The following is a 72089-nucleotide window of genomic DNA, read 5'->3' as shown; positions in this document are numbered from 1 at the left end:
TCGCATAGAATGAGAACAATCTGGGACAACAGTAGGTGGTTACTACCACATCTGCATTTCATTCTTTAAGATAGCCTCTGTCGGCGGAGCCAAGATGGCTAAGTAGAAAGATGCACATACACATAGCTCCGAACCCACAAACCACAGAATGGCTAGAGGGGACCAACCCAGGGCGAATTCTGCACCCAGAGACCACGGAATATTGGAGCAAGGGAGATTTCTGTTCCAGAGAGACCTGCAAACCTCTCACGGGGGGTCCTTCGCGCTGCAGACTGGGCGCCGGGACTGGGAGCAGAGGGCAGCCCTGCCGCGGCCACGACACCGTGACAAAAAGATCCGAGAGGGCTATGGGGACAGGATCTCCAGCAGCCACGCGGGTCCCCCCACCCACAGAGGGACCTGCAAACCTCTTGCAAAAGGTCCGTCACGCTGCAGACGCAGAGCCCAGCCCAGACCTGCGGCGGCCATGGCTCCGAGAGGCACAGATCTGAGAAGGCTCCAGAGACGGGATCTCCAGTGGCAGCACAAGCCCCCCCACCAACAGGTGACTGACGGGGGTAGGTGAGAGAGTCTCTTTGGCGGGTTGAGAGGGGAGTGGGGTGCCCCCATGGCTCGGGCCCCCCCAGGAGATAGATGCTGAATGGCGGCTACAGACAGGGGCTCCCCAAACGGGCAGGAGCCTGGATCCATTGTGGAAGGTCTGTGCATAAACCCCCTGAGGGAACTGAGCCAGAGAGGTGGCCCTGCCCCTGACCACCTGAACTTAATTCTCACACTGAATAGCAGCCCTGCCCCCGCCAAAAACCCTAAGGTGGGAAGAAGCATTTGAATCTCAGTCTCCAAACGCTGGCTGGGAGGACCAGGAGGCGAGGTGGGTGTGAGGAGAACATTCAGAGGTCAGGCCACTGGTTGGAGAAAATGCCAAGAAAAGGGAAAAGAAATAAAACTATTGAAGGGTATTTTCTCGGAGAAAAGACACTTCCTCCCTTCCTTTCTGATGGGGAAGAACAAAGCTTGCCATCAGGCAAAGACACAGAAATCGAGGATTCTGTGTCCCAGCCCACCCAATGGGCTCGGGCCATGGAAGAGCTCAAGAGGAATTTTGAAAATCAAGTTAGAGAGGTGGAGGAAAGACTGGGAAGGGAAATGAGAGGGATGAGGGAGAAGCATGAAAAGCAGATCAGCTCCCTGCTAAAGGAGAACCAAAAAAATCTTGAAGAAATTGGCACCTTGAGAACTAGCCTAACTCAGCTGGCAAGGGAGGTGCAAGGGGCCAATGAGGAGAAGAATGCTTTCAAAAGCAGAATTAACCAAATGGAAAAGGAGATTCAAAAGCTCACTGAAGAAAATAGATCTTTCAAAACTGGAATGGTACAGATGGACGCTAAGGACTTTATGAGAAAGACAGATATCTCAGAACATACCACACAGATTCGAAAAATGTAAGATAATGTGAAATATCTTATTGGAAAAACAACTGACCTGGAAAATAGAATCAGGAGAGACAATGTAAAAATTCTGGGACTACCTGAAAACCATGATCAAAAGAAGAGCCTAGACATCATCTTCCATGAAATTATCAAGGAAAACTGCCCTGAGATTCTAGAACCAGAAGGCAAAATAAATATTCAAGGAATCCGAAGAACACCGCATGAAAGAGATCCAAAAAGAGAAACTCCTAGGAGCATTGTGGCCAAATTCCAGAATTCCCAGGTGAAAGAGAAAGTATTGCAAGCAGCTAGAAAGAAACAATTCAAGTATTGTGGAAATACAATCAGGATAACACAAGATCTGGCACCCTCTACATTGAGGGATCGAAGGGAATGGAATAGGATATTCCAGAAGTCAAAGGAACTAGGACTGAAGCCAAGAATCACCTACCCAACAAAACTGAATATAATACTTCAGGAGAAAAAATGGTCTTTCAATGAAATAGAGGACTTTCAAATTTTCCTGATGAAAAGACCAGAGCTGGAAAGAAAATTTGACTTTCTAACACAAGAATGAAGAGAACCATGAAAAGGTGAACAGCAAAGAGAAGTCATAAGGGACTTACTAAAGTTGAACTGTTTACATTCCTACATGGAAAGACAATATTTGTAACTCTTGAAACATTTCAGTATCTGGGTACTGGGTGGGAGTACACACACACACACATGCACACACGCACACATACATAGAGACAGAGTGCACAGAGTGAATTGAAGAGGATGGGATCATATCTATCTTAAAAAAAAATGAAATCAAGCAGTGAGAGAGAAATATTGGGAGGAGAAAGGGAGAAGTTATATGGGGCAAATTATCTCTCATAAAAGAGGCAAGCAAAAGACTTATTAGTGGTTGGATAAAGAGGGGAGGAAAGAGAAAAACATGAGGTCTACTCTCATCACATTCCACTAAAGGAAAGAATATAATGCACACTCATTTTGATAGGAAAACCTATCTCATAATACAGGAGAGTGGGGGACAGGGGCACAAGCAGGGTGGGGGGGAGGATAGAGGGGAGGGCATGGGGAGGAGAATGCAATACGAGGTCAACCCTCATGGGGAGGGAAAGGACCATAAGAAAAGAGAAGTAATGGGGGACAGGATAGGATGGAGGGAAATATAGTTAGTCCTATACAACACAACTAGTATGGAAATCATTTGCAAAACTAAACAGATATGGCCTATATTGAATTGCCTGTCTTCCAAGGGGAAGGGGTGGAGAGGGAGGGAGCTAAAGAAGTTGGAACTCAAAGTGTTAGGACCAAATGTAATGTTCTTACCACTGGGTAACAAGAAATACAGGTTAAGGGGTCAAGAAAGCTATCTGGCCCTACAGGACAAAAGAGAAGATGGAGACAAGGGCAGGGAGGGAGGATAGAGGAGAGAGCAGATAGGTCACAGGGGCAATTAGAAAGCTTGGGTCTGGGGCGGGGGGAGGGGATAAAAGGGGAGAAAATTTGTAACCCAAAATTGTGTGAAAATAAATGTTAAAAGTTAAATAAAAAAAAAAAAGATAGCCTCTGTCTAAATGGACAAGCTGGGAGATGCATGTGATTGAGTGTGTTTTATCATTGATGTTCACTCCCAGTATCAAGAAAAAAACTATTAGAGAAGAAAATTAGCAGACCCTACCCTGTTTGCCTTACTTCTCTTTGTGTTTTCTTAAGTTAATTGTCTTAAAGAATATATTTGCTGAATCTAATTTAATTTCTTATAAATGCCTGTGTTCAATCCTGTCTTTTTATAGCTAAATTGCCATTTTGTAATTTTTTTATTGGGTTGGTTTTTTTTGTTTGTTTGTTTGTTGCATATGGATACAATGGGAGCCAAAAAATTAGAAAGGGATCTTTTCCCAATTTAGGGCTAGGAGTTCAAACCCTAGCTCATGAGTGCTGTTCTCTAAGTAGGGGCATAAGCATGAAGTATTTTATAACTACCCTTCTATAGGTAGAATTACTTTGAATACAGTTCCTTTTTTTATATAAATCTCCCTCATAAAGAAAATCCAAGTTATACTAATCTCTTCACGACTACTGGCTCATTCCCTGCTCCCTACGGACATGCCTTTCCTCAAAAAGCCCTCCTTTGAACCTTCTGTCCTTACTATCATCCTATATCTTGTCTTACTTATTTACTTACTTACTTATCACCCTATATCTCATCTTTCCACTGAAACTGCACTATCCAAAACAACTAATGCTTTCTTAAATACATTAATCAATGGTCATTTCTCCTTCTTCACTCTGCTTGACCTTTCTGAAGTCTTGTATAGCACTGATCACTCTCTCCTTGAAACTCACTTCTCTAGGTTTTTGGGACACCACTGTATTCTGGTTCTCCTCTTTCCCCTCCAATCACTCCTCATTCTCCTCTGCTGGATCCTCATTCAGATCGAATCCTGTTACACAGCGCTGTCCTGGGTCCTCTTCTCTACCATCTTCTAGGTTACTTTATTTGGTAACCTCATCAGCTCCCATGGATTTAATCATCACCTCTATCTTAACTATTTTCAAATCTGCCCTAACCTGTAATGTGGTATGTTTAACTGCTTTTCAGACATCTCAAACCGGGTATATAGCAAACATCTAAAACTCAATATGTCCAAAACTAAATTCATTATCTTTCTCTCTAAATTTTGCTCCCCTTCCTGCTGCTTCTACTTTCTTTATTATTATAGATGGCAACACCATCCTCATAGCCCTCAGGCTCCCAATCTAGGTGACATCTTTGACTCCTCACTATCTTTCCCCCTGAGGACTACAATCAATTGCCACTGCCCATCAGTTTCACCTTTGAAATATCTCTTGAATATGTCCCCCTCTTGTCTCTGACACTGCTATCATTCTGGTATAGGTCCTCATTACTTCATTTCTGGACTATTGTAATAATTCCATGGTGGGTCTGCCTACTTCAAGTTTCTCCCCACCACAAGCTATCTATCAATCAGGCAATAAAGCCCTTTCCCAAATGCACAGATTGAGCTTATATTACTCTACCCCTCCCCCTACTCAATAAACTCGAGGGGCTCCCTAATGCTTCCAGGATCAAATAAAAAAAAAAATCCTCTGCTTGGCTTTCAAAATTCTGCATAACCCAGCTCCTTCCTACTTTTCCAAACTGGTTACACTGTATTCCCCACTTTGTCTATTGACATGGGCCTACTTACTGTTCCATGAACTAGTCATTCCATTTCTTGACTTAGGGTACTTTTTTCTCACTGTTCTCTAGGCTTAGAATCCTCTCCTTTCTTATCTCCATCTCCTAGCTTCCCTAGCTTCCTTCAAGTCTGAAATAAAAGTTTATCTTCTACATAAGCTTTAATTCTGCTGCCTTCCCTTTATCCTGTATATAACTTGTTTGTATACATGTATTTGCTTGTCATCTCCTCCATTCAGTTGTGAGCTCTTGAGGTCATGGACTGTCTTTTGCCTTTTTTTGCATCCCTAGTTTTTTCTGGGATATAGTCAGTATGTGTTTATTGACTAAGCAACATAAACCCCTCTCTACTCTTAAAAGCTAACAAATAAAAAACCTTCAGTAGATTACACTCTGCTAGCTGTTATTGTAGCAGAGCTTTCCAGTGTCAGACAAATTCTTTGTGAGGGGAGGGGAGCCTAGACTAAGATTTTCACTCCTTCTTTTCTTAATCCCCTGAATTCTGGCTTCTGACTTCATAACTAAACTAAAATTTTTCTCTTCACAGCTACCAGTTATCTCAATTACCTTATTTAATGGCATTTAGCACATGATCTCAGAAAAAATGCTCACCTCTGACAACTTTTTACTTTCTTCATTATGCATAGATATGGAAGAAAAAAATGTTTTTAGTGACAAAATTCTTGGCTATATCCATGTAAACAAATGATCTGTGTCTGATATCTTTTTGCCTATATGAATATTTTTGTTTCTATATATAACTTATATGACTTTGTTCAGTCAACAATTTATAAAATAACAAATCTTAATTAGATGGGTGCCATATGTCAAGTATTTTGCTAAGTTTTCAGGATACAAAGACAGAAGTGAAATAGTCATTGAGGACCTTACATTCAAAATCAAATATTCTTTGGCCTCACATTCTCAGAACAAGGTCCATTATAGCTCCCCTGAGGTGGTAGTGGTATCTTGAAGTGGAGAGTATACTTTCTCTAAAGGTGTCTCAACCCCAATGGTTATATTCCCCAATAGTTGTGTTAGCTGCTGGGGACAGATTATGCCCCAGTTCCATTTAGGCATATCAGACACTATCGCTGTAAGGGTTGAACTAATAGAGACAACAGCTAGAAAGTGGTTATGGCTCAAGTTGATAGTACTTTTTGAAGGCACCCCAATTTAGCTATGCAGCTAATCACAAAGGCTTCTCTAATCACTCACATTAGAATCAGTTAGATGTCTAAGCGTGCTCAAATCTCTCTAAGGCACTTCCATTATACATCATTACAATTCTCCCAGAACCAGGTTCCCCAGGCTCTGCATACAGGTAGATGCAACCAGAAGTACTCTGCACATGCGTCTGATGCCATTACGTAGACATTTACAAGATATATAACAATCAATTGCAAATTATTCCAGGTATGAAAGACAGACAGTGAAAAGCATGGAGAAAGACCATCTTGTGCGAGAAGTAGCAAAGAGACCCGGGCCTTACATGTGTATAAGGGCTGGAGAGTCCAAATTGCGAAGAATTATATTTTATATTCAGTTTTCCAAATGAGACTACCTGAACATTAATTGGGCAAAGTTGTTTAACAAATTCTATTTCTTAGTAGTTTAAATCTGACACTAATTGAGTTCCTCTTTGAAAAATACACATAGACTAATAGATGTTGGATGATGCTCAAAATAACATTTTAAATACATTTATTTTAGCTTACTCATATATGTCTTTAGGGCATAAATTTGGAAATATAAAGAACTGCAGTTGAATTAAGTTTGTTCCCTGGAAGTATCTTCTCCCTTCCTTCCTCCCCACTCACCAAACTCTGCGGAAGGCAAGGGTGGCTACAAAATAAGAAAGCAAAATCAGATTAGGCTGAAAGAGATTTCCAATGCTGTAGAAAAAATTTCTCTTCAAAATCACTCTGCTCGCCCTTCAGGACAAAAGAGAAGAGCCCTTCAGGACAAAAAGAAGATGGGGATAAGGGAGGGGAGGGATGTTAGAAGGGAGGACAGATTGGTGATAGGGGTAATTAGAATACTTGAAGTTTGGGGGTGGGGGGAGGAGAGAAAAGAGGGGAAAATATGGAACCCAAAATTTTGTGGAAATGTAGGTTGAAAACTTAAATAAATAAACACACACACACACACACACACACACACACATACACACACACACACACACCCCTACAGAATTTCATAGAATAAAACCATGCCTACAAGGAAACAAATGAAAAAATACACTATTGCCAGTAAGGCTAATGTTAGGGTAAGGAGATGTGGTTCATGCCCTGTTCAGATCTACAGAGTACAGACTAAACTTGTGATTTTGTTAACATAAGTAAATCTCAGATGAGCAAACTGTCACCTTCGTTTTAGAGAATTGCCTAGAGCAACGTGAAATTCGATAACTTGCCCAGGGCCAAATATGGGCCTGAGACAGGAGTTGACTTTGTGTCTTCCTAGTTTCCAGGAAAGCTTTTAATTCATTATATTACATTGCCTCTCAATTATAACATGTAATCAAAAAAGTTTCAAAAAAGCACTCTCAGCCCTTGAATCGCTTGTCTCCCTTAGACCAATGGTTTATTGCTTCCCTATTTGGTTCAAGTCAGAAACTGCTGAGCCAAAAACTGACAAAACACTAGAATGTCTTGTTTGTTCTGCCCTTTGATACTTAGGTTATTATGTAGCCATCTAGGCTAAAAGCCCCCAGCCAGTTATTTTACAGACTTTCTCTTCTGTTACTTTTTCCGTGACCAAAGCGCCTAACAAGAGCATTAACTCATATGTCTGCCTAAAGGAGACCAGCAGGAGTTTCCCCTCCTGCTGGTGTGAGGTTAAGCACAAGTACCACTAACAGGTTTGATACCAAGAGTAGAAGCACAGCCTTCAGGGCTCTATAGATCAAAGAGGTATTCCTTAGGAAGTGGGTTCTCAGAGCTCTCCCATTAACATATACTCTGAATGAAAGGCAAACAAGATCATTCTCAGAGTAGATGAGACTTTTCAGACCTGAGAAGGGAGAAAGGTGGACCAATGAGAATAACAACCAAAATTCCAAGGATGATGCTATCACTAGGTTGAAAAGTGGACTTAGTTTAAGAGGACCAAGTATAGAGATGAGGGAACCCCAGAAACAAAGAGCTTGCTTATCCATCACTTTATTTTATTTGCCTTGAACACTGTAGGTTTTCTCATATTCATTTCTCTTCAGTTTTCTTAAACAAAGAATTGCTATTGTCCTTGCAGTGGGGGTGGGAGACAGAAGAGGAAGAAAATACGGAGATGATGGAAATCATATAACCGGTGCTTTGTTCTGAAATTTAAAAAAAAATTCTTATTATTTTACTTTTTCTACTTGTCTTTTCTAACAGCCCTTTCACTTCCTGACCAGGCATATAATCCAGGTTCTATGACTTCGTATTTACTTGAATTTAACCTGTTGTTTGTATCATAAACAAAGACTCTAGCCTCATCCCTCAGGAATTTTTGTTTATTGGATGTCTTTCATTCTGGACCATGCCCAAGTAAGAACAGTTTTGTCTGAAGAAGTTCCCATACTTCAAAAGCAGTCTCAGCATGGACCAATTGGGAGAGCAGAATCTTGTGGGAGGGAAAAAACTACACACACACACACACACACACACACACACACACACACACGTGCATGTTTGTATACATATATATTTTGTATATATACAAATACATATATGTACTATGACACACACATACCAACTAACATGGAACATTATAGTTAGGGATGAAAGAGTTATATTATTTCCTTTAGTCTTAGTCTGATGAATTTAAGGACATGAGCTTATTTTAAATTTAGAAGTAATCTGACAAAAAATAGCTTCCATTTTTTTGAAGAGGGAAAGAAATTAAGAGGGTGAAAAATAGGATGTCATGATAATAATGCTAAAAAAAGAAAAAGAAAGAAAATAACATCATCAAATCATAAAAAATATAGAACGGAACAGAATAAAGTTCATAAGGGGATAGAAAGAAGAAGGGAAGTATTATAGGTATGATGTTAATTTTTAAAATATATCAAAAAATAAAACACATTTTTTAAAAAACCTTGTACATGGTGAAGACTTCATTCCATATGCAGTCTTTTTCTGTTCTTTGCAAAGGGAAATGAGCATTTTTGGTTGATATTGTTAAGTTCATAGTAATAAAGAAGGGAAATCATTTTAAAATTACTTTGGAAGCAAAATCTGTCACTTACAAGTCATGTGACCTTAATCAAATCATTTTACTTTCTACAATGAAATCAGCCCCCTGCTGCTCTTCATCCATAGCATTCCCTTTCCCTCTCTATGCCTTTGAATGGTCAGGCTGTCTGTCCTCCATTCTGGGAATGGTATGCCTCCCCAACCTTGCTTCTACCACCCTTCAGGGTAACCTCCACCTTCTTGAGTATACTTTTCCTGATTTCTCTAGTTGTTAGAGTACCCTGTCCTTCCTTAAGTACCACAGAATTAAGTTTCTTCTATATTGAAACTATATTTACATATATGCAAACATGTTGTCTCCCTTTCATAGAATCCCTAGGGTAGGGAGTGTCTTGATTTTGCATTTTTAACGTCAGCACTTCACACATTGTTTTAAAAGTGTTCCATGATACTTACGTTTATTTGAATCCTCAGTGCCTAGCTCTGTGTCTCTATATATGTGTGTGTGTGTGCATGTGTGTATGTATATGTGTGTGTGTGCGTGTGTGTATAATATACACACACGCACACACACACACATACATATATACATCTCCCACCTGTATATGGCCAGTACAAAGGAATGGAGGGGAGATGTGTGTTTAGAATAAGAAGAATATCAGTTAGGTTGGCTTGTAGAGATAAGACAGGAAAGTAACAAACAATGGAGCTTGAAAAAATAGATTGAGGCAGTTAAAATGACTTTTAAATGCCAATAAAAGATCCTACATGTAACAGAGAACCATCAGAGCTTACTGAATTGGGGAAAGTGAAAAGATATGACATCAGGAAAATCAATTTGGTAGCTTTGTGGTGAATGAATTGGAGTATGAAAGATTTGAGATGTGGATACCAAATAGGAAGTTACTATTCCAATACAGGTGAGAGGTGATGAGGATCTGTAGAAGTTGGTGGCCATGAGAGTACAGAAAAGAAGTCATATCCAAGATGTTGTTGGGGGGAGGGCAGAATGACAAGATTTGACAACTGATTAGATATATAGGATAGAGATTACGGAGAATGAGGAGCCTATGATAAAGCTAAAGTTATGATATTTAGAGACTGGAAGAATGGTGCTGTCTCACAGAAATAGGGAAGTTTTCAAGAGGAGAGAGAAGATGATGATTTCCATTTTGGGCATATTGAGTTTGTGATGTCTCTAGGACACCCAGATTGAAATGTCCAATAGTCAGTTGGTTATACTGAGCTGTAATTCAGGAAACAGACTTATGCTGGATATAAAGATATTGAAGTCATCTGTACAGAGGGTTAGAGAAAGGAATAAACTTTAGAAGTAGGGGCAGAACTAAGGGAGAGAGGTGGGAACAAGATCAAGGAATCTTATAGTAAGTTTTATTTTAACAAGGAGAAAGACCACCTCTTTTTTCAGAGATTGCAGAAAAGGGGGATTGAGTGAGGAATGATTCAAGAGATTTTGAGATTAAAAGGGGAGAAAAGGGACTTCATGATTGATGGACTCAGTTTTCTTAGTAAAGTCAGAGGTAAAACCATGGGCTGAGAGTTGGACAAAGAGGAGGTATGGGAGTCTTAAAGAAAGAAGAGGTTTGAAATAACTTCTGATATATGTAACCTGTTAGGGTGGAATAAAAGGATTTCCTTTTATTCACTAAGAGTCCAGTTGATTTTAAATAATGTTAATTTGTAATCTATTAAATCAGCTTGGTTGCAGCTTCCCCCAGTTTTGTTCAGCAGCATTTGTTTAAGTCTTTCCAGGTTCCCCTGAAACCATCATTCTCATTTTATCTTATGATATGACCTAGCATAAACTAGGTTTATGTAGAATAATTTGTTTAGCCATTCACCAGGGAACGGGTACTCATAGTTTCCACTTCTTTGTTATTAAAAAAAATTCTGTTAAAAAAGATTTGTTCATTTAGATCCATTTTTTTTTTCTTTCTTCGATTTACTTGGAGTTTCAGTTTAGGGCTGGTATTACTGCATATGAATAATTAAGTAATTGTTTTGCATAGTTTCAGATTGCTTTTCAGATTGTCTAGACCAACAAACAATTCTAGCCAAAGTTCACTGAGATACCTGTTTTCCCACAGCCCTTCTAACATTTGTTATTTTTCTTCTTTTAATCAGCTTTGTCAATATGATACATGTGAAGTGGAACAGAGAGTTGCTTCAGTTTTAATTTCTGTAATTATTAGTAATTTGGACTTTTTCCTCGTATCTATTAGCTGAGATTTATTCCTTACAAGAATGCCTATTATTCTACACATACTTCTATTTATCAGTTCTTTCTCTAGATGAAGATAGTATCTTCCTTTATAGGTTGTCTTTAATTAATTTAGGTATTTATGATAATCAAAATGTCTTAGTCCCTCAAAGTGGTTTTTGAAACAATGTTGTTTTTACTGTATGCAACATTTTCATTAAAGAAGGGACAGAATTATACAAGACAAAATGGACAATTTCAATTATATGAAATTTAAAAGTCTTTTAACAAAATAATCTATTGTACTTAAATTTGAAAGAGAAACAGGTGACTGGGGAAGATCTTTATTCAGTTTTCTCTAATAAAGACTTCTTATGTGTAGTATAAAGGGAACAGATTCAAAATTATAAGACTAAGATCTGTTCTTGAATAGTTAAATAGCCAAATCAGATGAGCAGATAGTTTTCAAAGGATGAAATCCAGGCTATCAGTAGTTATCTAAAATTATCCTAGATCACTAAAAATTAGAAAATGGGAAATTAAAGCAATTCTGAAAGCAGCATTAGATTGGCAAGGGTAAAAAAAAGGAGCAAAAAGATGAATGCTTCAGGGAAAACAAGTGTATTAAAGAATTGTTTCAGAAATTAAAAATTGTTCCAGACATTCTAGGAAAAAATTGAAACTATATCCAAAATAAAATTTCTGATGAGTACAGACTTTGAAAATGCTATACCCTTACTAGACTTATAACATAAAGAAATAGAAGGAAAAAAAGAAATGTATATACATACATACATATACACAAATACACATATATACATTTATATATACACATATGCATGTATATATACATACATGAATGCATGTGTATACATATACACATGCATATACACACATATGTGTGTATGTATATGTGCATAAATATATATAAAAACAGTTTCAGCTAAAAGTGGGAAGATGTCCATGAACTGATGCAGAACCAAATGAGCAGAACTAGAATAAATGATAAAATGATGACCTTATAGAAAATATATACTTGAAAGACTTTAGAACCCTAATCAATTCAATAATAAACCAAAAGTGCAAAAAAGGAAGATAGAAAATATTAGTCACATCTGGTTGATGAGGTGATGAACTTAAAATATAGAAAGAGATATATATGCCTTTTCACATAAACCATGGAATAATTTGTTTTTACCCAACTATGAATATAGGTATTAAGGGACTTATTTGTTTACTTTTAAATTTGCTTGATTAATATATGTTTAAATACAGAGAACAGAATAGAAAAAAAACATCAGAAGGAAACACTGTGAAGCAGGACAGCTTAGAAATTTATGTGTTGAAGTCTTTATATACTTAAAAGGAAATAGTTTGTATGTAACAAATTTGTATTTTCATTAACAATTTTCTCTCCTACTATGTATATGGAAATCTTTATTTTATTTGGTGTTAAGTTTAGAACAAAAATAGATTGTAAAATATTTCTTTATGTAACTTGTTCGGCTTTTCCTTTAAGTATTTAGGTGCTTTGCCATTCAGTGAATCAGGAAAACCTGAGTTCAAAAGTGACCTCAGATAATTACTAGGTCTGCAACCCCAGACAAGTACCTTACTCTCAGGTTGTTTTTTTTTTTTTTTTCATCTTCCTCATCTGTAAAATGGGAGTAATAATAGCACCACCCCCTAGGATGGTTATGAAGTTCAAATAAGGGAAAAAATGTTAAAGCACTGAGCATAGTACCTAGCACATAGTAAGTGATATCTTGATTACTATTATCTACTATTTTAAGTATTTAAAGTAAGTCATTGTTTATGGTGTCTTTCAGAAAAATATAGTTTCCCCCACTAACTTTTTTAATCTAGATTATTTTTGCTGTCACTTCATTTGAGATCATGATTACTATCCCTGAGTTTTTTAGTTCAGCTAAAGCATAATAGATTTTACTCCAATTCTATTTTTAATTCTCTTTCATTCTTTGTTTCAAGTGTATTTCTTGTAAATAACTTAGTATTACATGCTTTTTTCTGATTCATTTGTCTTTCATCTTCCATCTCGTGAGTAAATTAATCCAATTTATAACATAGATGTGATCATTAATTATGTATTTCCTACTATCATTTTCTCTTACATTCTCCCCTCTTTACTCTCTGTCTTCTCTTTGTAAAGAAGAGGAGGTGATTGGAATTGGTATGTGCTACATTCCCAGGCACTATGATAAGTGCAATCATCTTTTCTCTTGGTCCTCTCCTTTTTCTTATCCAGACACTAAACAAAGTTTCTGACCCTTTTATTCCTTCCTTTTAAAACTACTCCACAATCTCCTCTTCCATTTTAAAGTTTCTTTTGCTTACATAAGGAGTGAGAATGGAGGTCACAGGGGACTGGGCCACATATGTGTTGTGAAGTTTCATGTGCAGCTAGGATACAGTCCTTGTGTGAGACTCAAAGGAAGGAAGAAAAGAGACCTCTAGCTTCTTCTCCCTCTACACTTCTTCAAAACAGGCTTTCATCCCCACGGGGAGGGAAAGCAGGAGGCTGGGGTCAGAGATCACCAATCTGCTCTCCTTTGAGCTGGGGTACCACACTAGAAGTATATCTGTCTGCTCCCTTAAATATTGTTAGTTTAGGGGATATGACTGAGTTCCATCTAACTTTTGATCATTTCTTATTTGAGAGGCGTGGAGATCCCAAAATTTATATGTCCCCTTCCTCACTTAATACCAATTCCACAATGAACACATAAAGCAAATAGAAAAGAAATCCATTTACAAAAATCATGGCAAAATAAAAGTCAGAGAATATATGCCAGATAATACAGGGTGAAGGAGCTCTCTTGTTGGGAGGGAGGCAGCTCAGTTCAACAAAAAGAGATGGTCATAAATCGCACCTAAGGGGAAACTTTCTGAATTCAAGCCAAGGACAGGGACAAGATGTAGACTGCCCATTTCTCCCATCCCAGCTAGCTAGCTAGCTAGCTACCTAATAGGAGAAGGAGAAGGAGAAGGAGAAGGAGAAGGAGAGTAGCAGCAGCTGTTGTTTTTGTTTTGGGGGGAGGATGGGGTATGCTGACATACTAGCCAATCATCTTGGCTAGTCTCCAAGCTAATTAAATTTAGGTGGACTACTCTAGAACTGATAAAAGTTTAGTCCTTGTATTGAAGCCTTTTCTTTTGGGTAGGACCCTGAAGAGTTTAGACTTTCCTGTTAGAGTCTCCAAGAATAACAAGTCACCTCCACAGCATAGTAAGACACAAGACTTCAGTAGAATCCCTTCCCCAAAACATAGCAATTTGTTTTTCTTTTCATTGCTTCACCAAAAATTTTTTTAAGTGGAAATAAAACTTCAAGTTCTTAGGTGCTATTAAAATAGAATTCAGTTTACACACAAATTCAGGGACCACATCAGTTGCACAAAATGGGGGCCACCATCAGTCAAATATTTAATTGCCTGAAATTATTTGGTTTTATACATGCTGCTTGGGAAGGAGCTACGTGGATAAGATATCACACTTTTTATAGAAACAATATTCAACAAATTGCGTTTTTTCTTCCTCTGTTTTTGATGTTTGATCAAATGCAGATCATCTTAGAATGTAAGCTGCTTTCTCGAAGATGTTTGCAGCCGTCATTTTAAAGCTGTTAACACAATTCTATTTTGAATGAATGTTTTATGTCACAAATAAAAGTGTAACATTTAGGCAAGTCTTTGCCTGTTCCATTATTGTAGCTAATCTCCAGTGTCCTAATGTGCCAATTGCCTTTCTCTGTATTTACATATCCACTACAAATAAACTAGATTGTCTGCACCTGTGGGACTATGACAACCTCAACACAGATGTTTCCATTGTCCCTTCAGGCAGGAAATTGCTAGATAGCATGTGACAACTAACCAACTTGGCAGGGTTGGCTCTAGGCAAATTTATGTAATGGAATGGGTGAGATTTGTTTTTGGCATCTGCCTACTCTCATTTTTTAGGTTATTTCCCCACTTAGATGACATTCCCTGCTTTCAGAACAAATGTCTTCGAATGCCCCTTTCCCTTACTAAAATTTGTTCTCATGAAAGAATCTAATTGCCTCACTACTTAATATGTTAACATTCCCCGAATCATTTAGATTCATAGAATATTAGTGTATTAGAGTTGGAAGGAGTGTTTGAAATTTGTGAGTCTAATCTCCTCATTTATAAATGAGGAAACTGAAGCCCAAACAAGTGAATTAGCTTGTCCTAAGGTTTCATGGTGAATTAGTAGCAGAACCCGTATTTGAATTCAGGAATCCTCCCTCCAAGTAAAGTCACATTTTCAATATACCGTGAGTGACATTTAAATGGGCAGACAACAATGGAAAGATATCACCTATATGAAAGACTGAACCTTACTTCCCTTCAGTTTTGACAACATTATTTTGGATTAAGCTGTTAAAAAATGTGCTTTTTCTTTATTCCCCTCTTCTAAAAGTAATGATATCATTAAAGATCTACATTTTCAATGAGTGACAATGAGGTTATACTTTTTCCCAGTTGATTTCAATGCTTTTCACTGCATCAAAGAAATTTGTTTCTAGTTTATGTGAACATAGGCATGTTTTTTTTAAGCTCTCAGGGACACAACTTTCTAAGATTATACAATTACTGAAGAATGGGTATGATCTTCCATTGGCAGAGAGATTTTCTTCATCTACAATTCCCTATACCACTAAAATCACGGGTGTGGTCCAAAATAAAAACCAATTAAGGAAACATTTCCATACATTTTGCAGAAAATAAATAATGAAAAACATCAAGAAAGTTTTTCAGCTGATGAGGTTTTCACATTAGTCATCATTTTTTATAACATTTGTGATGTTATTATTGATTTACATTTGAATTTATGGTATAGTTTGATATGAACTAAAAAACTCAAATATTTCATATTCAACTACTTTGTAATGAAAAAATAAGTTTCATGGAATCTATTTGGGTAGATAAATATATATGGCTTATAGCACTTGGGTATAGTATCATTTGTTCAGGCAAAACTCTGCTGAAAATTTCTTTGCATATCTTCATTAAAAAGACCTTAAACTGCATCAAAACCAACACTTTACAACTGCAATGGAATAACAAATACAAGTATTTTGAACATCTTAGGGTACAAATCTCATTGTCATATAATCATTTTCAATCACATGAGGCTTTTGTTTTTACCCAGTCATTTTTCAGTCATGTCCAGCTCTTCATGACCCTATCTGGTATTTTCTCAGCAAAGGTACTGGAGTGGTTTGCCATTTCCTTCTCCAGCTCATTTTTCAAAGGGGGAGACTGAGGCAAAAAGAGTTAAATGACTTGCTCAGGGTCACATGGCTAGTTCCTGAGGCTAGATTTGAATTCAGGAAGATGAATGTACCTGACTTCAGGTCGAGCACTGCCTCCACTGTAAAAATCTACTTGTGTACTGAAAATTCTGTAATCACTAGATCATGTCTGATTAAGATATGTTTAATAGTAACATTCCTAGTACTTGCAGGACATATAGTTACTTTTTGTTTTTAAATAAATGAGTTATTAGACTACTTATAGAATACTGATTTTCATCTTGTGTGTCATATTTTAAGAAAGTCACTTGTAAGTTAGAGAACATCCAGAGGATAAAATAAGAATAGTAATGGGCATAAAAATTTATGCCATATGAAGAATCAAGAATATTTATCCTCAAGAAGATAGATGTCTCCAACCATTTGAAGAGCTGTCATGTAGAAGAAACTCAGAGTTGTTGTTCTCCTTGACCCCAGAAGGGAAGAATTAATAACAATGGGTAGAGGGCAAAAAAAAATGAGACGTTTAGATCTGAGTGAAGAATAAATTTCTGAATAATTAGAGGCAAATAAAAGGGGAATGTACTACTTCAGGTGGCAGTGGGCTCATCCTCAGTAGTGGTCTACAATTAAACACTGGATGACTATTGGTGGGGTTTGTTTTAAAGAGAATTCTTTGTGTTTTGACTTTCTTAGAAAATGAGCTCCCTTCTGACTAAAACTTTGTGATTAGAATAGCTGTTGCCTGCATCCTTATGTGTTCAAAATATTCTTTTCCTTCAGAATTTCCTTTTCTTTTCCATTAGGTTTAGGGCAGAAAAGAGAGTCATGCAAGTAAGATTGTTTGAAACATATCAAAGACAGTATAAAAATTAGCAATGAGCTTACTTATACTTGCCTAAATATTTCATCTCTTTTTGTCTTTTTATATCACCTATGTTTATGAGTGTAACCTTCCCCTTCTTCCCAAAGAGTTGTCTTAACACAAAACATAAAAGACAGAAAGAAAACAAAGTTCAGCAAAACTGGTCAACACATTGGAAAAGTCTAATGTTTGTAATGTTCCATACTCATAGTTCCCCTTCTCTATAAAGAAGTACAGGAAAGTGCTTTCTTATATCACTTCTTTGAAGCTAAACTTATTCCTTATAATTTAACAGCATTCAGTTTCCATTGTTTTGTTTTTTTATTTAAATTTTTTGTCATTGTATATATTGATTTTTTTCATTCTGTTTAGTTCACTTTTTAAAATTGACTTCATCCCTTGTTTTATTAAAAATTCACTCCCTAAGCATAGCTATAAAGGATACTTGCTCTGCTTTTCTCCCATTATTTATGGTATTTTCTTTAGTAGTCAGCCCACTCGTCCATTATGAGTTTATTGTAGCATGTTGTATAAGTTGTTCATCAATTCTACACTTAATATCTGCCAAATTCCTTCCAGTCTAATATATATTTTCCAATTTTGGTCTATATATGTCAGAAAATGTAAGGCATTCAAGCCATTGCTAACAGCTAGACAGATCACAGAATGAATGCCTCCATTAAATTTCAGCTATTTCAATGGGAGGTGTTACATGAAGTATACAGTGTACCAGAAGCATACTTTATAAATGTGTTTGGAATACTGCTTAGTGAATTTCTGGTAGGTAAGAAATATTCCTTTTGGGTATTGTAACCACCACTTTTTTTCCTTGCTCACTGAAATCATCTAAAAAAAATTTGATTTTTTATAAGATGCATTTAGCCTGCATGTCAATAAAAAGGCAAAATTGAAAGAATACTATGACCTGTAGAATATTATAAGGTACAATAAGAGCAGTATCACTGGTCTCTTTATGGATTCAGTTGCTAAAATGACTTCTTTAAACAAATCTGATCTTGAATATTAAAAAGTGAGTTAGCATCCGAAAGTCAGTTGGTGGTTTCACTACAGTAGAATCACTTCACTTCCCAATATTTGATATGTAATTAATTATAATAATAATAAACCTAGAAAAGTTAGAAGACCAAGCCTATGCTTCTGTCATTCAATGCTAACTTCCTCAAGCAATACCTCAAAGTAGAGGGCTGCTATACTTGTCATTGTACTAAAGCAAAAATAATTCCTATGTTGTCTGCTCCCTTACTTATGTTTTTAAAATATAATTTTTTTTGTTATTCCAGAAATGTTGCAAGTATAAACCAAGAATTCCATTAGATAATGGTTTCAATCTCAATTACATACACACACACACACACACACATATACACACATGTGTGTATATATATATGCATGTATGTAGCTTAAAGTAATCCAAAGTTAAAAACATGTGTATTAATTTTTGTGTATATATCAGATTTATTATCACAAGACTAAAGATATAAATATACATATATATGTGTATTATATATAATATGTATTTCTTTTTAAAACTATACTCAAAATTATTTCTATATTATATTTTATATTATACAGGAAGGCAGATTTTCATTATTTTTTATTACAGTTCTAAAAAGAAATTAAGTTTATAGAAAGGATTAAGGGCTAGATTCATTATTCACTGACATAAGGGACTTCTAGATGGAAAAAACTCCATACCAGTGCAGGTCAGAAATTTCTCTGCAATTTAAATCCTTGGTGAGTTGCCTAGAACACTGAGTGGTTGTGTCTTATACAGGGTTAGAATGTTAGAAGTTAGAATTCATCAGAAGTAGGAACTGAACCCAGGTTTTTCTGACTCTGAAGCCAGTTCTTTATCTTTTTCACTGTGATAAATCTCTTATAGCCTTATAGGAACATTCAGAAAGGCAGAGAATTTTCAGTACAATTTTTATTCTATTTTTTAAATCATCATATTCTTCAAATGCCTAATTGTAAGATACTTGAAGGGATGGACAATGTAATCTTTCTAGCAGGGTCTGTCAATATTTAATAAGCACCTATTATGTGCCAGTCACTGTGATTGTTTGTTTGTAGAATCATGACATCGCTATGGCAGGGTCAATGTATAATGTCTCTGACTGCTGCTGATCATGCAAATACAAACTCAGCTCTACTACAAGTGGGGCACAAATAGTTTGTATAACAATTTGGCAGGGAAATCTTGAAATTTGCACATCACATTTCTTTGTGTTCAAAGAACATATAGTACCTTCTTTGATGTGGGCATCCTATGCTGATCATCCTATGCTGATCTCCCATGTCTCCCAATCAATACCAAAGTTTTTCATAGAGACGTTGAATGTCTTTGTATTCATCCTTCCAACCACCATGACAGTGTTTGTCTTGTGTGAGTTCTTCATAAAATAATTGTTTAAGCAAGCATATGCTGGTATTCAAACAATGATGCCAGCCCAATGGGGTATCACTCTCTGCAGTAGAGTTTGAATGCTTGGTAGTTCAGCTTGAGAAAGGACTTCAGTGACCATTACCTTACCAGATGGTCTTCATAATCTTCCAAAGACAATTCAAATGGAAGTGCTTCAATTTTCTGGCATGGTGGTGGTAGATATCAAGTTTCACAGGCATAGCACAATAAAGTCAACACAATAGCTCTATAGTCCTTCTGTTTGGTAAACAGTCTAATGCCTCTTCTCTCCCACACATTATTTTGGAGCCTCCCAAGTGTTGAGCTAACTCTGGCAAAGTTTGAGTCAACCTAATCATCTCTGCATACATCCCTAGACAGTATACTGCCAGAGGATTCTGGAAAGATAGTGCAATGAAATTTCCAAGTTCTCCACATTTCCTCCACAAATGAGACAAAATAATGTCTCAGGGTCAACATAGAGCAGCAAAAATAAATAAGAGTTGGGATAGAACAGTGGTCTTCCTGGGACAACCTGAGAAGATGCAAAGGAAGTGTGAATGCAAAGATGCAAAGTGAAGTGTGACACATCCAGGCTAGCCCTACTGAAACAGCAAGTGGTGAGCCTTGGGGGCAGCTGGGTTGGGAAGAAGCCTTGACCCCAACCACGGTAATTTTCACTACCTGGACAATATGCAGAGTCAGGTGTCTGGGTGGAGTAAGATCAAGGGAACTTCTGCTGACAAGGGATGTCAAGCCCAGTTGTACTGCTGAGACATGACCCTAGGCAAGAAGGAACCAGCACTTGCCCAATCAGTGCAGAAGCAGTGAGGCAGGGATGCTGCTGCCTCTGGGCTCTTATAGGAGAACTGAGTTCTTGGTCTCAGTTCCAGGCCAGTAGGAGAACTGAAGGTCATAGCCACTGGAAGGTTCTCAGGGAGAAAGAATGTTTCCAGTATAGTGTGCCAGGGGTGCTAGCTGTGGCTTAGAGGGGAAAATAAGAGCAGATATTGGGCCTAGGACAAAGCTCAAAGAATAACAGTAAGAAGGACCTGAGGCCAGAGGCACTATCCACCAAAACTCAAGATAAGAGGTGATTATAATAAACTGCTATTTTTTTTTTTAAGTTAGCAGGCGAAGGAGAAAGAGCCTAAGTGTAGACAGTTACTATGGGAAAAGAAAAGACTAGCATTCCTCGTCAGAGGAGGATATTGAAATTTTTTTAAAAAGTCTCTCTCCTACCCCAGAATAATGTTAAACAGTTACGTGCCTAAAAAGAATTCATAAGAGAGCTCAAAAAAAAAAAAAAGACTTGAAAAATCAAATAAGGGAGATTGAGGGATTTTTTAAAAATAAAAACAAGTCAATAAAAATAGAAAGGTTATGAAAAGAAAGTAAACCAACTAGAAAAGGAGATTCAGAATCTTAAGGAAGAAAATAGCTACTTAAAAGTTAGAATTGGGCAATGGGAAGCCAGAAAACAAAAAATAGAAAGATAGAAGAGAAAGTGATGCATATCGTAAGAAAAACAACTCATCTGGAGAATAAAAAAAAACCATAAGAATGATTGGACTACCTGAGAGGTGTGATTGAGAAAAGAATCTCATTACAGTAATAAAAGAAATAATCAAAGAAAACTGTCCTTAAGTGTGAGAACAAGAGGGAAAAGTAGAAATAGAAAAAAAATCCACAAATCACCGCCTGAAAGAGATACTTGAAGGAAAACTTACAGAAATGCCATAGCTAAATTCCAAGACCTCCAAGTTAAGGGAAAGATATTTATGAGCAACAAGAAAAAAAAACAGTTCAAATATGGCAGTGACAGCTAAAACCACAGAAGACCTAGCATCCACTAAATAACCACACGTCTTGGAACATTATATATCACAGAGCAAAAGAACTGGGGTTGTGGTCAAAAAATATCATACCTAGCAAAATTAAGTATAATCCTGAATTGAAAAAAATGGACATTTTTAATTGACAGACTTTCAGGATTTTATTGCAAAAACACAAGAACTAAATAGAAAATTTGGCATACACGATCCAAGAGAAATATAAGGTAAATAGCAAAGATAAATTAAAGGGGATTATTCAACAAATTGTTTACTTTTTATACGTGGAAATGTGAACCATATGTTTAAGAATGTCATTAATAATTGGGTAGTTTGAAAGAAAAAGTGGGATAGAGCTGGATATGATATGATTCTAAAAAGCAAAATGATTTATGAAAAGGTAAATAGTACTTATCTCATGCAAATGAGATGTCACAGGAAGAACTGATACAGAGGTATTAGATGAGGGAGGACAGGTATTTTGGAACCTTATTCTCATCAGGAATGGTCTAAAGAGGGGGAAATATTGTACATACATACATATATACATATATATTCATGTATGTGTGTATAACACTCTTCTAAATTCAGAAAGAAATGAGGGAAAAGGAATATGGAGAGAGAGAGGGAGAGGGAGAAGATAAGGGAGGGATAGGGAATAGGAAAGGGGAACATATAGAAGGGTGTACAGATTAACAAGAGTGAGATATAAAGAGATATATTTGTGTGCATTTTGTGTGTGTGTGTGTGTGTGTGTTTGTGTGTATTTAGAAGAGTATAAAAATCTAAATTCAGAAAGAAGTAGGGGATAGGGCAGAGGAGAGGATAAGGGAGGAGTTCTTGGAGTGAGGGGTAGAATGAGGAATAGGAAGGCATTTTAGTAGGCAGAAGTAAAGCAGAAGAGTGAGAAGGGATAGGAATAGGGTGAGGATAGTGAGGAAAAATAGGAGGAAAATAGACAAGTAATCTGTAGCTTACAAGAGTGGGGAACCTGCAGCCTTGAGGGCACATATGGCCCTTTGACTGAATCCAAACTGGATTCCTCTTGAGGACCTAGAGGGCCTATGTGGCCTCAGAGCAACAGATTCCCCCTCCCCCACCTCCCCCATTCCCCACCATCACCCCACCCCACCCCCAGTTAAAATGTGAATGGGATGAATTTACCATAAAATGGAAAATGATAACAGATTAAAATTTGGGATTCAACAATATATTGCTTTAGGAAATGCTATAAAAATGAGAGATACACACAAACATAAAATAAAGTTCAGGAATAGAATTTTATTACATGAAAAAAGTCATCATGATTTCAGACAAAGTTAAGAATAAAATACATTTGATAAAAAGAGAAAATAGTAAATTAGACAGTGTCAGTCATATTCAATATTGTTTTAGATCATTTAAAATAACTGGACAATATAAAATATCTCAGAGTATATCTGCCAAAACAGACACAAGAACTACATGAATATAAATATAAAACATTTTTATGCAAATAAAGTTAGATCTATATAATTGAAGTATTATTGTTCCTGGGTAGGTAAAGCCAATATAGTAAAAATGACAATTCTATATAATTCATCTATTTAAGTAATGCCATGCCAATTAAATTGCCAGAAAAACCTCTTACTCTGTTAGAAAAAATAATAATAAAATTCATTGAGAAGGACAAAATTTCAGGAACTTCAAAAAAACCTGGGAGAAAAAGATATAAAGAAAGCTGATTCAGTAGCAAGTTGAGAGCATTGTTGAAATGTAAAATGGATAATTTTGTTTATTTTAAATTAAAATGTTCTTGTATAAATAAAACCTATGCAGCCAAGAATGAATGGAATGCAGAAAATTGAGGGAAAACCTTCATAAACAATGTCTCAGAATGTGATTTGGTTAGAATATTGCCATACTGTAGGAAATGATGAGCTTGTTGATTTAGAAAAACATGGAACGACTTGGACTTCTGAAAGAAGATGCTATCCACCTTCAGAGAAACAGACGACAACTGGAAATAAACATTGTATGGTCTTACTTATATGTGTATATATGTGTCTGTGTATAAATATCTATAGATGCTATACATATGTATATATATGTGTGTGTGTGTGTGTGTGTGTGAGTGTGTGTGTGTATATATATGTGTGTGTGTATCCACTCTTAACTGTAGCCTTCTTTGGTGGTTAGGTGTGGGGTGGGAATAAAGTAAAAAGTGCACAGCAGAGAGCAAAAGAAAAGTTTCAAAGAAACACAGAAAAGCTTTGGACATTTTCCACTAAGCTTTCAAAATAATATGCAGTATTTATTAAATAGGTTTTCTTGAAATGGAAATTTATTGCTTTATATCTGTCTTATGTTCTTCTGTGTACATAGCAATGTTTTTTTTTTTCTTTTCTCATTTTGTACTTCAGTTCAAACAAATTTTTAAAAACAATTTTTAAAAAGTGTACTTTGAAGGTAAATGAACTTTCAGGATTCACAGTCACTGTACTAAGCAATGGATATACCAAGAAAAGGTAGAAGACAGTGCCAGGAATAATAATAATAGTGCTTTAAAGTTAGTAAAACCTTTATATATACTTTCTCAGATGAGTCTCATGACCACTTATGAGGTAGATAAAATAGTTATGATCCCCACTTTACTAATGAAGAAGCTAAGGTTCATGGGGATAAGTGATTCATCCAGTTTCACACATCTATTTAGTGTTACAAACGATATATATTCAAATATTTCTGACTCCAAATGCATTAAGGCTATTCACTGTTTCTTATTGTATTGCCAGTAAATTGTACACACTAGCTTAGATATTTTAAAAAATAGAATGATTGATATATAAATAATATACAAGTGATTACTTGGCATTGTAAAGTTTGAATAGAATTTAGTTTTTTGTTGTGATTACCAAAGGTTCAAGCTTAAACCAATTCTGCCTTATTTTCAGGGAATGTGGAAAACTTTATTTTGATTTTTATAATTTACTGCTTTTCATAAAACCTCTTCTGGAAGCCACATGCTAAGGCAGCATGGGGCTAGTTAGAACCAACCCTTTATTGCATAGCTACATACTCTGTAGAAAGTTCAATTGGAACAAAATTGTGTTCTTCTAAGGGAATAAATTGCAGGATTTATAAAAATTCTGACCCTGACTGCCTGAGTCATGAGACTTTTTCTGTCCACTCTTTAAGCGACTGACAAGTTGTCGTATTCAGGATTCTTTTTAGAGGAGAAATGCTCATAGGTCAGCCAATCAAAAAGCCCCTAGAGATCTGAATTTCCTATCAAAATAATATAGTATCCCGACTGATAGGAACCAAAGTTTAAATAAAAGTTTCTGGGGTTGTTTTTCTTTTGCCTGTTTCTTTATGAATATGTCAATGAAGAAGTTTTTCACACAATAACAGAAGAGCTTTGCTACCACATTTTATCCACTGAGTTGACAAGTAATATCTAACATTTCTTTCTTAAGCAAACATACCTAGATGTCCTTGGAGAATAACAGACTTCTTAGATTTTTACCAAGGCTTTTAGATTCATGCAACAATTATAATATTAATTATGCTAATGAACCTAATAGTATTAACTTTGTTTTTGGTTTTAAATTGTTTGCTTTACTAGTTAAAAGAATTAGTGTAAATACTCTTTAAGGCACATGATATACAGAAGGTGATATTCTACAAAGTAGAATGCATTTCATGTAAAAGCATAAAAGAAATTCATAGAGCCAGAATAATATCCCAACCCCTTATAAAATATTTCAGGTCAACATTGCCAATAAAATTCATTTTAATTTTATGCATATATGTGTTATAAGTAAATGACAAACATGTTTACAGTATAAGTACTCTGTTAAAGCCTGTGATTTTAGAACAAAATTGAAGAGTCTGCCCTCAAGTACCTTACATTTTAATAGGGAAGACATTGGGACTCGAGACTGGGGGGGGGGCAGTGTCAGCATTTGGAAAGTTTCAGGGATGATTAATAGAGCCATGAGGAGTTAGACATATTTTAATATTAACATTGGCCACATTGATTTGATAATGGTTCGTGAGCTGCAAATTGGGTTATGGCAGCACGTAGACAGCATATGTGCAGCAGGAATGATTTAATGGGCCATGGTGAGAAACTATACCTATTTATATGTCTAGATAGCTAGAAACAAAGATAGAGATGACAGATCCCTACAGACAGATAAAGAAGTAGATATAGATATAGGTATAGAGAGATATAAATATCTATCAGAGAGAAGCAGACAGAAGCTATGCAGATATATAGGGTCTATATATCTCTAGATGAGGGTTCTTAACCTTTTTGTATATTTGTAATGAACCCCTTTGCAGTCTGATAAAGCCTATTATAACTGTGCCTACACTCACCATTGAAGGAATAGCTAAATTCCAGTTAGACGATAGTGAAAATAAAGATATATTTTCCTCCATCCTAGTCCATAGACTTTCCGTACCCCAGTTGAGAATTAACTCTCTCCATTCTCTCTCTCTTTCTCTCTGTCTCTCTCTCTCTGCCTTTCTGTGTGTGTGTTTCTGTTTGTGTGTGTGTCTTTCTCTCTCCTCATATGTGTGGATTTCTATATTTCTATATAGATAGCTACATGGAAATTTCAATTTTGTACATCTGTCTAATCTCCCCCAGTGCAACTGACGCAGTCTATTTAGAAAGCTATGTAGGATAAGGCAATCTATATGTCTATCTCTTTCTATCTATCTAGTCTCTCCATTGTTTGGGCAACTAAGTGATTCAATGTCACTGGAACAGGGACATAAGGAATTCCAAGGTACATAGGCAATGAAAGTATATTAAATTTTTGGCAAATGCCACCTATCCCAAAGGGACTGTGAATTTGAAACTATCAGAATACCCAGGTTGTTACTTTTCATTAAGGTAAAAGGGTTTTTACATTGGATTGAGCTCTCATCTGGAGTGTCTGGGCCTCCAATCTCACATTTTATGGTGAATGGTTACTTTGAAATGATTACTCTTTCTCTTTGGTCCAGAGAATCAAAATTAGCAGTCTTGATGCTTATCTGCTGCCCTCACTCAGGTTTATAAGAAGACAGTGGAGCTAACTTCTCTCATCTACAAGAGTGACTCGTACTACAATTGTGAAAAAGATTGGATATCTCAAAGCAAAGTGATCCCCCCAGTGTTAAAATCTTAGCTCTTTCCCCCAGTGCCAGTTATAAGGAGTCAGGGTTCAAATGGCTTTTCCTATTGTCAATCGAGAAATACTTGACAGGTAATTGTTCAGGGAGTAGCAGTAGTTCCCAAGGACTTTCAACAGCTCCTGTTGGTAGTGATTTCCTAACCAACAGTGGATTCTAACAGATATTGCTGTCAATTCAAATAATATGGTGCCATTTTTCTCTCCTTTCGTCTTATATTGTCTAGAGTTCCTCAGTAGCTAGGTAGTCAAGGATTCCTTTCCCTATGCCTCTAAACAACAGTTCTTCCATGTTTCATATGCACTCTGAACTCTTAATAATGTACTAAGCTACATATATATTTTCAGTAGCACATAATAACCCTGAAAATATGGAACATTTCATTTTGTTCTTTGAATCCCTAGTCATAAATACTAGTACATAGTAGGCACTTTGTAAGTGTTTAAGTTCAGTGTAATTGAACTCTAAATGTATTCAATGGGCATTCTTATCTAACAAGTACTGTTCATAATTATTTTAAATGTTAATTGAAAATAACTTGAGTTTGCATCAAACGTTTAAGTGGTATGGAATTCCCCATCATGGAAGGTCTTCAGTTAGAAGTTAAGTGAACACTTGTCAGGGACATAATAGAGGGAGTTACAGTTCCATTACGGTTTGAAATATATGATCTCTGAAGTTCCTGCAAACTTTGACCCTTTTCTGAACTTGCTTATTGTGAATTTCTAAGCTAACATATTATAAAGAAGTAATGTGATCTTTTTATAGTCAGAGATATTTTACCAGCAGAATGGACAAGAAGTAGTACTAAAAAATATTTTCATTCTTCCTTGTCATCTGTCTAAAACTATGAGCAAGCCTTATCTGTAATGGGGATCAAGGGTGAAATAAATATGCTCATTATCACAACTATTATTCAATATTGTATTAGAATTGCTAACTATAACAATAAGACCAAAAATGAAAAAATAAAAATAAGCAATGGTGAAAGAAAACTAGCACTTTGTATATTAAATAATGGTGTACTTAGAAAACCCTAGAGACTCAACTAAAAAAAAAAACTAATTGAAATAAATAACAACCTCAGCAAAATTGCGAGATAAAAAATAAACTCACACAAACCATCTTCAGTTCTATAAGCTACCACGAAAACTCAGCAAGAGTAGATAAAGAGAAAAATTTCATTTAAAATGAGGGCAGACAATATAAATTACTTGGGAGTCTACCTGCCAAGACACACCCAGGGATTATTACAAAATGGAATTATAAAATACTCTTCACACAACAATTTAAGAAATGTTAATTGCTTTGTGGGTATATAATAAAAATAAGAATTTTATTTAAGTGAAATTTACTCATTCAGTGCCTTATCAATAAAACTACCAAAGAATTATTTTATAGAGCTAAAAAAAATTAATAACAAAATTCATCTGGAAGGTCAAAAATAGTAAGGCAATTAATGAAAAAACATGAAGGAAGGTGATCTAAAAGTTCAAGATTTCAAACTGTATTACAAAGTCTAATCATCAAAGTAATCTGATACTTGCTAAGAAACAGAGTGGTAAACCAGTGGAATAGATTAAGTGCACAATACGTAGTAGTAATTGACCATGGTAATCTATTTGATAAACCCAAAGATCAAAGCTTTTGGTACAGGAACTCACCATTTGACAAAATTACTGGAAAAACTGGAAAGCAGTTTAACAGAAATTAAGCATAAATCAACATCTAACTCTGTATACCAAGATAAAGTCAAAGCTGATAAATTATTTAGATATAAAGGATGATATCACAAGTAAATTAGAGGAGCATAGTAAAATATGCTGGTCAGATCTATGCATAAGGGAAGAGTCTATGACTAAACGAGATAGAGATGATATAACAAGGAATATAGAAATGTTTTTATTACATGAAATTAAAAAGTTTTTACACAAATAAAACTAATGCAGTCAAATTAGAAGGAAAATAGGAAACTGGGGAGGGGATAAATTTACAGCAAATTTCTCTGATGAAGTCCTCATTTTTAAAATATATACATATATGTATATATGTGTGTATGTGTGTGTGTATACATATATATATACATATATATATATATATATGGAACTGAATGAAATGTATAAAAATAAAAATCATTCCCCAGTTGATAAATGGTCAAAGAACATGAAGAGGCAGTTTTTAAAAGAAAAAATCAAAGCTATCAATAGTCATGTGAAAAAAATGTTTAAAATCATTGTTTATTAGAGAAATTCAAATTAAAACAGCTCTGAGATACCACCTCATACATATCAGATTGGTTAACATGACAGAAAAGAAAAATGACAAATTTTGAGGGGATATGGAAAAAGGGTGACATTAATGCACTGTTGGTCGCATTGTGAAGTAGTCTAACCATTCTGGAGGATAATTTGGAACTATCCCCAAAGAGCAAGAAATCTGTGCATACCCTTTGAACCAAACAATATTATTCCTAGGTCTGTATCCCAAAGAGGTCAACAACAAGGGGAAAAGATTTTCTACAAAAAAATATTTATAGCAACTCTTTTTGTGGTGGCAAAGAATTTGAAATCTAGGGAATGCCCATCAATTGGGGAATGGCTGAGCAAGTTGTGGTATATGATTGTGATGCAATATGATTGTGATGCAATATTATTGTGCTATAATAACCAAACAGGATGGTTTCAGAAAAACCTGGGAAGACATATGAACTCACATAAAGTGAGGTGAGGAGAACCAAAAGAACATTATACACAATTACATCAATATTGTAAGGATGATCAATTTTTTTAAAAAAGTCTCAGTGAAAGACTTAGCTCCTCTGATCAAGGCAACAATCCAAGATTATTCCAAAGGACCCATAATGAAAGGTACTATCCACCTACATGGAGAGAAATGATGAACTCAGATTGCAAAGTAAAGCATACTTCTTCCTTTATTTTTATTATTTTATTTGATTTGTGTTTTCTTTTTCAACATGACCAATATGGTGATATATGTTACATTACTTCACATGTGTAATCACTAAAAAACTGCTTGCCTTCTCAAGGAGAGAGAGGAGAGAGGGAGGGAGAAAATGGGGAACTCAATTTTTTTTTAAATGAGTGTTAAAAGTTTTGTTTTTTCACATGTAGTTAGGAAATATTTGATAAAATCAATAAAAATAACTTTTAAAAAATATTTAAAGAAAAAATAAAGACATCAAAAAAAAGACAGGGAAGAAGAGTTGGAATATAGATTATCCAGGATAAAAAATTAGACAATCTGAGAGCAAAACCATATGGGAGCAGTTAGAGAGAAAATAATGTTCCAAAAATATAAGGGAAATGGAAACCAGTTGAGATGGTAGTGGTTGGTGGAATGGTAATGTAAATGGGAAAATCTTTCCCAATCATTAATAGGACCATATGACCTGCTTAGATCACATGTGAACTTGCAGAACAGATGGAACAGGAATAGTGTAGCAGAGCTGGGAGGAAGTTAGTCAGGCTAGTCAGAGCTGGGAAGAGCACAGGCAGGCAGGCACAGCTTAGGCTCCTGGGTGTTTGTTTGTGGGAAGGTCCCAGTAGGGACCTGGGAGGCTTGGGACTGGCTTTGCCCCTTTCAGAGATAACCTGACTTCTTGATTGCTATGATGAATTTTTGTTTTCTGATTCTGGGATTTGACTTTCTGGTGTCTAAATAAAAGTTTTTCTTCTGCCTCCTATATGGAGAGTCTGTTATACTTTGTGACTGAAAACTACGCTAGCATATTCATGGTCACCACCAGTGCTGTGAAATATTGCCTTGGTGATACATTTGGTAGGGTCATTTCACTCTGGAAGCCAATTAATGTGTACCAAGGTTTAATATGATTGAAAGTTGAGGGGAGAGTCAACAAACCTATGTGAAGGCATGTTGTCCAAATACCCTGTTCCAGGAAACAAACTGCCAGTAGTAAAATCCAATGGTCAAGCCAGAAATAAAGTACTAAATCCAGGGGCTAGGCAAGAAAATATGTGTTTGTGAGAAATAGACTTAAAGCCTATTCTATCAGCAGACCCTATATAGATTTAGTTAGTCATTCAGTCAGCATTAAGTACCTATTATGTGCCAGTAATTGTGCTGAGCACTGGGGAGAAAATGAAAGAAAAAGACATCCTTGACTCTTAAACAACTAGCTGAGAAGGACCTTAGAGACCTTCTAGTTTCAAATACATTACTCAGAGTTGCAGCCCACAATACCACTTAATGAGGTTCAAACTAGATTAAACTATAATTGAGAAATATTTGGCAAAATAAATAAAAATGCAAAAAGGATGTTAATATGTAATTTTTTATGTTAATGTGTAACCCCTAGAGATCCTTTGTGGTCCCCATTTCTATTTGAGTTTGACGCTGTTGATCTAGTTTAATATTCTCATTTTATAGATGAGGAATTTGCAATCCAGAGAGATTAAATAATTTTCACAAGTTCACATGCACAATTCATCATGGGGCTGGTATATTCAGATCTAAGACTGATGACTCCAAAACCAGTATTCTTTCTACCATAACAAATTGGAGTTTCACATGGAGCTGTATCAAAAAAATAACCAAGTACAAGGAATTTGGTGCTTTGAATCTAAACATTTACTTCTTTCAAAAGCACTATCATTTTGCAGTAATGACTTGCTAGTCATTTCTTGCCTTGTCACCTCTTACTCAACTAAAAAATCAATGCATTTTATGGGTTCCAACAAGTGTCTACCTTGATCAGAAAATAGAAAGTGAGTATGTGGTCTAAACAGGTTACTTTATCTTATAGTAGGAAAAGTTTATTTAGAGTCATGAGAGCTGAGTTTGAAAACTGATTTTGCAACTTACTACCTTCTATTTACAAAGTATATATCATGTATTTAAATATTTGATTGCATGTTGTGTTTTGCTTTGAAAGGTAAGCCCCATGATGCCAAGGACCACATTTTCCCCCTTCTTTAGATTCCAAGTGCCTGGCACACAGTAAAGCACATAGTAATCATTTGTTGACTAAGTGAATGACTGAACGACTATCTGTGTTACTCTGGGCAAGTCATTTAATCTCTCTAAATTTCTCCATCTGCTAAATGAGAGGTTAGATTGGATGACCTCCAAAATTCCTTCCAACACTAAATCTGTGATTTTCCATAAACTCAAATGAAGGCAGCAGTTGAATTACGCCCTTTTCTATTTCTTAAAGATTCTTCTTGGTTGGATAAAATATACTTTAATATAGTTCCATTCATTGGATGTCATTTTTGTGGTCTAAATATTGTTGAAAGGAAGGGAGAATTAATAGAGAGAAAACAGACATTACTGGTTAAATAAATAAAATGACAAAAAAGTTCCATTGTGATCTGTTAGAGTTGTCAAAATTTAGCCTGAAGTCTCTCTAACTCTCCTACCTTCCTACTCCTTACCACTTTCCTGCTTCTAATCTCTAGGAAAATGTCAGATGTTTTCTGAGATTTTTTGTTTTTGAATGTGATAGAAGACGACATTGGAAAAGAAGACAATTCATTGTTGTATAATTAATCAGTTGATGACCTTTTTAACCTCTAAATAACAAATTGGAATTAATGTCAGTTGGATCCATCTCTGCTCCAGATTATGAAATTCATGAGGTGTGTTTTACTTTTATTTTTCTGAGTTGCAGCATTCTTTGGTTAGGTATTACTCCAGTGACAACATATTTGCAGACAAACATCGATCCAGTATGGCCATCTCACTTAACTTGGCTTAATGATATAGAACCAGTAGCACCTCTGGGAATTTTTCCTTTCTAAGGCCTTAGTCCCAGCTCTTTTTAGTAACTATTTCTTTTTATTATACTGTTTTTAAGAGAAATTTTCTTCTAGGTTAGACACTGATGTATTAAAAAGCACTTGTCAAAAAATTTACTACTAAAACCTATTTTCAAAAAAAGCTAAAGTTGGGGCACCTTGTTTAGGTGGTACAGTATTCTAAGTCAGCTGATTGTTTACCTAAGGGCCATATCTAAAACAATACCCCATAAGAACTATTGCAGTTAGATGCAGGGTTGAAAACAGCAGCCAATTTTTTTAAAAATAGTACAAACAAAGACATAAATAGTAAAAGTAATAGATTGAGAATCAGAAAGAGCTGGGTTAGAATTCTACCTTACATACTTAGCTGCATGACCTTTGATAAGGCACTTAACCCCTCCCAGCCTCAGCATTCCCATGTGGAAACTGAAGGATTTGGATGTAACGTCCTTCAAGGTTGCTCAAATCTTTGAGTTTGTCACAGGGGTGGGGAACTTGCAGCACTGAGGTCCCATGTAGACTTCGAAGTCTTTGGGTGCAGCCTTTGACTGAGTCCAAGTTTTACAGAACAAATCCTTTTATTAAATGGATTTGTTGTATGAAGTTTGGATTCAGTCAAAGGACTGCCCTTGAGGACCTCGAGGGCTGCATGTAGCCTTGAGGTCACAGGTTTCCCACCCCTGGTCTATGTTCTTATTGAATTATTAGGTTTTAAAATGACACAACATGGAATTGAACCTTGAGCAACTTTGCAAATGAGTTCATATAACTTGAATATAGTCAAATGTCTAATGATGTCAAATAAATGTCAGATAAATAGAGATAATTGTCCACAAAGAAATAGTCAAAGGAATGGATGAATATTATGTTTCTTTTAACTTTTCAAAGCTGTCCTTACAGTTAGGACATCACAATTGCAGTAGATACTTCTAAGCACTTCCTTCTTCTAGAATGTTGTTGTATGTTTAGGTTTCATGGTAATACTCTTCCTCAATTTCTCTTTCTGGCCAATTTTTTCCTCTCTTTTTTTTATCAATTTCTCTCTTTTGTTACCATTCCTTACTGGTCACAGTGCTCCACGTCAAAGTCTTCTGCAATGTTTACCTTGCATTCAAAATTGTGTTCCCAATTCAAGAACTACCATTAAATTTAGGTATTTCAGCAACCAATCAGTCATGCTTGTTACTTTTTATGCTGCCAAAACAGATGGCCTAGTGACAAATTTAGTCTTATTTTTAATCCAATTGTTTGTCATTGTTTAACCAGACTATATTAATTGAATATATTCATTCATCTGTTAGCATCATAGGAATATTGATTTAGAAAGGGAAGGGACATGCAAGGTCATCTTATACAACCTCTTCATTTTACAATTGAGTAAATCTCCTTATTTAGGTATTAACCAAACATCTGAAATGTAGCAAGTCAAAAAAAAGCTCGTATAATTCACTAATAAATGCTTCTCTTCCCAATTTACTCATTTTCATAGATTACCAGTTTCTCAAGTCTAATGCTTTGTCATTCAACAACCATTTCATAAGTGTTTGCTATGTTCAAGGTGTTATGCTAAGTACTGGAAACAAAACAGAAAGAACCCTCCAAACAACTTACAATCTGTTGGGGAAAAACATTATGTACAGGGATGAATTAATAGAAAATGTATATATGGAAATATGGAGTCAGGGAGAACAGTAACCGTGCGGAGGGAGAGATCAAGAAAGGCCTCCTATAAAAGGTGGCGCTTGTTCTGGTCCTTGAAGGAATTCAGAAGCAGAAGTGAAAAGGCAATACATCTAAGGCATGGAGGACAGTTTATATGGAAACATGGAGGTGGAAGATGGGATGTCACCCCCTCTGTTCAGTCAACCTCAGTGGTTTTCTCTTTGTATTATAAACTCCTGCATAACCCCACTCTTGCCTACATTTCCAGTCTCCTATGCCTTATACCTCTCCCCCCACTACTCAGCACTCTGTGCTCCAATGACAGTGGCATCCATACTCTTCCTCACACTACTACACTTCCTCATGTCTGAAATTGTCCACCCCTCATCTCTGCCCCCTTGCTTCCCTCTTGTCATTCACTTCAGCTAATGTCCCATCTTCTGCAGGAATTCTCTTCTGACACTCCCCCCCCCTTTAATGCTAGCATCTTCTCTTTGTTCATTATCCTCACTTTAGTTTGTCTATATTTAGTTCATACAAAGTTATTTGCAAATGGTCTCCTCCATTAAACTGTGAACTCCTTAAGAACTATGTTTTACCTTCCTTTATAACTCAGCACTTTGTACAGTACCTGGCACATGGTAGGTGTTTAACAAATCCTAGTTGACTGAACGGCAGGTGAACAATAGGGCAGTTTGACTGAAATATTGAGTGTATGAAAAAGTGCTAGCAAACAATTAACACTCAAAACATATTCAACCAAATGAGTTACCTACTCTCCTCTCCCTTTGTTCTTACATGAACATGGGTTCAAATCCAACCTCTAATGCTTAATACCTTTGTGACCTTCAATGTCACTCAAATATTGGACCTCATTCTTTTTATCCATAAGATGAGAAAGACAGACTAGAAGATCTCCAACGTCCCATTTACCTCTAGTTGTTTGATCCTATGAGCATCCAATCCATCACAAAATTCAATTACTCTGTGTGTGTGTGTGTGTGTGTGTTCTTTATTGTGTCCCATCTCCCTTCCTCTACATTGCCATAGCCACTATACTTGGCCAGGTCCTTAGTACTTCTTTCCTATTTAAATTATTCCAGCAGTCAACAACTGCTCATGACTGTGAAGTATTTTGTTCTCATATGGGCCATTCCAGACTTCCAAAAACATCCTCTTATTAATGGCTAATTGTATTGAATGATTAACTCTCTGATATCATCAATTCTAGCTCATATATTTTATAATTAAGAATTTCTATGTATATATGCATAAAAACCTCTAAAATTATTTTAAGCATGAATGAAATTAATGAAGTCCACATAACAATTAGAGCTAATACATTATAAAGTGCAGTTTTGCAGTATGTAAAAAAAAACCGAATGCTTTCCTTTTTCTATCAAATTGACTTATTTATAAATATATCTTTTTAAATGTTGTGTTTTTTCTGAATCTCTGTCAGTTTGACAGTTGCTAGAGTGCTGCTTGTTGAGAATGTTTGCAGTACCACTGAGATAAGTACAGAGAAGATAGCTAGATGTCTAAGTAGATATAGAACACTAGACCTAGAGTCAGACCTGACACTTAGTAGTTGTATGACCCTGAGCAAGTCACTTAGTCCTCTTTGCCTCAGCTTCCTCTCTGTAAAATGAGCTGAAGAAATAAATGGCAAACCAATCCAGCATCTTTGCCAAGAAAACCACAGGAACAATATGGTCCAAGGGGACATGAAGAGTTGACCACTACTGAATGACTGAACAATGACAACATAGAAGGGATTCATTTTTAATGTCTTTCAATTTAGGAATATAAAATAGATGATCAAGTAAAATGCATCCATGGTACATCTTCAAAATTGGACAAGGGTCTTAGTTGTTTGTATCTATTCATTTGTAATGTGAAATGAGAAAAACCATCTCTAATATAACATTAAAAATGAGGAGCAGAAGAGGCAGCTTTTTTTCCTAAATTTTCAAAGCAAGTTAATAATTTACTCTTCAGTGTGTAATGTAGATTGTAGGTTGCCATGGTGATCATTTGGTTCATACTAACATGAAATTATTAGCAAAGCTGAGGTAGAAACTCAGATACATGCCCTTACTAACCATATTGCATTTTGACCTTTGATGATTTTATAGGCAGCTTTTGTTTTTACTTTTCTCTCTTAATTCATGAATATGAATTTCCTTTGTCAGATTTTATTATTTCTGTTTTGTTGGATTGATAGAAGTCAAAAGATTCATTAACCAAACCTTTCTGAAATATATTAAAAATGTTTTTTTGTACAAAAAATTTAGAAAAGCTACATCACTCACACATCCTTCTGTTCACCCCCTTGTGACCTTGGTCCACTGAAGTGAGCTCTCTGTTTTTCATTCATGCTCAAGTTGTTCCTGAGGTATACAAATGGCCCAGCTAAGCTAGAAGGGGTTCCAAAAACACCCATACAGGAGGTTGTCTGGAAGAATTCTAATCCTCTCGCTCCCTTATCTTTGACCTCTGTCAGAACAATTATTTTCTGAGATTTCTCTAGCCTTAGTTGGAGTTGGCTATAAATATCTCAAAGTAAAAAAGCAAAAAACAGCAGAAAAGTAAACTCATTGAATAGGAAATGTGTGAGTCTATGATTTCTCCCTTTTCTCATCTATAAATTGGCTATAATTTTGAAAATCTGGGGTTATTTCAGGGTCACTGTGCTCATAGATGAGCAAAACAAGTAATTTGATCAGTAATCAGTATTTGAGAAATCCAAGTAGCTCTTGAATCATTAAGGTGATTTTTTCTTCTGATTTTTAAAATGGTGTTTGTGAAGTGAGTTGAATTATTGTACAAGCAAGATGCTAAAGTAATCTGCTCTGTCCTACCCTCATTTACATATAAGAATATAAATGCAAGGAAACAATACATATTTCTACATTATATATATATATACATATATATATACACATATATTTTTTTCTCTTTCACTTTTAGATACCTGGACCTGCCTACAATTTTACTGGCTGTATGAAAATCATAGAAATCAATAACCAGAGACTTTTCACCCCGTCTAATGCAGTGGGAAAAAGCCACGTTGAGAGATGCAGGTAAAACACCCTTAGTGCTTCTTCAAATCGAAAGATACTGATTTTCTGGATTTTTTTTCTTTTCTTAAATGAAGCGTATCCATTTGAGATCATCTTTATAGTATGAAACTTCATTTCCCATGTTCGTTTTTAAAGTTTTTCTTCACAATGAAGCACTCTATTTTTTTAAAGATATTACTGATGATTGTATATAAATATTTAATTATGAGAGACAACTTCCTTCTCAGTGTCAACTACGATAATTATATTAAAGTCAATATGTGACTTGATATTGACTAGATAGTCAAAGAAAGGAAACACTGGTCAGAGTCAGTTTCATACTATCCCAGGGTCTCTGTCTCCTCCACAAAGGGTAAGGTACTTCTCTTCCTCCAAGGGCCTCTGTTTTCTGAGGTGTCCCTCCCAATTAATTTTCTCTTCAAAAATTTAATTTTAGAGCACTTTTAGTGCAGACAGTTTTCACTAGATTTTGTGATGCTTACTCCACCTCCAAGAATCATTCCTAATAGCTCTGCTCAGCTGTGGTCCTGGCTCTGACACTGTCACTGCTGTGACCTTGGGCAAGTCACAAGTTCACTGGGACCTAATTTATAAAGGGAGTGTGTTAGACTGCATGATATCTGAAGTTCTCTTGATATATAAAATCCCTGAAGAACCATTTGACATAAAAATCACCCCATTTTATCACCCTGACATTGGGGAGAGGGATGGGAAAAATAATAAGAATACTATAAAGATGGGGAAAGACCAATAGTTTCTGTAAAAATAAACAGTTCGACATTCATCAAGAGCAGCATGCATTACAAAGCACTTTGTTTCCTTAAGTCTTTTCTTCATAATAACCCTGAGAGGAAGATAGTGCAAATATTCATCATCACTATTTTACAGAGTAGGAGACTGAGGCATAAAGAAATTAGAGGATATTCCCTAGTCTCATACAACTAGTAAGTGCCAGAACTGAGGTCTGAAGTCAAGTTTCCTCCTTTCTTGATCCATCACAGATACTGACATCATACTGTAAATCAGCTGATATTAGGTGCTCACGTAAAACTGTCATGTTACTTTAGAGAAGTCAGGCAATGTCTCAGGGCTTTGGCTGCTGCATCAACAAATTGATAGGTATGGACTAGGTGGTCACTAAGATTAATATTGTATGTATTAGTATAGCATACTGTAGTATTCTATGACTCACTGAAAATCCTTTACACTATTAGTGACTGGTAACACTTTTATGTTTTTTCCTTTTTTCTCCAAAGTATTCAAATTATTCTAAAGGGATACATAATGGTGCCTGATGCATTGCCTTTCACATAGTAACTGCTAAGTAAATATTTATTGAATCAAATTAAAAACAAAGCAACACATTTTGTAAAATAAAATTTTAGATATCTTTATATTGTATAAAAGTCCCCCTGTGATTCTTTCCCTTCTCCTTCCTAGCAATCATCCCATAAAACAAAAAAAGGAACAATTTTTAGTGAAATCTCTATTGTCACAGGCATGAGGAGGAATCATTTAGGGGCAAAAAGTTCCTTCCCCTCAAATCCCAGAGAGTAGGTGACCATGTATTCTGCCTATGCATAAGACCAGACTTGCAGAACAATAATTGGTTGCTATGACAACTTAGATTCCTTAAATGAGGCTGCTATTATGCTCCCCAGTACACTCAATGTAATTTCAAAATAACAGAGCTTCTCTGTCATCAGCCAGATGCTATTGCCACAGGCTTGGGAGATATTCTCCCCTGCAAAACTTCCATATCCTTATGTAAGCCTGGATGAAGATGAGACTATGGAATAAATGGAGGGACATTTGTCCCTTCAGCATTTATATAGACATATTTGCAATATCCTTTTGGATACAAAGGGGGAAATCAAATTTGAAAAGAAGTGAAAAAAAAAAGAATGGAATTGGGATGGCTTTGTGGGGGGCAAACCATTGCAAATCCAAGGTCAAGTACCTTGGTTTCTATGTAAAAATCAATGAATTAATGATCCAAGTAGGTATAGATTTGTAATTTTTATTCCGTTCTTACTACTTGGGCAATTAAAACTTACACAGAATGGAAATAATAGGAGTGATGTAACCTTGATATATTATCTATCTTCAAATAACTATGTGTCTACATATGTGTTGATCTATCATTTATCTGTCTATTATTCCCACTTGACCTATGTCCAGAAGTCTGAAAGAGGGTCTAGCCAAACCGTTGCTATTGTTTTTCCCCAAATGTGACATTGCATCACATATTTTCATGCCTTTGCTTTGTTTACCTTGAATGCCTGTAATGTTTTCCACTTCATCTCCACAATTTGTTCCTCCTATGTATAGAACTGACCTTTTGTTCTTTTTTCTTGTTTATGTCTGGTTTCTTTTAGAATTAAATTAAAACACTGCCTTCTATATGATACCATTCCTAAATATCCCACCATTGCTGCTATGCCTTCCCGTAGACTCCCAAGATTACATTATGCCCCCTTTGTACGTTTTGTGTGTGTGTATGTGTGTGTGTATGTGTGTGTGTGTAAGATGCCTTACTTTCCTGTTAGACTACAACTGCTTGAGAAATGCAAAATAAAACAACTCTGGGGTACTACTGCATACCTAAAAGACTGGCTAATATGATTTTTTATAATAAGAAAATGACAAATGTTGGAAGGGATGTGGAAAAATTAGGACACTAATGCACTTTGGGGAGAGTTGTGAACTTATCTAACCATTCTGGAGAGCACTTTGGAACTAAGCCTAAAGGGCTATCAAACTATATATACATTTTGACCTAGGAGTACCTCTTGTAGATTTGTATCTCAAAGAGATCAAAGAAAAATGAAAAGATCCTTTATGTATAAAAGTATTTATAGCAACTCTTTTTTGTAGTAGCAAAGAATTGGACATTGAAGACATGACTGTCAATTTGGGAATGGCTGAACAAGTTGTGGTATATGATTGTGATAGAAGACTATTTGAGCAGGATGGTTTCAGAAAAACCAAAGAATACATAAATGAACTGATGCAATGTGAACTGAGCAGAGCCATGAGATCATTGTACACAGTAACAGTAATATTATATGATGATCAACCCTGAATGACTTAGCTATGCTCAGCGATACAAGGCAATTCTGAAGGACTTATCATGAGAAATGCTAACCATCTCCAGAAAAAGAACTGACAGAGCCTGAATATAAATCAAGCATATTTTTTAACTTTATTTTTCTTGATTATTTTTGTCTATGTTCTCTTATGTAATATGACTAATATGGAAATATCTTTTCCAAGACTGCACATGTATAATCTATAACAAAGTGCTTGCCTTCTCAAGGAGGGTGGGAGGAAGTGAGCGATGGAATTTGGGGCTTAAAAATTATCTTTAAAAAGAATATTAAAATTATTTTACATATAATTATGAAACAAATATAAACATTCTTTTAGAAAAGAATATAACTCCTTAAGGGCAGGAACTGATTTTTTTGTTTTTAATCTCCAGCACAAAGCAGTGTTGGCACTTAGTAGGTCTTTGATGATAGCTTACTAGATTGATTGGCATTTATAAAACGTACCTGTGTAGACCACTAAATATGGATAACCTAAGATTACAACCAACATTGTTATTTTCTAGCTCGATGGATAGAGTACTGGGCCTGAAATAAGGAAGATAAAAATTCAAATTCTGCCTCACACATTTACTAGCTATGTGACCTTGGACAAGTCACTTAACCTCTCTTTGCCTCAGTTTCTTCATCTATAAAATTAAGGTGATAATAGCACCTACCTCTCAGGGTTATGGTGAGGAACAAATGAAATAATATTTGTAAAGTGTTTTAATGGTACAAGAAACAATGTAAATGCTATAAATAAGTTAATTATCTATTATTATTACTACTGTTGGCAGCATTGTCAGTAATATGACCAAATTAATGTTAGAGAAATTAAAGACTGAATTAACTAGATCCTCTTGCTACATGATGCATAATAATAATTTTACTTATTTTTAAACCTATTTAATTTTTGACAGAATTGAGATAATTGGCTGTTACTCTGATATCACATTTCTACTGCTTGAGCTATTTACTGGTTTGAGGGGAGGAGGATTATTGCTTTTTGTATCAATGGATTGACAGGAAAATCTTGTGGGGTTAATTTATTCAGAGTTCCTATTCAGTAATATGTCCCTAAGGAAACAAACCAACATCAAAAGAGGCAGTAAAAAAAATGAACTACCCTATATTCAGTTTCTTCTTAAACCTACTGTTTGATTTTGAATATACCTGATTTCTTTCATGCCCAAGGCATATGGACTAGTACTTGTTTTCATGGTTGCAAGAGCCCAATAAGTTTGCTTTCGTACTTGTGTTTAACAAACCAGGGCCCAGGTTTGAATGTTGCTTTAGTTTCCAAATTGGTCCCCTCCAGGAATCTATGCCTATCTGCACATTTCACATACATAGGAAGAAGAAAAAGCAAAGGAAAAAATAGTCAGTTCTTTGCACAGGAGGAAAAAATTGTGGAATGACTGAACAAGTCTTAGACAAGGAATTAGGAAATCTGAGTACTGGCCTTGACTGTGACACTAAGTGGGCTGAGTTTGGACACATGAAAATGACTTCCTCCTCTGGGACTCATTGTCCCATTTATAAAATGAAGGAGAAAGTAAGACATGATTGATCTCAAAGGTCTCCCTCTCTTTGACATTTTGTGCTTCTGGAGAATAAGGAAGGCAAGAGAACAGCTTTTATATACAACCTACTAGGTTCCAAGCCCTTTACAAATCCCATTTTGTGGTAATAAGTACTACTTTTTAACCCATTTTACAACTGAGAAAACTGAGGCAGACAGCAGATAAGTTGCATTGCTAGTAAGGGCATGAGATCAGATTTGACCTTGTTTTCCTGAATCAGGGTGCAGCTCTGTACCTCTCTGCCACTAAGTTGCCTCATGATATGATATGATTTGAAGGCCACCCAAAGGCCCATGTCTTTAAATTCCTCCTCCATGACCACCTAATCATAATTTCTAAAATTCCCACCATAAAAGGCATTCCTTTCCGTTAAAGAATTGTCTTCATGAGAACCTCAAAATACTGAGAGTTGATCACTTACATTTAGAGAACATTTTAAGTTTTACAAAGCCCTTTCTCACAAGAATCCTAAGTAATCACAATATTATTGTGAGCATTTTATGGGTGCAGAAATAATAGCTCTGACAATTGGGGTGATTTGTTCAAGATCACAGATTTGCTACTTGAACTAGAATTCAAATGTCTCTCCTAGCTCCAAGTTCAGTACTATTTCCATGACATCATACTTTCTTCTAAAACAAAAACCAGAGAATGAGAGACTTGAAAGCAGCACTGGAGACCACTGTACAGAGTACATGCCTAAGAACAAATCATACAAACAATCGATAATATCACTAAAGAGAGCAATAATAATCAGATAGCATTCCAAAATTCGTTGGACACAGCCAAAGCGGTACTTAAAGGAAAACTTAAATCATTAAATGCAAACATCAATAAAAGAGAGAACAAACATATCACTGAATTTGGTCATGCAATTCAAAAAACCTAGAAAAATAACAAGTTAAATTTTCTTAATTAAACAAAATGGAAATCCTGAAAACCAACAGAAAGAAGAATAAAATGGAAAGTAAAAAACTGTTGAACTAACAAATAAAACTAGGAACTGGTTTTATTTTTAAAAACCAATAAAATAAGATAGACTACTGTTTAATTAGACTTTTAAAAAGAAGAAAACCAAGTTACTGGTATCAAAAATGAAAAGGTTGAATGTACCATCAATAGACATGAAATTAAAACAATTATTAGGAGTTATTTTGCCCAATTATATGCCAGTAAACTGACAATTCAAGTGAAATGAATGAGTATTTGCAAATATATATATACCACCCAGATTAACAGAAGAGAAAATATATGTGTATGTATGTATGTATACAAACATTCATATACATATTTGTATACTCATGTCTATGTGTGTATATGTACTTGTGCATATGTGTATATGTGCATATATGTATTGTGTATACATGCATGCATGCATCTATATGTGTGTATTTGTGTGTGCATATATACATACATACATATATATACCTGTCTTGGAAAAGGAAATTGAACAAATTATAAATGCACTCCTTAAGAAAAAAATCCCCTGGACCAGATAGATTTACAAGTAAATCCCACCAAACATTTAGGGAACACTTAATCCCAATTCTATATAAACTATTCAAAAAATAGTTAAAAGAGTCCTACCAAATTCTTTTTATGACATAAAAATGCTTTTGATACTTCAACCAAGGAGAGCAAAAACAGAAAAAGAAAGCTATAGACCCATCTCCTTAATGAATGCAAAATTTTTAAATAAAATATTAACAAGGGGATAGATATAAATATATTATAGATATAGATAGATGATAGATAGATAGATAGACAGACAGACAGACAGACAGACAGACAGACAGACAGACAGACAGATAGATAGATAGATAGATAGATAGATAGATAGATAGATAGATAGATAGATAGATAGATGGATATATGGATGGATGGATGGATAGATAAATAGATAGATGATAGACAGAGAGATAGAGTATATTACAAAGATCATTACACTACAACCAGGTGGTTTTTATGACAAGAATGCAGAGCTATCTAAATATTAAGAGAAATATGAGTATAATTGATCTTAACAATAATAATTTTTAAATCCTATGATTATATCAATAGTCCCAGAACAAGTCTTTGACAAAATGCAACCACCAATTCTATTAACTCTGAGAACCAAAGGCTCTTCAGCATTAAACAGGTTCCTCCACCTTTCTAATCCTCAGCTTCCTCATCAGTACAATGGGGACAATAATCCTATAATCTCTCATCTCACAGAGTCATGGGTAAGAATATCATTTTATAAATATTAAAGCATTACATAATATAAGTAATTACCTTTATCATTCTTCTTATCATCAACATTCACATCATTGTCTTTTTGACCTAGGATGGTGATTACAGCATAGAATACTCCCAGTGAGGAAATACCCTCTACAAGGCAGACTGGAAAAGTATTCTGCAATTTATAATCTTAGATAATTACTTGGGACACTGAAAAGTTTAGTGAATGCCATAATATGTGTCAATGGTGCGACTTGAACCTATGTCGTCCCAATTCTAAGACCTGCTCTCTATATTATACCACACTGTCTCTAATTATTCCTTGGGGGAAAGAAAATTTATATCTATATATGCATATGTATGTATGTGTATGTATATATATAGTGAATAATAATTAACATGTATATGCATATATTTACATAGTTATACCACTGAGAGAGATAAGAAATACCATATACTTGGTTGAGTCTTATTCACCTGTTACTAGTTCCTTTGAAAATCAACTTTCTGGCCTCTCTGGATAGTATTCATATATAATATGAATTACTTAAAGGAACGAAAATAGGAAAGGGAGAATATCCTCTGTCTCATAATTTTAGCATAAATGGCAGCATAAAGAAAAGAAGATTTTATATTGAGACTGCTGAAATCATAAAGTGATAGGACATTAAATTATTTCTATGTGCTGCTGTGCTTAGCTCACATGACCTGGCTCACTTGTTGTCAAGATGTCCACTCCATATTTCAGAAATTTCTTTGAAGATTCAGTATTGCTGGAATTCAGGGGAGTTGCCAATAAACCTGATTCCAAATGAAAAGTCTTAGAATAGTTATATGTTTTAGAATAAATTGTTTATTCCTAATTATAGAATTAATCAAATTTTTCTTTAGATATGTTTTAACATAATAAAGAGGGTAGGGGAGAGTTAGTACCATCTCAGTTTCAAAATATTCTGAGTTATTTTCAGAAGTCAAATTTTTGCTGAGAAAAATATATTCACTTCAATTGCAATCTTGTTTTCACTGACAGTGTTCATGCCATTACATATTTGAATATTAGAGAGTGTAGTTCCTGATGTTTATTAAAAATTTTTGGCATACAAATTCAAGGAGCTGTTGCTAATTTCAAAGCCTTGTTCTCCTTGTTGAGATGAATCTCTTCGGGACGGGTTCATTAGCAGTGGTTTTCATTCTTGGTCATGATATGGCATCAGTACCTATGGTGTAAATTGGGAGTTCATAGGGAAAAATAGAATTAGCCATAATCATACAAAAAATTTAGTGGGATACTGTGTCTCAAGACAGACTTTAAGGAAACACTCCTTGAAATGAAAGTGTAACTTATATGAAAACATTTTACAGCCTTCGACTTTCTGCCGATATCTCTAATAGACCACTGACTTTCTGCTAATGCAACTAGTTGACTGACAGGTCTTAAAATTCTAAAAGTGCTACTAAATATGAATATTATGATTTTTAGGTATTTGCCATAAGTATATTCTTTTCTACACTATGTGGACCTTTTATATAAAAATATATATTTCTAGAAAACTGTATAAATAATTCCTTAATGCCAAGGACTTATTCACTGTTGTATTTCTGTCTTCAACTCTTAGCACAGGGCCTGTCACATTTTTTAGATGCTTTTTATTTTTTATTATTTTTTTTATTATTAAAGGATCTGCAATCTCCTAGGTTTGGACACTCTCTTCATCAACTCAGATCAAAATTTCTCTGACAAAATAGAAGATCATATTATCATAGAATCAGAATTTGAGAGCTGGAAGGGCCCTCAGATGCCATTTAATCCAACTGTTTTATTTTATAGATGAGGTAAATGACACTCATGTAAGTGATCATATAAGATCTGAGATCACACAAGCATCACAGGCAGGATTTAAACTCAGAACCTGAAAATTCCAGAACCAATGCTCTTTTCTGAGAGCCACTAAAGCCAAAACATTGATCACCCCACAAGTAACCCTATAATGAAAATGTCTGCACTTAGATGGGCTGGTTCTCAGAAAACTGAAAAGTATTCCATCACTGGGTTCATTCTACTTTTGGGATACGTTTAAATTTATCTTACACTGTCTTAATCTTTGAGAGCCAAGTCACCTACTTGACTACCATCATAATCTGAGTGTGTGTGGGGAGAAGGGGTAGGTGTTTTTGTATGAGAATGAGTAGATTCTCATGAAAGGGAACGGTTTTGGTATAAAAGTAGTAAACTGTTCTTGGTAAAACATTATAATAAAATACATTTTGTAATAATTGAGTGAGATTACAGATTGATTTAAAATGGGAACACATATTTGGTGGTTTGTAAGTGTCAATAAAGGAAACTTCACCCTCAGAGTTATGCCTGAGAGGAAAAATACTTGCCTTCTGGACACCTGACCTGCCAGTGAAAAGTTGAGTTGGGTTAAATGGTAAGTTGCCTTGGAGAAGATGCTACAAAATCAAATAAAAACTGGATCCATTAACTATCAAATTCTATTACGTTTTTAAAATATTTTATGTTTATTTCTGATTATTTATAAAATTTTAGTGGCTCTAATATTTCAGCTTTCAATGACTTTATTCCCTAATCTTCTTGTCAGGTAGATAATGACCTAAAACTGAATACTTAAATGTACTACGAAAGATAACTGAGTAGGTGAAATAACCATTTTAATCATCCTTATGCATTTTGAATAACCATCCCCCATTTTTCCCTTTAGCAAATATAAGTTTTGTAGAACTCAGTGTAATATGCATATTATTACCAGGATACATTAACATTGCTTAAGAAAACAATATATGGGCTATAAATTTTTCCAAGACTATAGATTTATGGACTTAAAGTAGGGAAAAAATGGCAATAGTCATTTAGACTGCCCCTTTAATTTTTACATATGAGGAAAATGAGGCCCAAGGAGGTTGTATGAAATACTCAAGAATATACAGACTTCAAAGATGAGTTTTCAACCTAGGTCCTCTGATTCCACTCATTGTTCATTCTACTATATTATCTTTCTTCCAGATGGTTCTAAATGTATCTTCCCCCTGCACTGAATCTGCTTTTCCTCTACACTCCTGTATCTTTTACTTTCTGTGTACTTTATTTTTCTTTCTGCCCATTTCTTAGTATTCCATCTCACATCCAGTCTTTCATATCTGTTTCAGGTGACATTCTCTGCTGATGATCATCTTTACGTGATACAATATTCACTGGACCTGTGATATTTTCTAAATAATGAATATTTTTAGATGTTCTAAAAATAATTTAGTCAATCAGCAAGTATTTATAAAGTGCTTCTCATGTGTCATTCACAGTTCTAGAAACTGGGGATTCTAAGACAAAAGCAAGGGTTCTTGACCTCAAATATCTTATATTCTACTAGGGAAAAACTACATGTTCTCAGAAATGTAAATACATATTGATGTTTAGGGTGGAGTTTAGTGATAACAATCAGGAAAGGCTTCTTATAGGTGAAGGAATTTGAACTGATCTGGAAGGGAGTTTGGGATACCATGAGAGAGCTTTCTAAACATGGAAATATTTGTGAATGTATGAAACAAGTTAATAGAATATTATATTAGAGCAAAAGCAAATTTGTATCATGAACTCATTTGGCAGGCTCAGGATGCCAAAGGACCTTTTCTCAGAACAATATTTCAAATGAATAAAATAATAAATATAAGATTATAATGAAAACCAATTATATTGAAATAGAGTATACATATATGTATACATATATACACACACATATGTATACAAGCATATACACATACATAGGGTTTTGGAGGGAGGAAATATAGGTTTGGTTTTGTTTTTTTTTAGGAAATCCATAAACCCTAGGTCAAAAGCTAGACCAAAATAGAAAGATAGCAAAATTAATAATCCTAGAAATGCAGATTGGTTTCAGATTGTGATTCAGATTGCCATGATGAATTACTGAAACTTCTTAAGTAGGGTTAGTTCTGTATAGGCTATCATAACTATCTTCCAGCTAAAAGCTACATTTCCAGACTGCAATGAATTATGGTATTCATTCCTTGCAAACATTTTACTTGTGAATTCTTTCCTACATTTTGCCCTCTAACACTTTTATTGTTGTCTCACTCACCAGTTAAATTCAATAAAGCTGATTCATCCTGAGGATGACTTTAGTGTCAAACTGGCTGCTTTCTAGGACCTCATTATGGGAAACATAGCCATACCACCTGATATCAAACATAGTATATTGCATGGCTATTGAGAAACTGGATAGGAAATCAATATTAGAGATAGTCGTATAGCTAAAAAGTTTGCTGCTCATCTTCATAGCTTTTTAGATCTCTAATCTAATTCCTTAATAATGTCATATTCTCTTTACTATCTTAAACACATTATTTTAAATTAGGGTTTTCTATCTTCTTGTCAATCGCGCAAAAAGACAGTGCAGCAGCATCTTTCAATTCTGTATAACCAATGAAGGGTTTAGGTCAATTTGCTTCTTGCCTGTTATTGTCTGAAATGAGGTCCTAGATGTGATTAAATTGTTTCTTTCACCCTAGTCTATTCAAGAACCACAAAGTAGCTGAAATTTACGTTGTTATTAGAATTAATTATATTCACTTTTTATGTTTTGATTATTCTAAAATAGTCACTCCTACTGAGTTTACACACCACTAAAACCCCCAGGTTTGTTTTGTTTGTTTGTTTTTGCTTCTATTTTTAGTTTGGTTTGGTTTTACGTTAATGGCCACAAGACTACATCTCTCCTATCCTAGATATATGCTGTTGTTGGGGGGGGGTTTTTGGGTCCCTAGTACAAGAATGTTAATCCCAATAAAATTTCACTGTTAGGCTTAGTATATCATGAAATTCAGATTTTTTTTAGGGGAAAGTGAATAAAAACATCAGCAGCTCTATAAATGATAGAAATCCGCTGTAGATCTTTTAGAGTATAGCTTCTTCCACGCTCCTAAAGAATAAAAATATATTCCTAAGTGGAGTTTGGTTGGCATAAATCATGCTTTTTCTTCCTGTTTTGTAGCATATGAAGCATTTGGTCTATGTGAATGTGAGCTAAAGGTGATGTAGGGTTTCAGAAAATACCACTCTAATAAGATCTGCTGTAGAAATGATTACCATTTAGAGGTGAAGTTTCACTGATAAATGAGAAGTGAAGTTTTGAGACCAAATACTAAAAGGTAATATTTATTCTTACTCTTATGTCATATTTTCATGTTACTAATCCTGGAGAACTGAGGGTTTTCAATTCAAAGTTGAATTTATCACTGACAATTGGTGTTCATTTATTTAAAAGGAAGGAAGAAAACATTTATGTAATAGATCCTAATGTCCTTTCTCAAATGCTTTTTTTTTTAAAGAAAAAAAGAATTAGTATCTTTTTTAGGTTAGCTCAAAATCTAATCAGTAATTTTTGAATTCAGGTTTTATCCCTTCTGATATGCCCTCAAAAAAATCATTGTAATTATTTTATTTATTTTTAATGAACAGAATCCAATAATGATTCTTCAGATGTAAGAATAGAATAGTTCTTTACCCCCAAAGTCACTAATTAACAGATGGCAGACGTCTAACTTAGTTGTACTTCATGACTTGTGTCATTCCCATTTGGTCACTATTAGTGAATGCAGTGTTTTTAATTATTCAGACATTGAAACATCATATACTTCTATGCCCTAAAATTTGACTTGTGAAATGCTTCTTATTGTTTAGTAAGAATCCCACCAATCCACTATATGTCACCAACCTGGTCAAAGAAAATATTTGGGTATCATTCAAGAATTCTTAGCAGTGTACTCTACTCAGAACACTATGCTAAGCACTGGAAGAAAGAACTGAGATAAAATAGTCCATGCCCTATAAACTAGTAGGGGGTAAGCCACAAATGAAAATCATTATAATTCAGAATGTTACAATAAAATTAAACTTGAGAAGTATAGCTACAAGAAGTCAAGAAAAAAAATGATGCTACCATCCAGCAATAGAAGATCAGAGAAAGTATCAGAGAAGTGACATTTGAGATATGTTTTAAAGGGCGAGTAGGAAATCAACAGAAAAAGAGGAAGAAGTAGAACATTCTAGGACTCAGGAACATCAGCATGGAGTATTTCTTCAAGCAAAGAGAAATTCACTTTGATTGGAGCATAGGGTGTATGGAGAGGAGTAAGATGATATAAAGCTGGAAAAATAAATTGGTATCAGATTGTAAAGCAACACAAATTTCAAGGAGCAGAATTGTAAGTTTCACCCAGTAGGCTTGAGAGAACCACTGAAGGTTTAAGAGCAGACATTAATGTTGAATTCATTTCAATAGACTTACAAATCTGTGCAGGAGAAAGAGTATTCTGGCAGCAGTAGATTAAATAGTTTGAAGGGAGGAAAGCATAGAGATGGTCAAAACCATTAGGCAGCTACTGTGAAATTCCAAGCAGGTGAGATTGAAGGCTTGTACTACCATGCTACCCATGGGAACAAAGATGATGAGAAAGATGGGGCCTATATTTTTGTGATTTTTCAAACCTATTAAAAGTTGATTGATAGGCTGATGAACTATCTTTTGTTTATGGTATATTTCTGAATCACAGTAATTTTTACAAATGCATATTGGTTTTTAATATAGATCCCACTCAGGAAGAATATGAAAAAAATGGTAGGAAAATAAGATTATAGACTTAGAACTGGAGAAAACCTTATAACTCAACCAGTACAACCTCCCCCACTACTTTACATATTAGGAAATAGAGAACTAGAGATAGTACTAAGCCATAATGAGGGATTTGAACCCAAATACTATGATTTCAAACCCAATAATACCCTTCCAATTCCTCCATAGTGATAATTATCCATAATTCCTACATATAATGGCCAATTCCCACAATGATCCTGAACTTGGTGCTATTATTATAATACCCATCTTATATATGGAAATCTGAGACCAAGAGGTTAAGTGACTTGACCAGTGTAACACAACTAGTAAGTGTCTAAGGCAAGATTTAAACACAGGTCGTCTTTGCCTACAAGTCAACACTCTATCCACTATATTACCAGTTTCCCAAGAATACACACTATCTTCCTTCCATAATCACTTCACCAGTTGTCCAAAAGGGGCTTCTTGACACTTGTCAAACAATGATAGTAGATAGGAGGCAGATTGGGGCACTGGACTAGTGTTTAAGATCATATACCAGGTGTATAGTTAATTTCCAATAGAGTTGGGCTGAAGAAGACACTTTTGCTGGAAAAGTTAATGTCAGGGGAAAAGCACAGATTAAGATAATTGATCTTTGAGGCAAAACAGTCCTTGCCATTTAGAATCTTACATTCTAATTGAGGGAAAACCAGAAATAAAGGTGGGTGAGGGTACAGAGGGGACCATTGTGAGGAGATCATAAGAAAGAAGTTTGGATACCTGGATCCCAACAAGATAAGAAGGTTACCCACCAAAGTCTGAGAATTTGAAGATGGAACCTAAGTTTCTTGTATCTTTTTCAATATATTTTTTCCCCAATTACATGTTAAAACAATTTTAACATTTGTTTTTTTTTAAGTTTTGAAGTTTTCAATTGTATCTCTCCCTCTCTTCCCTTAGATGATAGCCATCAGATGTAGGTTTTACATGTGCAATCATGTAAAACATTTCCATAGTAGTCATTTTGATCAAGACTTGAATTAAAAAAAGAATAAAAAGTAAAATGAAAATAGAATGCTTCAGTCTGTATTCAAAGGATATCAGTTCTTTGTCTGGAGGTGGATAGTATGTTTCATCATTAGTCCTTTGGAATTGCCTTAGATCATTATAATGCTGAGAATAGCCAAGTCATTCACAGTTTATCATACAATATTTCTATTACTGTGCACAGCATTCTCCTGGTTCTAGTCACTTCACTTTACTTCAGTTCATGTAAGTCTTTCCAGGTTTTTCTGAAATCATATTGCTTGTCATTTCTTATAGGACAATAATATTCCATCACAATCATATACCACAGGTTGTTTAGCCATTCCCCAATGACTGGCATACCTTTGTTCTCCAATTCCTAGCCACCACAAGAGAGCTGCTATATTTTTGTACAAATAGGTCCTTTTCCCTTTTTTTGTATATCTTTCGGATATAGTCCCAGTGGTTGGATCAAAGGTTGTTCAGTATTAGAGCCTTTTGGACATAGTTCCAAACTGCTCTCCAGAATAGTTGGATCAGTTCACAGCTCCACCGACTATGCACCAATAGTTTTCCCATCATTTTCTTTTTTTTTTTTTTTTGTCATTTTAGTCAATCTGATATGTGTGAGGTGGTATCTCAGAATTGATTTAATTTGCATTTATCTAATCAACAGTGATTTGGAACATTTTTCATATGACTATAGATAGATTTGATTTCTTTGAAAACTGCCTGTTCTTATCCTTTGACCATTTATCAACTGGGGATTGACTTGTATTCTTATACATTTTATTCAGTTCTCCATATACTTGAGAAATGAGGCCTTTATCAGAAATACTAGCTGTAAAAATTGTTTCCCAGCTTTACGTTTTCCTTTTAATATTTACATTGGTTTTGTAAAACTTTTTAATCTTATATAATCAAAATTATCTATTTTGTATTTTGTAACATTCTACATTTTCTTTGGTCCTAAATTCTTCCCTTCTCCCTAGATCTGACAGATAAACTATTCCATGCTTTCCTAATTTTTCTATGGTAGCACCCTTTACGTATAAGTCATGTACCTATTTTGACCTTAACTTGGTATACAGTGCAAGATATTGATCTATACCTAGTTTTTGCCATACTGTTTTCAAGTTTCCCAGCAGTTTTTGTCAAATAATGAAGTTTTGTTCCAAAAACTTGGAATTTTGGGTCTATTATATTCTAGATTATTATGGTCATTTACTATAATGTAATTTATACCCAATCTATTCCACTGATCTACCAGTCTATTTCGTAATCAGTACCAAATTCTTTTGGCAATTACCACTTTATAAGAGATGAGATCTAGTATTTCTAGACTACCTTCCTTCATATATTTTTTTCATTGATTCCTTGACCTTTTGTTCTTCCAGATGAACTTTGTGATTATTTTTTATAATTCTATAAAATTATTCTTGATAGTTTGGTAGGGAACTGAAGAAGTAAATTAATTTAGGCAGAATTATCATTCTGATTATATTGACTCAGCCTATCTATGAGAAATTAATATTTTCCAGTTGTTTAGATATGATTATATTTGTGCGAAAAGTGTTTTGCAGTTGTGTTCAAAAAGTTCCTCAGCTTGTCTTAGCAGGTAGACTCCCAAGTATTTTTAATTGCCTACAGTTTTGAAATGGAATTTCTCTATGTCTTGCTGTTGGTCTTTGTTTGTAATATGTGGAAATGCCAATGATTTATGTGGGTTTATATTGTATCCTGCAACTTTATTGTTAACTATTTCAAGTAGGTTTTTAGTTGAATCTCTAGGATTCTCTAAGAATAACATCATATCATCTACAAAGAATAATAGTTTTGTTTCTTTGTTGTCTATTTTAATTTCTTTTTCTTCTCTTATTCCTATAGCTAACATTTATAGTACAATATTGAATAATAGAAATGATAATGGGCATCCTTGCTTCATCTTGATCTTAATTCAGAAGACTTCTAGCTTATCACCCTTACAGAGAATGCTTGCTTGTGGTTTTAGATATTTGTTGCTTATCATTTTAGGGCAAGATCTATTTCTTCCTATGTTATCTACTTTTTAAAATAGCAATGGGTGTTGTATTTTGTCAAAGGCTCTTTCTGCATCTATTGAGATAATCATATGATTTCTTTTCATTTTGTTATTAATATGGTCGATTAAGTTGATAGTTTTCCCAATATTGAACCAGATCTGCATTCCTTGTATAAATCCCACCTAGTCATTCTGTGATGTATTGCTGTAATCACTTTGATAGTATTTTATTTAAAAACTTTGGCCTCAATATTCATTGGGGAAATTGGTTTATAATTTTATTTCTCTGTTTTGGCTCTTCATGGGTTAGATATCAGCACCATATTTATGTCATAAAAATAATTTAGTAGGACTCTTTCACCTATGTTTCCAAATAGTTTATATAGTATTGGGATTAATTGTTCTTTAAATGTTTACTAGAATTCACTTGCAAATTCATCTGATGGATATTGTCTTAAGAAATTCATTTCATTAAGAAGTTCAATATTTTTTCTAAGATTGGGTAATTTAAGTATTTTATTTCTTCTTCTGTTATTCTGGGTAATTTATACTTTTGTTAATATTAATCCATTTCACTTGGATGGTCAGATTTATTGGCCTACATCTGGGCAAAATAGTTCCTAATAATTGCTTTAAGTTCCTCTTGATTGGTGGTGAATTCACCTTTTTTAAATTTTTGATACTAGTAATTTGATTATCTTCTTTTTCTTGTCACTTTCTTATCTAAAAAAACTGAAATAAAAAATAACCTGAACCCAACATGCTTCCATTACTCTGACTTAAAAACATTTTACTTTAATCCAGTTAAAATATTCAGTATCCTCTCACACTTTTGCATTCAAAACTAACTTTGAGTTGTTCTCATGACCATGAATACTTCTCCATTTCATTTTACATGGTTAAATTTTACCCGTATTGCAAGGCCCATCTAAAATGCTATCAATTCTGTGAAGTTTTCCTAGGCTATAGTAATCTCTCCTTTCTATGATCTGTTGTCTGTTCTTATTGTCCTTACCACTTATTTATCACAATATATATTATCTTTTGACAGGTAGTGTAGGATAGAGGATAGAAGGTCACCCTTGGAATCAGGAATACTCGGTTTTAAATCTTTCTCTGGATACATACTAGTTATATGACCATGAAAAAGTCATTTAACTTCTTAGAACAGTCAACAGTTTAATAATATAACTGGCAAAGACTTGCCAATCTAATTAATGGAAATAATTTCTACATTAGGATTTCCCCAACAAAGAAAAAATGATAAGTCTAGACTATATGTGTATGTACATACATATATAAACTGAATTCATAAAAGCATAACATAGATATGCTGAATACATGTGTACATATACATACACACACAAATATATTCCACTTCATCCGTCAAAATCCCTAAGACAAAATAAAAGTCATATTGTCAGTAAATATAAGCATTATGAGACATCCTTCCCCTTTGGGTTTTACAATGCTGAATAGGATTCTCTTTCCTTTAAGGATGTAACATATAATAGACATATAACATATAACAAACATGCAATATATAATAAATACGTGTTTCCTTTCTAAAATGTTTACATGAAATATTATCCATAGAATGGTCATTAAATTTTCTGAAATAATTACATGCTGAGATATGTACCTCTATTTTTTCCTTTATTCCTTGTTCTTTTTATGACCTTTAAACGGCATTTGTTGACTGGATGATTTTGACATTAATAGTCAGTAATTTGATAAATCTGTTAACTCATCAATGGATACTACTTTCATAAAGTTATTCCTGTAAGTTAAAGATATATTGGCTATAATTTCTATTCCAAGTTTGGTTATTAGCATCAGTAGAACATAATTAGCATGGGGATTAACAGCAATGGACATATTTTTGTTTGTTTTTATTTATTACAATACAGGTTTGTGGAGTATATTTAAAAAACTATAAATTGAATAACGCAAATACTCCTGTGGATATGGGATCTCACTGATTTGGGTATCCTGTTGGAGATAAAGTACAAGTCAACCATTTAGGGACATCCTGTGGCAGTTGTCCATAGCTTCTATAAATTCTCCATCAGGGGTCTGCTAATATAGCACTAATTGGTAGTGCTTTTTTCACTTTCTCTTGAGATCACAAGGATACCAATAAAAACTGCACAAAGTCAAAGAAGAGTCTCAGGAAGTTAAACAAAAGTTCATTCCAGTGATTTCTTTGAATAATCATTGGTTTCTGTTCTCTGAGGTGTATTTTCTTACCAGCTTAACTCTTCATCCTTTGCTTCCTAATGCTGCGTGTTTTGTTCCTTCTGCTTTCTTTCCTTTGTCCTTCTACAACCAAGACTCCCATATCCTTTTTACGCGTGGAGGTTTTTGCTTCTCTTTCTATTTCTTTTCTCTTTCATATGTTTTTATTTCTCTTATCTCTCATTAGAGAAATGTTTTATATTCTTCAGGGTTACAGTGTATAACTTTCTATCTACCTTTAAAACATTTTCTATTTCAGTTATTGCCCATTTTATCCTTTTGTCATTTTGTGATTTATAGATATACATTGAAGGGGATTTAATTTTGAATAAAATGACAAAGTCCATCTTATCAAGTCCCCTAACCATTGGCAATATGAGGTTAAGACCAGAGTGGAACCTTTGGGTTATGCAACGGTGCTGTAGAAAATATTTCCTGGTGCATCTTAATCAAATCCTTGAATCCTGAAAAAGAGAAAAATAGAGAGATGATAAATCTCAGGTTTACATCACACATTTCTTTCCCTAGGAGGCTGCTAAGCTATGTCTCATATTTCACAGATTCATGTGGCCTTTAAATTCAAGGTAAAAAAATATGTAAATTAGATTCTGTGTTATTTACAATTCAGTTCAAATATTTCTAAGTCATGATAACCCATCTAATTTAGAAAATACATGATTTTGTAAAAGTGGGGTTGACTTTAGAAAATATTTATGTTAATTTTAGGGATATTTAAGTTTAGATTTAGATTTTGAAGTAGTGTTTTAGATTTAGAAGGGGCTTTGGAGAATACTTTACTTATTCTTTTCATTTAACCAATAAGGAACTGGAACCTCAGATTACTTGATCAAAGTAACACAGATAGTACACGGCAAAGCCAAAATTTGAAACCAAGTACTCGAAATACAAATCTGGTACTCTTTTTTCTCCACAAAATTATTTTGGTTTGCACAAAATTAGTGAATGAACACACGTATTAATTGATATAGGCTTTAATTTCCAATTTCTTATCATATAATATGTTTTAATAATAAATAGCTCATGTTAAGCTTAGAAAGTAATATAATCCCCTCTAAAGTTGATTTAGTTCCATCTTTTTTAGATTTAAGGGGTTTATTTTTGATGAAAACTTGTGAATTTGATCACAATTACTCTGAGCCTCCAGTTAGAAAGATTACCAACATTTAGGTAGAGGTTGAGTTCTCTGCCAAATTTTATGCTTGTATTTGTCTCTAATTAACTCCTGACCTCTGTTTTTGATATTGATATATTCAGGTTCCTGGAAATGATTGGGTTAAAAAAATAGCAGATTATATCATCTGTGGATTGACAAGTACCAGGAAGGGAAGCTGAGCAAAAAAATGACTTTTTCTTGACAATTCCCTCAATCCTTTATTTTCTGCCCAGGGGTACTTTGTAAAATCATTTATGTTCTTTAATATGACCCTTTTCTCCTACACCTCAGCCCTACCATGGCTCATCAGGAGTGAGTTTTAATGCCATACTTCCTCCAATCTCTCAAATCAATATGGTTCTAACAACTTTAGTAATTTACAGATAATTCCTGGCCAATGACCAAGTTTATTCAGCCTTTCCAAACATGATTCCTCTGCATGTTATCATGCTTTGTAGAACTTCTCAACACTTAGTAGGCCAAATAGTAAGAATGTTTGATTGGGCATATTTTCACTTACTTTACCTGGGGTTCGGTTCAGTTCGTTAATTGCTCCATTCATACACAGCTCTTCATCTTATCAGTTTGTTGAACCCATAAGGTCAGTGACCATTGTGGGTAAAATTGTCAATGCAAGTACTAGAACCAGAACCAAAACCAAACCCAAAAGCAAACTAGAAATTTAGGCACTAACAAGGTGTTCCAGTTGACCAACAATGAAGCCCCATCCATAGCAGCAGAAACTTCCAGGAGGAACTAAAGAACAAAGCTTATAAAGATTTCAATTTAGGCAGGAGGTGAATTGGGTATTAGGTACCTCAGAAGTGGAGAGAAATTGTTTCTGGGGGCTTGCAGAGTAGCAATAGTGTATGTGGTATCCTTAATTAGACAGGGCCTGTTGCTGGGGTTAGTAAAGAGAAAAACTCCTCATGTTAGCTGTGTCTTGTAACAGGGCTGCCCTTGATGTTCCTGCAGTAAGGAAAGACAAAGACAGAGCTGGGGCTGCAATACAAACAGGGTCAAGGGCAAGACAGGGGAACTGCAGAGAAAAAGATGCTTTCGTTTTCTCAGCTATTCACGCCATCTGGAGAGTCATTCATCCCCCTATCTATCTAGGTTGAGGCATTCATTCTCATTTTTTGAGGAGGATGTATAACATGAAGCTTATCAAACATGGTTTCACTCCAATTCACCATGTCAGTTGCCACATCTTATAATTTCCATTTCCACAACACTTTTCATATATATCCCATTTTTTCCATTCAAACGGGCACCATCAGTTCTGGTCTTTACCACCTTTTTCCTGGACTATTGAAATATGCTCCTAATGGCTCTCCCTTTTCTCAGACCTCTTCCCTTCAAATATATCTTCCACATGGTTGTCAAAGTGATTTTCATAAAGTAAAGGTCTGGTCATGTGACACCCCCTCTTCTCAAATTTTGATTGCTCCTTATTACCTGTAGGACTGAAAATAAACTCCTCCCTTTGACATTTAAAACTATTTTACAAACTGACCTCTCTCTTTCTAGTCTTCCTAGGCATTACTGCATTTTATGTAATTTATGATACTTTTATATTGGCCATACTTGATAGATCTCACACATCTCTGTGCCTTTGAACTGGCTTTCTCCAATGCCTGGAATGTTTTTCTTTCCAATTTCTTTCCATTAGCATACCTGGCTTTCTTCAAGACTTAGATTAAGTGAAACTCTTCAACAAGGGGCTTTTTGACTCATCCTGCTTCTACTTCCTTCCCTCCTGACATTACCTTGTATCTATTCGTACCTATGTTACATCAACATATATGTGTGTTTATACATATAATGTGAATATGTGTATATATACACATGTATGTGAATATATGTATATACAGTAATGTGCGTGTGTGTGTGTATAGGCATGCCTGCCCAATAGAATGTAAGATCTTCAAGAGAAGACCTGGGATATCTTCCATTTTGTCTTTGTATCCCCTCTCTTAGCATGGTGCCTGACATATAAAAGTAAAAACTTAATAAATACTTTAAAATAATTTAGTACTATCTTTTCTTTTTAGATCACTTACTGTAAATACTTCTGATTGATTAGATGATTAGCTGATGCCTGGCCTCCCTCCTTTATATCAGAAGATATAAACTATTCTTTTGTTTTCCCCCAGTATCTTTCATCACAGGGAATGGGGGGAAATGGACGATACCAATCAGACTAGAATGGTATCTCTCTTTAGGAGTAGCCCTGCAACTAATGTTAAATATTTGAAAGCTTTCAGTAAAGTAACCATCTGATTACAAAGCTAGCATTTGTTCAAACTGAAAAAGGGAAGTACTCAAGAGAAATAAGGCCAGCTAGTGCCTGTAAAGTGGCTTTCATCAGGAAGGCTTGTTTCACTCCATGCAGTGATATGCAGGCCATATACTGCTACTCCCATAAAAAAAGAACAATTGTTCTTTCTGGGTGACTGATATTCGAGCCATATCCCTTCTCTCCTTTGTGTCAGGCAGCACAACAGCTCTGCATTAGCCTTTTTAATTTTACTTCCTGCACCTGTCACTTTTACCTTTTAATTAGCTTCATTACATTTCCCCAGGCTCACCCATTTGTCTGAATGTTTTAGATAATGAAGTGCCAAGTATTTAATTCCTGGTAGTTTATTGGTTTGTTTAGGGCAGTGAGGTAAAGGAGTGAAAAATAAATATTGGGAAAGTCAGTGGGAAAAATATCATTGTTGCCCATTAGAAGGTAAGTTCTGTGAGGCCAAGAACCAAGTTCATTTTTATCTGTATATCTGGCACTGAGCATAGAATGGTGGCACAGTTCTTGTTTGATTGCTTTTAGTCATTTCTGATTCTTCCTGTCTGCATTTGAGGTTATCTTGGCAAAGATAACCTGGTTTGGCATTTCCTTTTCCATCTCACTAAACAGATGAGGAAACTGAGGCAAACAGGACTAAGTAACTAGCCCAGAGTCACACAGTAAGGGTTTGAGACAAGATTTGAACTCTTCTTTGAACAGTCTTCCTGACTTTAGCCCTAGCACTTCATCCATTGTGCCATCTAGCTGCCCCTAAGAAAAGTGTGCATTGTTTTTAGTTATCTGACCCTTCAGCTAGAACAGTAGGTATTTACTAAATTCCTGTTGATTGATTGGTCCCTTCTATAGGATAGACTGGCAATTTCATGAGTGATCCACGACATCTTAAAGAAGAGTTTAATTGGGCAACTTTCATACTATTACCCAAAGACAGTGATTAACTTCAACAAAATGCCAGTAACATGGAGAGCAAAGAGTCATAGCTTCAAATAGGTGACTTAACTTCAGTTGTTGGACTTACGTTACACCTGTGGGAACTGATGCTAATTTTAATAGCATCCCAATTATTTTCAAGATTGAATTAAAGGAATATATATCATATATATGTATGTATACATATATATGTATGTGTATATATATATATAATATTAACATCTTCAGAGGATTCTCAGATTTTCTCCTGGGAAAGTTTCATAATGGAAATTTGCTTAACATTATTATTGTACCAGATAGGATTGTTAAAAAGGAAAATGTAATGTTTCGTTGAAAATACATGAAGTAACCATATTGAAAGGAAGAAACCATTCGCCAAATTCCAATATAGTGAAGGATCCAATTTGTATTGGAAGTTTGTGCTACCTGTACTATTGAGATGTTGCTTAACTCAACTTTTTTGAGTGACCCACAATAACATTCATTAATTTTTAATTAAGCAAACAAAATCAATAATACTATTAAAATGATTCAATTTTTATCATTAAATATACATTGAGGTTCATTAATAGACAAAATGATTTAAATACCTATTTCCTATATTGTTTCTTCTAAAACATTCATGCCTAAGAGAGTAGGAACACCGACTTCCAGTGTTAATGATAATTACCATTATTGCTTTTGTGTTTTTTAACTAGAATATCTAAATACTCATGTCTGGTTGTAGAGCTCAAAGAATATGTTCACTACAACTGCAAATGATACCTTTCATGGGCCCAAGATATCATATAAAAACAGATCAGATCTTGATTATTCAGAGTAATTAAGAGATAATTCTAGTACATTATACAAAAGCAGAGATAACTGACAATCATTATCTACCCATTAGGCATTGCCACATTTAAAATAAACATTCTGTTGAAAATGTGTTTGTGTATATATATGTATATATATACATATATATACACATATATCAAAATAGCAGTTAAAATTATCTGTGAAGTTGAAATGAGTGCAGTTATCACTACTATTTGGAAACCATCGATCAATAAGCTTTTGATAAACACCTACTTCTCTGTGTGCTAGGCACTGTTTTGGGCACTAGGGTTAAAAAAACAAACAAAATATACAAGTTACTGAGAACAGGAAAGACTTCATATAGACAATTTTGTTTAAGCTGAATGTTGAACACTAAAAGGAATTTGAATCTCCAGTCTAAAAGATTAAGGCTGAGAGTGGAAATGATAAACCACAAAGTCATAAATGGCATGGATAAAGTAATCGACATCTTTTCCTCTACCACTTACCAGACTACTAAGATAGGAGGCAAAAAGGATAGATACATGGGAGTGGAGAGTCCAAATACAATCTCAGACACTCATTATCTGTGTGATACTGGGCAAGTCACTTAACCTACCTGTTTCAGTTTTCTCATTTATAAAATGGGAATTATAGTGTCACCTATCTTTCAGAGTTGTTCTGAAGATAAAAGGAAATAATATTAATAAATTGCCTGGTAAAATTCAAAGTGTTTTTAAATGCTATTGCTGGTTGTTTTTTTTAGTCATTTTAGTAATATCCAACTCTTCCTGAGCTCATTTGGGATTTTCCTGGCAAACATACTAGAGCAGGTGGTCATTTCCTTCTCCAGCTTATTTTACAGATGAGGAAACTGAAGCAGACAGGTTAAGCAACTTGCAAAGGGTCACACATCTAGTATATGTCTGAGACTGGATTTGAACTCAGATATTCCAGACTCCAACCTGGCATTCAATCCACTCTGCTACCTAGCTGGCCCAAATATTACTATAGCTAGCTACTATTTTCATAGCATCATAGGTATAGAGTTGAAAGAGACCTCAGAGGCCATCAAATCTCCCTTTTTGTATCTGAGGTACCTGAAACCCAAGTAGCTTTGATTTTGTACAGGTTTCCATAGGTAGTAAACATCAGAGATAAGATTTGAACTCACATCGTTTGATTCCAGAGGCACTAAAAATCTCTTTCAAAGGCAAAAATGAATCTTTTACTTTCCTCACCCCAAAATCCTTTAAGTAAATCCTCACATAAAACAGGATGCTCAATTATGACGGCATATATGTATGTATTTGTACATTCATTCTTGGGATCTTTGATAGAATTCTCTTTAGGGCATCATTATCTTCACTGTTTAATTTGGGGATGCTTTTCAGCATTGACAAGTACTCCCTGCTTTATAGAATCAGGATACACAGAATCTCATGGGATATCAAAGAAACAGAAAAGTGGATTGGAAAAAAAATGAATACAGGATCCCACAGAGTCCTTGCTTCACACAAGACAACAAAGCCTTGCCAATAAGCATAGAAAGAATATGGTGGATGGTTTTATGGATAGTAAGATAGTAAATCATGATTATTGTAAGTTCCAGGTAATCATTCTGAATTTGTCACCATTAACACATAATATCAATCAAGAGAAAAGTAAACAGAATGTTTAAATATACCTACCAATCTCTCTTTTGGATGGTAAGTTGAATTTGAAATAGCTAGATCAGTATTGTAGGTTATTCACTCATCATTAGTGTCAAGGTAGGAAACTACTTGGTCTGCCATACAACCTGATCCAGAATTATACTATGGGAAATAGCTATCTAAATAACTCTTTATTAAATAAAGGTATGTATGTATACATGCATATATAATATGTATATATACATATGTATGTATAATCTTACCTTTATTGATTTAAAATATTTCAAACTGAAAGAAATAAAATATTTGAGCATTTACACAGTTCATCTTTTGAGCTTAACTGCAAATTAATGTTGTGCATCTTTTCTAATTAGATATATAATTAAAGAATCAAACAACAGACCATGCATTACTGGTCAATTAATATACACCTTCAGTGAAGGTTGATGAATTTAGAGTAGTTCATTTAAGCCAACCTTGTCTTAATGGAGTTAATCTAATATTTAAAGGGTTATTTTATTCTTTTTTTAAGAGCTTCAGCTTTAGAGCTTCAACAGGTCCTTAGTGATAGGAAAATGGCCTGGGAATACGTATTGCTATGCAGAAGTTCTAAAAAAAAAAAATCATCTTTTTTCATTAATATCAGAATAGCAACTGATACTGACAATTGTGGTGTATAAAGCAAATTTTTAAATTGAAAAATCACTTTCAAAAGTCAGGGTTCACTTAGATTCATAGGATAACAGATTTAAAGTAAAAAGGACTTTAGAAACTTTGTTGTCCTGTCCCATTCATTTCACAGATGAGAAACCCAGGGAAGTTATGGGACCTACCTGAGGTCATGCAAATGATAAGTGAAGATTTTGAACCCAAAATCTTCTGTCTCTCCAAAACCAGTGTTCTTTCTACTGCCCCATATTGCCTTACTTGTACATCAATTATAAAATGTGTGACTTTATATTTCACTGTTATCCACTCCTTATGCCTATACTTTTTCCTTTGGAACCAGTTCCAAGATCAGAAACTATAGTGCCTTTAAGGATTCTTTTCTAGCATGGAGTACCCAGAGACTCCTTTCATTTTCTACCTGGTCTACCCTCCAGTATCCCCCAGCCCTAATATTTATAGCTACCAGATCCATCATTTGAGGGATTTGAAAGTCCTGGTATTGATAATTTGAGTTAATCTACTCAGAGGTCTTTAAATATAAATTACTTAAGCTGGTTTTGTAGATTTTTCTTACAATTACTTCAAAACATTTCTTCAGTATGCTAATTTTCATTCCAAATTCTGTCCAAAATCACCATCAATAATTCAATTCTTTTGAGCAAGCAGTTATTACATCCTACACTCCAGGCATTGTAGTATGAAGTAGAAATAAAAGTGCAAAATTCAAAGCATCCCTGAATTAAGCAAGTTACATTTTGAAGGGTGAAAGGATGGCATTTACATGGAAAGTATATTTAAAAAATAGATACTTAGTAATTTCCCAGGTTGGGGAGACACTAACAACTACAGTGATCAGAGTAGACTTCTTCATCCATCCAGCAAATGACACAAGTGAGGATCAGTTGAATTAAATTTGTAACCCTTTGTTTGCTATTTTAATTTGAGGGGCAATGTTGTCTGATAATCAGATTTTACTTGGGCTTAGTTTAAACTTCTTTGATATCATGTTTTAGGGGGTCCAGTTTTAAATTACACCAGTCACATCAGTCTGTTAATAGTCATTAATCATTTAGAAATCTTTATGATGCCATCTAATGACATATTACCTTTTAATGAACTTATAAAAGGTTTTAAAGAAACCTGAGAAATAAACATATAAATAATAATTTCATATAAGTTTGCACCTTATCATGCCAAACCATACTATATCATACTTTCACCCTCAGTCCAAGACTCTATCTTATAGAATGTAATATATATTTGATTCAACCAAAAACAGGGTTTTACAAAGAAAATTCATTTAATTTTTAAGCTACTTTTAATTGAAATTTGCTTCAAGTTTTATATATGACAGCCTTCTGTAATTAAGCAGATGCTTGTGGATCAAAGATTGACTGCGTATAGCCATGTCATTGCATTGTTATAATTAAGGCTTACATTGATCAAGAATCAACTTGTCCTTTTCTGTTTATATTTTGTTTCCTTTAGACAAAGTGCATTAAGCAATGTAATGCTAAAAGAATAAAAAAGATACGTTGTCCTTCAGGAGACCTTGGCTTCAAAAGTTAATATTTAAAAAAATAAAAAAATAAACTTCTTGGCCACAAGCATAGTCAGTTGCTAGAGAAAAACAGATTTACCAACAAAAGAAACATTCATTTTTTTAAAAAATTGTACATAAATATTTTACACAGTTACCTAATTTTCTGAAAGTTTAAATTGATTATAAATAGTTTATATGCTTTTTCTGTATCTTAAACCTGCAGAACTATTTAATCAAATAACGTCTCAGCCTGCCTTCTTCAAAACACTGAATAAGATGCATGGTACAGCAGTGCCCCCTGCAGTCCAAAATCGTGGGCCGAGAATTGAAGCTTCCTCGTCTTCATTTGATTAGCTCTCTAGCAACTGAATAACATGAAGGAACAAATCCTCATTTTGTACAAAAATAAATCACGACTTATAAAATCACAGTAATAGGATTTGATTTTATACTTCACACTCAGAATCTCCCCCTTACCCTTAAAAAAGGTATATATAGTAAGAACAGGGTTGTCAATGTATCTAAATTGAGTTTTAAACCAAAAATAAATTGATTTGGGTAAGCTTCTCAGTGAATTTGAACAAAAAAACAAGCTCAGCTTACATGGATGTAAGGAAATTTAAGTTCATGGAGTTGGCTACAGAATCACATTTTTTTTAAGTTGTGAGAATATTTAAGCAAAGAAGGTATTTCCATAGATGATTAGAAGTGAAAAGTATCTTAGATATTAGCTAGTTTGTAAACCAATCCCCTATTTTTACAAATGAAAAAGCTGAGGGTAAGAACCCATCTGGAGTTTCATCCATATTTCAAAGCTAGTTAGTGGCAGATTCAACACAAGAAAATATGAATGTGGAAACATTGATTTCACAGATTTGCTTCTAACAAATGATTCGAAATTATCCGTTTTGAAATAATTCTAATTCCATTCCATGTATAAAAACTTGTTTCCTATTTGAGGGGACGTTTAAGAAAAAAAGATAATTCTATCAATGATTAGAAAAGTACGTTAGAGAATGGTGTTGTGCAACTTCTGTCCTATTCTCCATGACCTCATTTGGAGTTTTCTTGGCAAAGATACTGGAGTGGTTTGCCATTTCCATCTCCAAGTCATTTTTCAGATGAGAAAACTAAGGCAAACATGTGCTTAAGTCTCTTGCCAGGGTCACACAGCTCGTAAATGCCTGAGGTCAGATTTGAATTCAGGAAGATGAGTCTTCCTGACTCTAGGTCCAGCACTTTACCCATTGTGCCACAAAACTATCCATTTTAGGGATTAGCTATCTTCTATTTCAAACCCCTATTTTTACAAATAAAAAAACTGGAAGTCAAAACCCATCTGGAGTTTTGCTCCTATTTCAGTGCTATTTGGGGGAAGCTCCAGCACAAGAGAACATGAAAGCAGAAACATTGATTTCACAGGTTTGCTTCTGACAAGCTATTTGAAATTATCAAGTAAAATTTTAAACAGATCTACTTCTATTCTCCATATAAAAACTTATTTCCTTTCTTTTCTTCCTCTGAACATTGTATAAGCAAAAGAGTTTTACAAAGTTGCTAAACAACTTGGTATTTATTAACTTCAGCCTACCCATTGTAGGACAAAGACACAATAGTTGACTTCATTGTCTAGAAAAAGAAAATTTCAACCACAAAAAAAAAAAAGAAATGGCCTCTATATTACTAAGTGTACTTCTATATTCAGGGGACAGTACATTATTTTACACAAAGAAAAGCAAATAATCAAAGTAATTATCTAGTTAACATAAGTCAAAAAATCTCCATTTCTTTATTTTGTGTTGATGGAGATCCAAGGTATATTTCCATTAGAACTTGAGAAACAAAAAAATCTGCCTCCTTCCACTCACCCTGCCCTCCCACATCTCCTATGTTTGACAGTAGGAGGAGGTGTGAAGGGGAGAGAAGAAAAATGGGGAGAAGGAGGGGTAGATTGAAAGAAATGACAAGGAATCTCTAGGTCTTTGTACAGCCACTCAGAAGTAGAGAAAGGAATTCAAAATTCCAAAAGAAGACTTAAAAACAACATTTTTCAGTCTTCCTCTTTTCCAAGAATAGATCAGGATAAATTACTGGATTCCTTATAACGTAGGAATGAACATATTCTCTGGTCATCAGAAGCTCCATACCTGAATGACAATGGCATTTCCCAAGTGCCCCTCCTAAAGGGGTAGCTATTCCATTTCCAGGTAGTCAAAGTAATATCTCTTTCCAAAATACTGGTCTCACATTCTTTCTCATCTCCCACTTCTTCCTCCTCATTCTTACTCAAATGCCTTTTCATTCAGAGAGCACTTAATAGTGTTCTCCAGTTATTTCTTTTCAGTAGCATAAGCAGGGGTCTTCTCATAGGATCACTGTAAGTAATTAAGGTTTCTTTATTTTTGATATACCTACCACAAGCAACAGGCAACAGGAAATGTGGTTAAGTCCGAGGTTATCACTGCTGTTGTGAGATGCATCCCTTTGTTAAGAATAAACATTTAAGTATTACTCTTAAAAATTAAAACTGGGAATTAAATCAAAAGCAGTATTAACAGTAACAAGGAATTCTAGAAAAACGGTGAGAAAGGAAAGTTTTTGTATAAAAGAAAGCTTCTTAACAGAAGGATTCAGGCCTAAAGCTGCTAGATTTTCTGACAGTAATAAAATCAGGACATATGCCTTTGTGACCCAGTTAATTAAAAATTAGTTGAGTTTCCAAGCTGTCAAAGACTTCATACATTTGTGGACAAAGTTAAGTCAATCAATTACAATAAACAAACAATTTGAAGCCAACTTCTCTTGTCTTGATTAAGGCTTACAGGTCTTAGGACAATTTTGAAAAAGTGGAGATGGAGAAAGCTAAGAATCTCAAGTACTTCAAAAAAGATGAGGCCATACAAATTATTTCCTGTCTAAATCTTGTTTTCATTTTCTTTTCTGAAACTGCAAGGAATATTTAATTGTGTGTTTTAGGAGTTGCAAAGTAGATGCTCCCACATAGGCAAATTAATTTTTTAAAAAATGACAATTGATAAGTACCAGTAAAGTAGTGAAATTCATATGCATGTGTGTTTATATATATGTGCACACATTCACATATGTTTGACAAGTACTAGTATTTGACAAGTACTAGTAAACAATTAAAATTCATATACACATATGCATGTAAAGTATATATATGCATACATATATGTGTGTACATATATATGTATATGTGTACATATTTTTATGTGTCTATATACACATATGTGTATATAGATCCTTAGATCTCTTCCTTAAAAGGATCAACAATCACTTTAATCAAGGGAAAAAGTCAATGCCTTGAATTTCGGAGAAAATTCAAACAGAAATTACAAACAGAAAGGCCAACAGACAGGGCTTCCAAATGTCTGACCATAAACAATACATACATCATAACCAGAGAGAGAAGCACCAGCATCTGGGTTTTCAAAACCTAGGCGGCTCCTTAACAGCTAACCAGAGTCTCATGTGGCCTAATCACACAAACAGCCTTCCAGTGATTTGAGCCCCTAAAGCCAAACCACAGCTCAGAGTATACAGACACTTTCAGAGCCAGAGGGCATGATCCTCATAGCAGTGCTTCATTCGCAAATATAAAAGGTGTGGGCCTTCATATAAAAGAAGCCTCCCCTAATCAAGCTTCCCTTGCTAACCCCGTCTGAGGCCTATTAATGGCCAGGGAAGATTTTTTAACTCCCATTATACAGCACATGCACATACACATGTAGGTATGTGTATATACACATACTTGTATCTATAATGGAACACAAATATTGTGGCAACAAATTACACTGGAAATCTGAAGTTGCATTGATTCTATTGATTCTTAGAGCTGTAGCTAAAGAGTCACCTAATCCAAAATTCCTATAAATGTGTAATCAGTGGTTCACTAGCTACTATTTCAATTCTTCCAGTAAGCTCATTACCTCACAGGTTGGTCCAATATTAATATTAATTAATAATATTAATTAATTATAGTATTAATATTAAAATATTTGATAATTATTTTCCTATATTGAATTTAAAAAATCGTATTCTAGCCTTTCCCCCAAGATGGTGCCAAAAGCAAAGAAGGAAGTCATTGTCATCCCCCGAGAAAGAGCCAAGTCCAAGGCCTTGAAGACCAAGAAGACAGTGTTGAAAGGTGTCGATAGCCACAAAAAGATGAAGATCCAAACATCCCCCACCTTCTGGCAACTCAAGACACTAAGACTTCAGAGGCAGCCCAAATACCCTCAGAAAAGTGCCCCTCAGAGAAACAAGCTTGATCATCATACCATCATTAAATTTCCCTTGACTACTGAGTTGGCTATAAAGAAGACTGAGGACAACAACACCCTAGTCTTCATTGTGGAAGTCAAGTCCAACAAGCATCAGATCAAGCAGGTGGTAAAGAAGCTGTATGACATCATTGTGGCCAAGGTCAATACAATGATCCAGCCTGATGGCGAGAAGAAGGCCAATGTTCGACTTGCTCCAGACTACGATGCTTTAGATGTTGCCAACAAAACTGGCATCATCTAAACTGTGTCCATCTGTCCCACTGCACCTACAATAAAGTTTTACAGGAAAAAAAAATCTTACTCTAACTCCTACCTGTTGGTCTCAAGGATGTTCCTGAGGCTGAATGAAATAAAATACAGATACATAGATTGATAGGTTGATAGTTGTTATTCAACTGCGCCTAACTGTACATAAACCCATGGACATTGTCCATAGACTTTTCTTGTAAAAGATGACTGGAGTGGTTTGCCATTTCCTTCCCTAGTGTGTCCCCATCACAGATGGGAAACTAATGCAAGTGGGAGTTAAGTGACTTGTCAAGGGTCACATAACAAGTAGTTGTGTGAGGCCCAAATTGAATTCAGATCTTCCTGACTTCAGGCCTCATTCTCTATCCACTTTACCACCTACTTGCCTCAGATGGTGGTGGTGGTGGGGTGTGTGTGTGTGTGTGTGTGTGTGTGTGTGTGTGTGTGTGTGTGTGTGTGTGTGTGTGCGTGTGTGTGTGTGTTCCTCTGCTATATAATAGTTCCTTCAAATAAATGAATAGCATTATATCTTTCCTAACCTACAACTTTCCAAATTCTTCTCTTTTTCAGATCCGTAGTTCCTCCTTCATGTATCAAAAGATAGTATATCTATACGCTTTACTCTTCTAGTCCTCCTCTGAAATTACCTCTGATTCACTTCCTCCCAAAGTTTAAAGCCCTGGATCAAAAAACATATTCTAATGATCTGATCAGAGTACTCTGATAGTACTACCTTCCTTGATCTAGATATTAGGCTATGAAGTATGGAATATGATTGTATTATTTTCCTTGCCAGGCAGCTGCAAGACTTGGAATCCAGAAGAAATGGATTCAAATCCCTCCATCAGCCCTAACCAACTATGTGACCGTGGGAAAGTCATTTAAACTTTTTGTACTTCACGCAACTTTCTAGTCCTTCACTAAATTATTGATGTTTAGTAATCTGCACTGGTGCAGGGAGTCACCAAACAGATATTTTTCCTGACAAAATAAAAAATCTTCATGTGTCCATATATTATTGTTAAGATGAAGCGTGGAAAATTAAGAGGTATAAGAAAGATATTGTATAATAGAGTTCATCTTAACTATTTCTGCTGCCAGTATTTATGATTTGAATATCTTTCTCCTTGATTAAAAAAATGGACACTATATAGGTTATAAGTATTTTGAATTTCTGCTATTTCGTATCACATGTGAAATATTTTCCCTGAAACAATGATGTTAATTCCCCTTAATTCTCAAAATCAGAATGGAAGAGCAGGAAGAGGTTTAAGTAATAATTTTATTATAAGGTCACAGATTTACCACTGAAAGGAACCTTGAAAAAAAAAGTTTGCCTTCTTCATTCTACAGATGAGAAACAGTGGATCTAGAGGAAGCAAAATGACTTGCCCAATCTGAATTTCAAAATCAGGTTCTCTAGCTCCATTACTCATTTAGGTTCATATAAATTTATATTTCTCTTGATCATGTATATGTCTTTCAATATTTTATAGATGTCCTTTAAAAACAGTACTCTTCAGAAGTTGACCAGCAATCTGTCTTTTTGCTGTGTTTTGAAATATTTCCCCCTTAAATCCTACTTGGATACTTGAGATAAAATGGTAAGAATTTCATTTTACAAACTCTCCTATCCTTAAGCTATGCCCTCATTAAGAGTTTCAAGCATTGCGATCATGCTTTCTTTTCCTCTGTATCTGGAATTGTTTTTCCCGTTATCTAGAATATATACATGACTATGCCTCATGTTTATTTCATTTGCTATTGTAAATGACACAATAATATTACTTTCTCTAATTTTCTCATCAGTTCTTCCTTGTTTTAGAACTAAGAAGTGTCCAGACCAGGGATGAGGAACACCTGTGTCCCTTTAGGTCCTGAAGTGCAGCCCTTTGACTGAATCCAAACTTCAAAGAACACATCCCCTTAATAAAAGGATTTGTTCTGGTAAAACTTGGACTCAGTCAAAAGGCCACACCCAAGTACCTAGAATACCACACGTTACCTCAAAGCCTCAGATTCCCCACCCCTGGTCCATACGAACTGTTCACCTTATTTTTGGCTTAGTTTCACACTTGTATAACCTATTTAATAATTAAAATTAATTATAAAATTTTAGTTAAAGCAATTGAAGAGTAAACAGCTTAGGAAAGTTCAGGTGATTTATATTTTTCTAGTACCCCAAATTCAATTCATAGTATAAGTCACTTCTTTTGACTAAAGATCTTTAAAACAGAATGTGTTGTCTGAACTGTGATTTGGATACAGAAGTAACTTTAACATCTTAATTCAGTAACACAGTTGAAGAATAAGATATTCTCCTTAAATAAATTTCTTTACTGAATTTAACTCTTATTAATCACAGAATGTTAGAATTAGCCAGGACTGGCAATAAAAATTTTCTACGCTAATAATGTAAAGTATGCGTGATCTGGGCCTTGACTCAGTATTTTTTCT

At 34.9% G+C, this 72089-nt stretch overlaps 1 protein-coding gene across 1 annotated transcript; it reads left to right on the top strand.

Annotated features, from left to right (window-relative positions):
* The first annotated feature begins 29429 nt into the window (after positions 1-29429).
* LOC140526379 (large ribosomal subunit protein uL23-like) lies at positions 29430-69698 on the top strand. Its single transcript, XM_072642562.1, has 3 exons — positions 29430-29549; positions 37052-37164; positions 69141-69698. Exons 1-3 carry the CDS (start codon positions 29529-29531, stop codon positions 69622-69624), a joined length of 618 nt encoding a protein of 205 aa, XP_072498663.1. The 5' UTR covers positions 29430-29528; the 3' UTR covers positions 69625-69698.
* Positions 69699-72089: the final 2391 nt, after the last annotated feature.

The sequence above is a fragment of the Notamacropus eugenii genome, chromosome 2, assembly GCF_028372415.1.
Source record: "Notamacropus eugenii isolate mMacEug1 chromosome 2, mMacEug1.pri_v2, whole genome shotgun sequence".
Lineage (NCBI taxonomy): Eukaryota > Metazoa > Chordata > Mammalia > Diprotodontia > Macropodidae > Notamacropus > Notamacropus eugenii.
Note: the sequence above shows the minus strand (reverse complement) of the source record. Positions and strands in the feature narration are given on the sequence as shown.

Coding starts and splice junctions, on each gene's coding strand:
- LOC140526379 (XM_072642562.1), top strand. CDS start 29,529: ATGATGAACTCAGATTGCAAA. Junction 29,550..37,051: donor TGATGAACTCAGATTGCAAA/GTAAAGCATACT, acceptor TTTCACTTTTAG/ATACCTGGACCTGCCTACAA. Junction 37,165..69,140: donor AGCCACGTTGAGAGATGCAG/GTAAAACACCCT, acceptor ATCGTATTCTAG/CCTTTCCCCCAAGATGGTGC.